Source organism: Eriocheir sinensis, chromosome 43 (genome assembly GCF_024679095.1).
Source record: "Eriocheir sinensis breed Jianghai 21 chromosome 43, ASM2467909v1, whole genome shotgun sequence".
NCBI lineage: Eukaryota > Metazoa > Arthropoda > Malacostraca > Decapoda > Varunidae > Eriocheir > Eriocheir sinensis.
The window spans coordinates 13,693,247-13,765,335 of record NC_066551.1 but is presented as its reverse complement, the minus strand read 5'-3'; positions in this window follow the sequence as shown (position 1 = coordinate 13,765,335).

The window sequence follows — 72,089 nt, the reverse complement described above, 5'->3', positions numbered from 1 at the left end:
GGAGGAAGACAAATGAGAAGTTGGAAGAGGAGGACAAATGGAAAGTAAGGAGGAGGATAAGGAGGAAAAAGGAGGTGAGAAAGGAGTAGGAGAGGATGCACTAATAGAAAAGTTGATAAAGGAAGGAAATAATGACGATGATAAAGAAAAGGAAAGGGAAGAACAAGCATAGCAATGAGAGAAAAGACCACCGACCTGTAGATGAAAAGGAGGAGGAGGAGAAAAAGGAGGTGAAAAGGGATAGTTAGAGAAGGTGCAGCGAAAGGGAAGATGATGAAAAGGGGAATAACGACAAAGAGGAGAAGAAAGAAACAGAGGAAGGAGAACACCCGCACCAATAAAAATAAACTATCGACTTTGAGATGAAACTAAAAGGAGAAGGAAGAAAAAGAAGGAGTAGACGGATTTGCATGGTTAGGGAAGATGCTAAAGAGGAGAATAATGACGGCGATGAAGAGGAGGAGGAAGGAGAACAGGCACAGCGATGAGAGTAAACAATGCCGACTTGGATATGAAGGAGGAGGAAGAGGAGGAGGAGGAGGAGGAGGAGGAGGAGGAAAAAGAGTAGGAGATAGAGGCAAAGATGAATGAGAGGTACAGTAAGAGAGAGAGAGAGAGAGACCGACCGACAGACAGACAGACAGAGCCACGTTGAGGGGGGAAGAAGGGTGGCTGAGGGAGTGCCGGGAGTGCCAGTGTGTCAGTATAAGTGTGCGTGTGTCTGTTGAGTGCAGGCTGTAATTACGGAGAAGGGCCGCGCTATTTCTGTCAGGTGTAGCGAGAGGAGGTGGAGGAGGAGGAAGAGGAGGAGGAGGAGGAGGGGGTGGAGGAGGAGATGAAGGAGAAAGAAGAGGGAAGGGAAGAATGGTAGACGGCGGAGGGAAAAAGAGAAAGGAAGGGTGATAATTTGCAGGAGGAGAAGGGGAAGGAACAAGAGGAGGACGAGATGACAAAGATTAAAATGGGAAATAAAAAAAAAGTTGAGGGAGTGAAAAAAAAAGAGGATAGAAGTGTTAACCGACGTTTTTGTGTAGATTTTCTCTCTCTCTCTCTCTCTCTCTCTCTCTCTCTCTCTCTCTCTCTCTCTCTCTCTCTCTCTCTCTCTCTCTCTCTCTCTCTCTCTCTCTCTCTCTCTCTCTCTCTCTCTCTCTCTCTCTCTCTCTCTCTCTCTCTCTCTCTCTCTCTCTCTCTCTCTCTCTTTTCCACTTCCCATCCTTCCTTTTCTTCCCTGTCTCACATTATTCTTTCCTCCCCTTCCCTCCTCCTCTTCTCCTCCATTCTCTCCTGCCTTCCCTCCCCCTCTCCTAACTCCCCCTCCCCTTTCCCTCTCCTACCTCCCCTTCCCTCTCCTCTTTCCTCCCCTCTCATGACTCTGTTTAATAGGTGCTTATATTTTTCGCGCGTTTGTGAATGATTATGAAAATGGCGGTGAATGTGAGGAAAGGGAAAAGGAGGGGAGAAGGAGGGCCGAAGAGGAGGAGAAGAGAAATATGAGAAAGGAAGGTAAAGTACGCAAGAGGAGTTAAGGAATGGAGGAGCTGGAGGATTAGAAGAGAGGAAGAGGTGAGAGAAATAAAACTAGAGGAGAATGGAGGAAGAAGAAAAGAGACAAAATGGAAAGACGGATGGTAAGGACAGCAAAGGGAAGGAATATGGCGCGAATTAAGAAAAAAGGGGGCAAGTAAGGAAGAAATGAGAGAGAGAGAGAGAGAGAGAGAGAGAGAGAGAGAGAGAGAGAGAGAGAGAGTTTAATAATAGGTGAGCCAAAAAGGTGTCTGTCTGTCTGGAGAAGTCTTGCGTGCGGCATCACCATCACCACCACCACCATATGACCCTCATCACATCATATAGTTAATCATGCCAATTATTAAAGAAGTATTTGTACGATAATTTTTCTTTTAACTTTCAATCTAAAAACGTTTCCTTTGGGTCCTTCCCGTTAGTAGTCACCATTGCGGACCCTTTTCTGTGGGCTAGTTTTACAGTTCAATACAACAAGTTTGTAAGCTCTCTAACCAAACACAAAACACGATGAGGATTCCTTGTAGCTCTAGTGTTTGGCTTTGATATAAATAGAACGAGGGAATATTCGGAAACTTCACACGAAAATAATATCTTTATTGGTATCTGGTATTGAGTAGAAGTAACTGATCTTTATGGTAAATAATGTTTGGTTTGGACGCTCACGATGACTATGTGTTAGACTGTTGAATTGGCCAAATCCAAGAGAAGATGGCGCCACTATAAACACTTGCCTGCGCCATGACGGGCTGGGGTCGAACAGCATCCAAGCCCCTTAAGCAAGCCTACCGGCGCTATAGGCGTAGACGTAAAAAAAAAAAAGAAAAAAGAAGAAAAAAAATCGTCTATTACGCTAACCGCCTGCATTTCCCCCCCCACCCCCTCCCCCCTTCCATAGCACACTTATAAATTTCTCCTTTGTCCGTTCTCTTGCCCCTACCGTTGCCCATCTTCACATCAGCATACAGTGAACCAGTGTTCGCCTATTTCTTTTCTAAACTTGAATTTATCCAATTTACACCCGTTACTGCGTGTTCTCACATCAGTTTTGAATTTAAGCACATCATTTAAATCACCCATGTTAATCCTCGTAATCCATTTAAAGACCTCAGTTCTGACTCGACTCCGCTAATGTCCAAGCATCTTCATTTTGACTTCCTCACTTTGCTTCCGAACCATCTAATCTGGGCTGTCTCTCTAATGTACTTTCATTGTTTCCCTCTAGTGTTCATTCAGCACGTCTTATCTTATGTCAATGAATGTGAGGAAAAGGAAATTAAGGGAGGAAACAAGAAAGTAGGAAGAGCTCAAGAGGAGGAGAGGAGAAAATATTTAATGTGAGAAGTGAGATTAGAGTACTTAAGAGGAGCTAAGGAATGAAGCTGGAGAGTTAGAAGAGAGGAAGAGGTAAGAGAATATACTTTCATCGTTTCCCTCTAGTGTTTTAATACTTCCCATTAGAGAGCAGCATTATTAAAAGGATGTATTTTTAGGTTTAGTATGTCTTAAATATTCGTTTTCTACAAGCTCCGTTGGGTTCATTTTCTTTCTTTATACGTGGCACACTAATTTATTTTAGTCGCGCCTCGTTGACCTGCACACACCTACTAGTAACTGTAACTCAAGCTAATGAAGTTATATTGAGTTTAACCAGAGAGAGAGAGAGAGAGAAAGAGCGTGTTAGCCAGGGCCAGCAGCCACAGATGGGCGCCTCGACACTGGCCTTGGTTGGGGCGGTGCTGGTGGCGCTGCCCTCCACGGTCAACACTTCGAACATGCTGTCTCTGCTTCAGGGCCGGATTCAGAAAGCAGTTAAATGATGTTAAGTCTGAGATACATCCTTTCGCACTTAACATCGTAATTCAGAAAACAGAACAACGATGTAGTCGGTTGCTAGTTACACCAGTCTCGGAGGTGGTGTAGGCTAACACTTGCATCCTTTCTTCAGATTTCAGTGAAATGCTTTATATATAATATTTCCCGATAAAGATATAAAAGTATATATAATTCAATAAAGCAAAATCCTTACATAAGAGCGAGAAGCTACAAATATCTTGTAGAGTTCTTGTAGAGAAGACCGATCGATGCTCTTCTTTTGACGTGTAGCCTATCGCTCTGTATCGCTTCTTAGGTCCTGTTTGGTTCTTCGCACTCATCTGTCTCAAATATTGGATAATATGTAAATGAACTGGATGGATGGCTCCCACACAATTATTAAAAACAGTTCTCGTGTAAGTATGTACTCTATGTAAAGCTGTGACGACTAACATCTGAAATACACCCAAGTCAGTCTGAGGTAGGAGAAGTCTCCCTGGAGGAGTATCCAAGGGTGGCCGAGAATAGGTTAGCTTAGGTTGTATATAGTGTGAGGCTTGAGGGGCTGATTATAGCTGGAAGAACCGCCTCCGTGATCATGGTATCTCCTGTGCCACTACTTATGTTCAGTCTTCTAAATATTTCCAAAAATATTTACAATAATCGATGAGTATGACTGTGAGACATACTGCTAAACAACAACAAGTAACGATATAGTCTCATGATTTGATTGATAGATATATTCAACATCGACAGAGATCCATGTGTACCCTTCCAATAAGTCTCATAAATTAAATAAAAATTAAAATACTGTTCAGGCCACCAAATGCTCATTCAAACCCTATTGGCAGGAAAAAATACTTTTCATCAGGTGACAAAATAAATTGGGGTCAACCCTGGCCAGCTGCCGAGTCGTGGAGGCTGCACTGCATTTCTTTTCATATGCTCGCTATTTAATTTGAGCCTTTAACATTACACATCAAAATCATGGTCATTCTAGTCAAAAGAAACATCACTTTAGACTCGTACCCACAGTTGCCAGCTGACCCACTAATGTGCCGTTCATTTTGATTTACTCGGGTATTTACACAACTGTACTCACTCATGTTTGTCACTTCCATTCACTACTAAGCTTGTCAGTCGGATATTTCTGTATAAAACTATGGAACACTAAAAGGAGTGAAAAATTAGGGTAACTCATCGCCGCTGCGAATACTCATCTGCAATATGACTCTCACATTGTCTTTTTCATGTCTCCACTTATATCTGTCACTACTGTACGTTTTCATACTCTTGCAACTACCGAGACAACCGCAATTGCATTGCTATGTTCAGGAGCCACCAATACAAGCAGTCAGACGGCAAAATAAACATGAGGTGGCAGTAACTTTTGGCCTTACCACAGGTGCGGTAAGTGGTTGTTGAATGTGAATTTACCACAGGTGTGATAAATGGTTTGGTGAATCCGGCCCCAGATGTTTGGGCGCGAGATGCCATATCGCGCCATTCTGACCTACCTTGATGTCGGTACAATTAAAGTTTTCATCAAATTTTACATTTTTGTGTTTGTCTCTTCGATATCTACAACTTTGGTTTTACAAAAAATTTTGTCCGATGAACGTGATTTTTTTTTATTGTAAGTTTATCATAATTTCCAGAGTAATTACAAAAATACAATTTATACAATGTTTATACCATTAGAATCGGCTTGAAATTCTGTAAACCTTTTATTGTTTTACGAGAAATGTACTTGAAAAACGGCTATATTTGTTCTCCGGAGGCACCTTTTACGTTTTTTTGCGTCCCTTAGGGGTTAAGAATATGACCCCAGTTCCTGCTTTAAACAACAGCTTGCTCCTCAGTCTCCTACATGCCGGTCTACTCCCTCTGGCTTCTGCTTCCCACTGTACCATCTTAGCGTCGACTTTCAATAAATTACCTCCTGCCTTTGCCTTAATTGTCCGTTCCTTTCAACTTTCTTCTTTGTATCCCTCATCTCCATCTCATTCCACTCCTCTGTCTGGCTTTCTCTCCTTTTCCACCTTTTGAACTCTTTCCTCTAGATGGACTTCTTTTAATTCATTCTCCTGCACTATTTTCTTTTCCTCGCCGTTCCTTTCAATCTTCTTAAGAAATCCCAACTTTCTCTTTCTAATCCTCTCCTTAAATGTAGAACTGCTCCAGCCCATATCACCCCTTATGGCCCCTACCTTGTTTCTCCTCTTCCTCCTCCTCTATTTCTCCTTTCTCTCCCTCTTCCATTGTTTACTACACCGCCATCATAATTATTGGCTAAAATATAAAGAAATAACAACAATGAAGGAAGGAAAGAAGTTGAAAGAGACTCTACATATATATATATTTTTTTTTGCTTTTCATTTACATCCTTAATTCATCATTATTCTAAACACATAAATAAGTCATTCAAACAGATACATTGTTAGACTGTTCAGATTTCTTCCTTTCCTTCTCTTATTTCATATCGTGCTTATCTTTTCTTTCTTGTTTCTTCTTCTCTTCCTCATTTTTTTCTCCCCACTTTGTTTTTCTTTTCTTTTTGTTCTTCCATGGTTTCTTTTTCTTTTTCTCTTCCTCTACCTCCTCCTGCAGGCACATCGTGGGAGCTGGCCGCATGGTCAGGCATGTCAGCAGAATCAGGGCAGGGCTGCCAAACACTGCCCTCCACCACTACCACTACCACCATATATAGCAGCACAACACAGCACCTCAGGGGAAGTGGATCTTCATGTGTCTGGCAATATCCCCCTTCACCTTGAAATGCTTCCCACAAACATCACACTTGAACTCTCTCAGGCTAGAGTGTCGTAAGATGTGGGTGTTCAAATTAGACTTGCAATTGAATCTTTTGTTACACTCTGGGCACTCATGAGGTCTTTCATCAGTGTGTGTTAGGGTGTGTGCATTGAGATAACTCTTCTTAATGAACCTTTTGCCACACTCTTGGCATTCATGAGGTCTTTCACTCGTGTGGGTAAGGGTGTGTGCATTGAGGACACTCTTATGATTGAACCTTCTGCCACAGTCAAGGCATTCATGAGGTCTTTCACCAGAGTGGGTAAGGGTGTGTGTATTGAGGGCACTCTTCTGGCTGAATTTTCTGCCACAGTAAAGGCATTCATGAGGTCTTACACTAGTGTGCGTAAGGGTGTGTTTGTTGAGGTTACTCTTCTGACTGAACCTTCTGCCACACTCTGGGCATTCATGAGGTCTTTCACCAGTGTGTGTAAGGGTGTGTGCTTTGAGTTCACTACTGAAAGTGAACGTTCTACCACACTCTTGGCATTCATGAGGTCTTTCACCAGTGTGGATAAGAGTGTGTACATTCAAGTAACTCTTGGTACTGAACCTTTTGCCACAGTCACGGCATTCATGAGGTCTTTCACCAGTGTGGGTAAGGGTGTGTGTGTTCAGATGACCCTTGGTACTGAACTTTCTGCCACACTCTTGGCATTCATGAGGTCTTTCACCAGTGTGTGTAAGGGTGTGTGCATTGAGGGTACTCTTCTGGCTGAACTTTCTGCCACAGTCTTGGCATTCATGAGGTCTTTCACCAGTGTGTGTAAGGCTGTGTGTGTTGAGTTGACTCCAGTAATTGAACCTTTTGCCACACTCACGGCATTCATGAGGGCTTCCACCACTGTGTGTGAGGGTGTGTGCTTTGAGGTTCTTCTTCCAACTGAACTTTTTGCCACAGTCAAGGCATTCATGAGGTCCTTCAGCAGAGTGTGTGGGTGTAATTGTAGAGGTATCCCTTCCCAGGGAGTCTTTCCCCATACAATGGCCACTCATGGTTTTCATCACCAGTGATTGCAAGTGTAGTGCGGCGACGGCCTGATGAGCGAGCCTCCCATAACCTATTCAGCGAAAGGGGTACCTCTTTGGCCGACTCGGTAAGGAGTGGCTCTCCCGTCACGCTGGTCGCGGGTTCAATCCCAGGCAGCCGAGGAATACCCTCCCCTTGTTGTGATTAGTTTCTTGTGTGTTTCGATACACACAGAGGACGTGTGGGACCGAGAGAGTAATAGAAAAAGAGGGTAGAAAATCTCGTCATTAAACAAGGTTGTGTCTGCTGAACTTGCTCTCAGTCTCCAGTCTTCTCACACTCAAACGTTCCCTTTCCTGTATGAATGGAGTTGTCAGCGGCAAGGTGGTGGAGGTTGTTTTTCTGACCAACCTTGATCCTCACAGCAGTGGCAGTCTGCTCCTGCTGGTCCTTGCCACTCAGGCTGCTGCCCGGCCCTGCAGCCTCAACCACAACAGAACTCGGTGGCAGTGAGGATGCAGCGAGCGCTGGGCATTGCACCACCTCAGTAGACCCTGACTGCTGCTCCAGCACTGGCCGAGGCTGTTGGAACACAGACCACAGAGCCTCAAATAAACATGCTTCAACACATATACCAAAGGCTGCTGCAAATTCCATAAATGTAACATAAAGTAACAGTTACTGTTTTGACAAGCAATAATGTGAAAACTACACTCAATCACCCCACTTTTGTGTAGCCAAGCCATGCCCAACACCACAAAGCTGCCCGTTTCGATTTTGGTCTCCCCACCATGCAAAGGACATTGATAAACTCAGAGGTGTTCAACGTCAGGCAACGAAGATGTTATCCTTGCGCAACAAACCTTACGACAAAAGCTCTCATCCCTTAACATGTTCCCTCTTGAGAAACGTCACCTCTGAGAAAAATTGACTGTTTTAAAATACTTAATGGCTTTACGAATGTGGGCAAATCAAAATTGTTTACAATGGATGACACTTTGTGAACAAGAAATAATGGCACATAACTTAATTGTAAACAAGTAAATTCAGATTGCACCAAATTTTTCTTCACCAACTTTATAGTGCAAGAATTTAATAAACTCCCGCCCTCACTGGTCCAGTGCAACACGATTGACTCCTTTAAAAACAAGCTAGACCGGCACTTCCTTCAACTTAATATTTACTAAAGAAAAAAATGCAAATTCTGGTGCCATTTGATTAATATAATTTCACTTAAATAGACCACCTAGGCTGGACCATAGGGTCAGTGTGGACTGAATATCTATGTATTTCCAATGGGAGGTGGGTGTGGCCAGTAGCGGATCTAGGATTTTTTTTTTTTTTGGGGGGGGGGGCAATTTTTTTTTTTATAAATATATCAGTGACACCCATAACAAAATTTTCAATGGACCGTATTGGTTATATAGGCAGCACCACGTGTGGCCACTCAACTCCAAGCTGATTTTTCACAGAGTTCAAGTTATAGACTTGAGTGCCTCTGAGGCTGTCTCAGGGATACACGGCCTGATGCCGCCGTCGCCCCATGCCGATGATTGCACACACTTTACTCCTACCCGATTACATTTTTTCTCCATGCCAAACAGCAGTCAAGAAATCGGATAGGAGTAAAGTGTGTGCAACGTTGGCTTGGAGCTGTGGCGGCACCAATGCCTTGTATTCTGGAGGCAGCCTCAGACGCACTCTAGTACATAACTTGAGTTCCATGGAAAGTAATACTTTGACAGTTCACTAAGTGGCCACGTGTGGCGCTGCCTGTATAGCCAATACGGTCCAATCACCGTTGGTCAGTTTACGGTGAATGTATAATTTTGCAAGCCCATTCAATCTCTCCTCGCCCATAGTTGACCGTCTGTATGATTTTATATGTTTAAGTGTAGAAAAACTCTGTTCAGCTGTAGCAGATGGAATGGGCAAAGTGGCATAAATAAGTAATAATTTCTTTGTAACCGGATAATTTTGTGAGCACTGCTCATGTGTATTCGCCAGCACCGAGAATCGAACCCGCGACCAGCGAGACAGGAGAGCCACTCCTTAACCTGTCGGCCAAAGAGGTACCTCCCTCGAAGAGTGAGTTATGGGAGGCTCGCCCATCAGGCAAGTCGCTGCACTATACGCGCGCGCCAAATTTCAAACGTCGCTACTGAATATAACAAGTTTTAAACCATAGACTCAACATAATCATCATGTATTATATATAAAAATATGCAAAAATAAATGGTGCACATAAGGAAACATAAATTATTTGATAATATTGAGATGTGTGCAAAAATATACAGGAAAATTTGCGTTATGCGTATATGACGTTTGTCTGCTGAATTGTATTTCCTTATATTATTAGTTGTGATAAAGAAATAGATTTGTGGAGGAAAGTGGAGGAGAGGGAAGGGAAGGACACAGACATAAGATCATGGAAAATATCCCACTGATTCACCGGCAATACGCACAGATTTCATGGAGTAAAAGGCCCTGGAAGTGGGTCTTGTGTGTGTAATTCATCACAGCCTGATCATGTGTTGGACTCGTAATCGGCAGCAGGTACCCTCCCGACATGAGCAAGTGCTCTTTGTCGTCGATCTCTGGGTGCTGCCAGAACCTCACACACCACACACCCCATCCCCCTTGCTCAAGAGGGGACAATAACCACTCCGGAAAGAATCCAGCCTGAGCGGGCACGAACCGCCGCCCTGTCAGTCCGTGAAGCCTGGCAGCGCAGCGCTCTATCAGTTGCGCCACGGTGTGTGTGTGTGTGTGTGTGTGTGTGTGTGTGTGTGTGTGTGTGTGTGTGTGTGTTTTACAGCTAAGGAGACAGTTTCAGGGCGTAAAGAAAAAAAAAGAAAAAAAAGCCCGCTACTTTCTGCTCCTGAATAGAGGTCAAGGGAGTGGCCAAAAAGAGAGGTCAATTTCGGGAGGAGAGGTCTCCTGATACCCTCCTCTTGAAAGAGTTCAAGTCGTAGGTAGGAGGAAATAATGATGAAGGAAGATTGCTCCAGAGTTTACCAGCGTGAGGGATGAAAGAGTGAAGATGCTGGTTGACTCTTGCATAAGGGGTTTGGACAGTATAGGGATGAGCATGAGTAGAAAGTCGTGTGCAGCGGGGCCGTGGGAGGGGGAGAGGCATGCAGTTAGCAAGCTCAGAAGAGCAGTCAGCATGAAAATATGGATAGAAGATAGAAAGAGAGGCAACATGGGGGCGGAATTTAAGAGGTAGAAGACTATCAGAATGAGAAGGAGAGCTAATGAGACGAAGAGCCTTTGACTCCACTCTGTCAAGGAAAGTTGTGTGTGTGGAGCTCCCCCCACATATGAGATGCATACTCCATACGAGGGCGGACATGGCCCCTGTAAATGGATAGCAACTGTGTGGGGGAGAAGAACTGGCGGAGACGGTACAGAACGCCCAGCCTCGAGGAAGCTGATTTAGTAAGAGATGAGATATGAAGTTTTCTGTTGAGATTTTGAGTTAAGGATAGACCGAGGATGTTTAGTGTTGAGGAAGGTGATAGCTGGGTGTTGTCAAAGAATAGGGGATAGTTGTTTGGAAGATTGTGTCGAGTGGATAGGTGGAGAAACTGTGTTTTTGAGGCGTTGAAGGTCGCCAGGTTCCTATTGCCCCAATCGGAAATAATAGTAAGGTCTGAGGCTAAGCGTTCTGTTGCCTCCAGCCTTGAATCGTTAAGTTCCTGTAGGGGGGGTCTTCTATTAAAAGAAGTTGAGTAATGCAGAGTGGAGTCATCGGCGTAAGAATGGATAGGACAGTTCGTTTTGTAAAGATCATCAATGAGCAACAGAAAGAGAGTGGGAGATAGGACTGAACCCTGTGGGACACCACTGTTAATAGATTTAGGGGAAGAACAGTGACCATCTACCACGGCAGAAATAGAACGGTCAGAAAGGAAACTGGAGATAAAGGTACAGAGAGAAGGATAGAAACCGTAGGAGGGTAGTTTGGAAAGCAAAAATTTGTGCCAGACCCTATCAAAAGCTTTTGATATGTCCAGCGCAATAGCAAAAGTTTCACCGAAACGGCTAAGAGAGGATGACCAAGAGTCAGTTAGGAAGACAAGATCACCTTGCGGAACCCATACTGGTGATCAGATAGAAGGTCAGAAGTGGAAAGGTGCTTTTGAATCTTCCGGTTAAGGATTGATTCAAAAGCTTTAGATAGACAAGAAAGTAAAGCTACTGGACGGTAGTTTGAGGGATTGGAACGGTCACCCTTCTTAGGCAGAGGCTGTATGAAGGCATACTTTCAGCAGGAAGGAAAGGTATATGTTGACAGGCAGAGGCGAAAGAGTTTGACCAGGCAGGGTGACAGCACGGAGGGACAGTTTTTAAGGACAATAGGAGGCACTCCATCAGGTCCATAAGCCATCTGAGGATTGAGGCCAGAGAGGGCATAGAAAACATCATTTTGAAGAATCTTTATAACAGGCATAAAAGAGTCAGAGGGGGGATGAGTAGGAGGAATATGCCCAGAATCGTCCTGAGTTGAGTTTTTAGAAAAAGTTTGAGAGAAGAGTTCAGCCTTAGAGATACATGAGACGGCAGTGTTGCCGTCAGGACTGAGGAGTGGAGGGAAAAATGAAGAAGCGAAGTTGGAGGAGACGTTTTTGGCTAGATGCCAGAAGTCACGGGAAGAGTTAGAGAAAACAAGGTTTTGACATTTTCTATTAATGAAAGATTTTTTGGTTAGTCGGAGAATAGATTTGGCACGATTCCGGGCAGAAATGTAAAGTTCATGGTTAGCATTAGTTCGAAGGCTCTGGTACTTTTTTTGAGCTGCCTCTCTATCTCTGACAGCACGAGAACAAACGTGATTAAACCAAGGCTTCTTAGCGTGAGGAGTAGAGAAAGTACGTGGAATGTATGCCTTCATTCCAGAGACAATCACCTCTGTTGTGCGCTGAGCGCACACAGAGGGGTCTCGCTCCTGGAAGCAATAGTCATTCCACGGGAAATCGGAAAAGTACATCCTCAGTTCGTCCCACCGAGCTGAAGCAAAATGCCAGAAGCATCGCCTCTTCGGTGGGTCCAGAGGGTGTACAGGAGCGATAGGACAGGATACAGAAATAAGGTTGTGATCGGAGGAGCCCAACGGAGAGAATAGTTTGACAGAGTAAGCAGAAGAGTTTGAGGTAAGGAAGAGGTTTAGAATGTTGGCCCTGTCTCCAAGACGGTCGGGAATACGTGTAGGGTGTTGGACCAACTGCTCTAGATCGTTAAGGATAGCAAAGTTGTAGGCTTGTTCACCTGGCTGGTCAGTGAAAGAGGATGAAAGCCAAAGCTGGTGGTGAACATTGAAATCTCCTAGGATAGAGATTTCAGCGAAGGGAGAGTGGGTCAAGATGTGCTCCACTTTAGAGTTCAAGTAGTCAAAGAATTTTACATAGTTAGTAGAGTTAGGTGAGAGATAAACAGCACAGATGTATTTAGTAATAGAATGACAATGAAGTCTTAGCCAGATGGTTGAAAATTCTGAAGAATCAAGGTTGTGGGCACGAGAGCAAGTGATGTCGTTGCAACATCCAGCTTTGGATTGAAATTTAAGATAGAGATAAGGTAATAGGAGGGAACAGAGTAGAGATTGCTGTCAGCAGCCTCAGAAACCTGTGTTTCGGTGAGGAAGAGAAAGTGAGGTTTAGAGGAAGAGAGATGGTGTTCCACAGAATGAAAATTAGAACAAGGACCCCGAATGTTGCAGAAATTGAGAAGAAAGAGGTTCGAGGAGTTATCAAGACACCTCTCGGGTCGGCAGGCAGAAGGGGAGTCCTCCCTGGGGGAGTTTGTGATCCCCATCCCCAGGCGGGGACTCCGAGGCAGGGTGAAGGTGCGCCATTTTGAAATTTGAATTTTGGGAAAAGGTGTGTATGTAGGGTGAATGTAGTGTGGTGTGGTTAGAGAGAGGATCTGTCTTTAGAGAGCATGCTGAACTACTCTTTGGTGTTGATGAGACAATAGGGAAACGGTTAGTGAGGTAATGGGAGGGGTCTTTGGAGGGCTTCAGCTCCCTTCTCACCTCCCATATATACCTCATCGGGAGTGGCTTCCGCCCGTTCGGTTGGTGTCTTTCTACTCTCTCTCTCTCTCTCTCTCTCTCTCTCTCTCTCTCTCTCTCTCTCTCTCTCTCTCTCTCTCTCTCTCTCTCTCTCTCTCTCACACACACACACACACACACACACACACACACACACACACACACACACACATAGATGGGAGGGATTTACCTATTTGTAGTCTACAGGGCCCGAGCTAAGCTCTAATAGTCCCGTCTCCATATCTACATTCATCCAGCCTTTCCTTCCTTTCATTTGTGTGTATGTGTGAGTGTGTGTGTGTGTGTGTGTGTGTGTGTGTGTGTGAGAGAGAGAGAGAGAGAGAGAGAGAAAATAGGCTGCGCTCTCTCTCTCTCTCTCTCTCTCGTCCTTAAGGCTCTCCATTCACTTAAAATAAATAAAAGTCCCGGACCCGACAAAGTATATCCTATACTGCTTAAAGACACAAAGAGCGAAATACTCTCCTCCCTCACTACCGTATTCAATATGTCCTTGCGACAAGGCATCGTCCCTTCGGATTGGAAAAAGGCTAACGTGACACCGACTTTTAAGAAAGGAGACAAAAAAATACCAGGTAACTACCGACACATTAGTCATTAGGGTAGGCGGTGGCCGAAGTGATAGCGTACTGGACCCACATTCGCCGCGTGATGGACGACGCGGGTTCGAATCCTCACGCTACCACTCGGATTTTTCGGTCACCGCCGAGTGGCTTAAAACTACCCACATGCTGTCCTGAAGACCACCCATCAACCCGGACTCTAGAGGAAGCCGTCCAAGCGAATCAAGTACGAGTTCCGGGGGGCAGCATGAGCCAATGCAAGATGGCGCTACTATAAACACTCGCCTACGCCAGAACGGGCTGGGCCGACCATCAGGCCCCACCTGGAAGAAGCCTTGGGCCGACCATCAGGCCCCACCGGGAAGATGCCTACCGGCGCAAGCTACTCGAGAGCATAATTAGAGACAAAATTGTGAGTTACCTCGAAAGCCACTCATTAATTGGGGATTCACAACATGGCTTCCGTAATAAAAGATCCTGCCTGTCAAACCTACTGACCTTTTATAACGATCTCTTCTCAATTTATGACGTAACCAAATCAGTGGACGTAGTCTATCTTGATTTCCAGAAAGCGTTTGATAAAGTCCCACATAATAAATTACTTTATAAATTAAATCAAATAGGCATCGACGGTCAAGTAAACCAATGAATCGCGAATTGGTTGAGCAACAGATAACAAAGAGTTGTGATTGACGGATTTAACTCAGAGTGGGCGCCGGTCACTAGTGGCGTCCCTCAGGACTCGGTTCTTGGCCCAGTGCTCTTCATTATTTACATCAACGACGTGGATGTTGGACTCAATAATCGCATTAGTAAATTTGCAGACGACACAAAGATTGGTAACTCGGTTCTCACTGACGAATACAGGCAAAGCCTCCAAGAGGATTTGCACAAAATTTCAGCTTGGTCTGATAAATGGGAGATGCCCTTTAACGTAGACAAGTGCCAGGTCCTTCAAGTTGGAACACAAAATAAGAAGTTCGATTACGAAATACGCGGCGTTAAACTCACAAGCGTTCAATGCGTTAAGGACCTGGGGATTAAAGTCGCGTCAAACCTCAAATTCTCACATCAATGCATCGATGCAGCAAATAAAGCGAACAGATTGTTGGGCTTCATTAAAAGAAACTTTTTATTCAAGAATAAAGATGTAATACTTACGCTCTACAATATTTTAGTCAGACCCCACTTGGAATATGCGGTACAGTTTTGGTCTCCCCACCATGCAAAGGACATTGCTAAACTAGAAGGTGTTCAGCGTCGAGCAACAAAAATGATCCCTTCCTTGCGCAACAAATTCTACGAAGAAAGACTTTCCACCCTTAACATGTTCTCTCTTGAGAAACGTCGCCTCCGAGGAAAACTGATCGAATGTTTTAAAATACTTAATGGTTTCACGAATGTAGACAGAACAAAATTGTTTATGATCGATGACACTTTGCGAACGAGGAACAATGGCACAAAACTCAAATGTAGACAAGTAAATTCAGACTGCACCAAATTTTTCTTCACCAACGTTGTAGTGCGAGAATGGAATAAGCTCCCACCATCAGTGGTCCAGTGTAACACGATTGACTCCTTTAAAATCAAGCTCGACCGTCACATCCTTGAACTTAATATTAACTAGAGTAGAAAAGCAACGTTTTGGTTCTGATTAATGTAAAATCACTTAGGTTTAAGGACAGACCACCTAGTCTGGACCATGGGGTCTGTGTGGTCTGATTTTCTATGTAAATCTATATAAATCTATGTAATTCTCTCTCTCTGACTCTCCCCACCATGCAAAGGATATTCCTAAATTAGAAGGTGTTCAGCGTCGGGCAACGAAAATGATCCCTTCCTTGCGCAACAAATCCTACGAAGAAAGGCTTTCTACCCTTAACATGTTCTCTCTTGAGAAACGTCGCCTCCGAGGAAAACTGATCGAATGTTTTAAAATACTTAATGGTTTCACCAACGTAGACAGATCAACATTGTTTATGATCGATGCCACTTTGCGCACGAGGAACAATGGCGTAAAACTCAGATGTAGACAAGTAAATTCAGACTGCACCAAATTTTTCTTCACCAACGTTGTAGTGCGAGAATGGAATAAGCTTCCACCATCAGTGGTCCAGTGTAACACGATTGACTCCTTCAAAAATAAGCTCGACCGTCACTTCCTTCAACTTAATATCAACTAGAGTAGAAATGCAACGTTTTGGAGCCTTCTGATTAATGTAAAATCACTTAGGTTTAAGGACAGACCACCAAGTCTGGACCATGGGGTCTGTGTGGTCTGATTTTCTATGTAATTCTCTCTCTCTCTCTCTCTCTCTCTCTCTCTCTCTCTCTCTCTCTCTCTCTCTCTCTCTCTCTCTCTCTCTCTCTCTCTCTCTCTCTCTCTCCGTATCAGTGAGGTGTCAATCTTTTGACCACCTCTCTCTCTCTCTCTCTCTCTCTCTCTCTCTCTCTCTCTCTCTCTCTCTCTCTCTCTCTCTCTCTCTCTCTCTCTCTCTCTCTCTCTCTCTCTCTCTCTCTCTCTCTCACACACACACACACACACACACACACACACAGAGACTCTCTCTCTCTCTCTCTCTCTCTCTCTCTCTCTCTCTCTCTCTCTCTCTCTCTCTCTCTCTCTCTCTCTCTCACACACACACACACACACACACACACACACACACACACACACACATAGATGGGAGGGATCAAGATACAAGGAGAGGGAGATCAGCACTTTGGTGACGGTGTCAGCAGAATCAAGCTGCTCTTGCCTTGCAGGCTGCAACTCATTGCCTTGGTCCCCTTCCTATTTGAAAAGCTGCTTATATCCATAGCCTCAGAATCAGGTCTTACCTTGGCTGGCGCCTGGCACCACTGCCTGACTGATGGCCGACTGGCGAGTGGCCGTGAATACGTGACAGGAACATGAACCGAACGGGAACAAACCGTATGATCTCCGTATGAAATCTATGAAATCTAATTTCTATTACTAACACCTCAACAAGAATTAACATTTTGTATTGGCCTGGTTGGGGCTATTTTTAAAAAATTAAAAAAGATAAATAAAAACTTTGAGATCCGTGGCTATTCATAAAAGATTTGGGTTTGTAGCTCCGAAAGCCCAGGCCTAACTACGCCACTGCTCCCTACTTATGTTAATGTTGGTTAATCCTTCAACCTCTTCTCCCTGAGGTATATCGTCTAACCTTTCTTTATGCTGGGTTCACACATTCACGATTTGTGATCCACGATGGCCTTCCGGAGAGCAAGTGGTTAATCCGTGACCTCTGGCCACGATCTGACCGCCGGATTACCCCTGTGGCGGCTGTACAACGGTGTAGAAAGGTAGTACGCCGAAACGCGAACAACGTTCCCAGACCATTCGCGACCCCACCCCGGAGCCCTCCCGACCCACTTACGGCGGCCACGGAAAATGACAGTGTATCACCACGGTTACAGCCGGTAACCCACGACCCACCCACGACGACCACGATGAAGTTACGGACTTGCCTAGGTGCCCTCCCGGTATTTCACGGACATCGGCGTCTAACCGTTGTAGCATCTTGGTATTTCTGCCGATGTATAAAAAGGGGGCGTTGCTTGGAACTGGCACCAGTCCACAAGTGTCCCTCGTGAACGCAACAACATGGAAGAGAGCGACCTAGCCAAACTGAGGATATTGATGCTGCACAAGCACAACATGGAGTGTCTCGCCATAGAGAAGACTATACTGGATGATACTGCTGACAAAAAAGAAGTCGAAAAAGAAGAGGATTTGGGTGAAGCCCTACCTGACGAGACGGCCTATCTTGGGTCATTATGTCACTCATGAAAGAACTGGCAGAGGAAGATCCAGAGCTGTACAAAAACTTCCTTGGGATTGATGAAGACCTGTTCAATGAGATTGTTGCACGTGTTGGCCCACACATTGAGAAGCAGACAACATTCTGGTGATCGCCCATTGAGCCAGGACTACGTATTGCGATCACACTTCGTTTCTTAGCAACAGGTGATTCCTACAAAAGCCTTTCGTATGCCTTCCGCGTTGCTGTGAACACTATTCACCATATTGTGCCCATGAAGTAATTAACGATCAGAATATAAAGACTATACTTTTCAGTATAAATATATACTGAATATGAATTGAAAAAATGAATGACAGAATGCAGATGAAAATAAAAACCATCAGAAAGTATGACTTACATTTAGATAAATGTATGTACTGTCGAAATAATGTTCTGACTAAGTATGTGAATGCTTTTGTTATGTTTTTAAAGAATCAACATGTGAATGCTCTTTTTAGTGTTTAAAATATCCAAGACTTTACTTTTCATTATAAATATATACTGGATATAAAAAAATAAAAAAAGATGAAAGAAAGAACGCAGACAATGATAAAAAAAAACATTTGAAAATAAGGTCTTAGGCTTAGATTGTACTGTCGAGATAATATTTTAGACCAATATGTAAATGATTTTGTTATTTTTTAATATACTGACATTGTGTGAATGTGAATAAAATAGATTGAGGAACAAATGTTTTTCCTTCCCTCTGCCAAACACAACAGCAGGTTAAGGAAAGGGGATTATATTGATGCTTAGGTGTTAGTTGAGGGGAAAGGCTACTTAGGTCATTAGTGGCAGCAAACTGACCTCGTAAAGCCGGTCCTTGAGGGCTTTGTTTTTATATTCCTTGAGCCCCTTGTTGCAGAGGCAAGGGTGCTCCTGCAGCCACTCCCCCAGGTCCATCTCCATTGCCTCATCGAGGAGAGTGGTGGCGGCCTTCTTCCTTCCATTTTCCTGGGGCTGAGTAGCTACCTCTTGCATCTGGGTAGCGGTACCTTCCTCCTGCAGGGGGGACTGGGGCTGCTCCGTAGCCATCTTGGCTGCTGCAGGGGCTGATAACTCGAACTCGTCGACCCGCAACACGTTTACGGAGGCGTCAGAGCGCTGGGTCATGGTGGTGTGCGCGCGGGGAGGTCACGGGCCCAGCCCGGCAGCGTCCCGACAGCTTTATGGGGTCGGTAGGCGTTCGCAGCACACGTTATCATACCGTGGCTGAGCAGCGGAATATCACGGTTATTTGCGATGGCTTACCGACGTTCCCGACGGACTTCAGGTGCTAGGCCGGACCCTTCCCGATGCCATCCCGGATAGTCACGGCATTTGACAGTTGTCGTGGTGACCCACGATCATTTTGCTTGGACCAAAATGATCGTGAGACACTGCCGACGTCCAAGGTTTTCCACGGCGGGGTTACGATGCCGCGCCGGAAATCCAAGGTATGTCAAGGATAGTCACGGATACACTGCCGATTCACCATTTTTGCGTGTCGGGAGGGCACCGTGACCACAAACCGTGAATGTGTGAACCCAGCATTAGTAAATACAGCTTCTAACTTTTAACACCAGCAAATGCAAGACAATGCACATAGGCCATAATAACCAAAGGAACGACTACCAGACTCTTGAGACGTCAACCGCAGAAAGAGACTTAGGGATCATCATATCGTCTGACCTGAGAGCCTCTACACATGTAACTAAAGTCACTGCAAAGGCTAACAGCCGCCTAGGAATAATCAAGAGAAATTTTACCGTACTTACAAGGATATATTGTTGCCACTGTACTTGTCCTTGGTGAGACCAGTTCTTGATTATGGAGTGCAGTGCTGGTCCCCACACCTACTTAAGGAGATTCAAGCCCTCGAGAGGATCCAACAGAGAGCTACAAAATTAATACCGGAAATGCACAGCCAGCCCTACATCGAGAGGTGTTAATGTCTAGGCCTGCAGACACTCAGCGACCGAAGAAAAAGAGGTGATATGATCAAGACCTATAAACTTATGCATAGTTATGAGGATATCCCGTACACCAGGTCTTTCCACAGAAACACCAACAACTTACGTGGCCACTCGCTGAAGCTCTCGAAACCAATACATAGGAGAACAACACTTAAAGGCAAGTGGTTCCCTAACAGAGTGGTGAACCAATGGAATGCACTCCCTGAGTGTGTAGTGACAGCGCCAACTATAGCCATTTTTAAGCAGGGATACGACAGACATATAGCAACGATGACCTGGGTACAATATGGCTGACAAGTCTTTAGAGGTGGGGTTCACACAAGAAGCCTAGCCTCTTAATTCCCCACTATTTTTCAAATAGGTGAGCTCAAATAGGTGAGTTTAGGTATCTGATTAAAGCCTCATTCATTTCCTCATCTGTATCTATCAGTGATTCTCCTGACTTAAGCAGCCTAACCTAGGTCTTATAAAGCTGAAAGAAACCCTTCATAATTATGTTTTGCTATGCGCGTATTCTTCTTTACTGTTCTAGCTAAATCATTGTATCTGCTCCTTAGGTGCGTTTCCCTCCCTCTTGATTCTAACATATAATTCTCTTTTCCTTCCTATTTCATTTTTCAGCCTGTCTGTCATCCATCATGGGTAATTAATTACCTGTTGACCTGACTACTATCACCATCATATTTTGTCCAGAAATAAGCAGTCAGTATCTCAAAAATAGTAGGCTACCCTTTGATGAATAATCCCCGTCTGAGCAATTAAACTTCAGTCCAGGTGCCTGCTTGGTTTACTTCACAGCGCGACAAGACACGCCAGAAACTATAGTGTTGAGCTCTGGAAGGCAACGGGTGTGATACTAGAGAAACACCTTGAGCCGAGACACGCCAGAAACAATAGTGTTGAGCTCTGGAAGGCAACGGGTGTGATACTAGAGAAACACCCCCAAACCCGACGCACGGTGACCTGTGGCAACACACAACTCAAGTCAATCAAGAACAAGAGAAAACACAGGAAGACACAATACAAATAATACGAGGATGACAGGCCAGGCCAGAGCGAGGGAAAGCCATGACCCTTCACTAAAATAGCCAAGCCTTTCACATCTAGAGTTATGGGAATATTTGCTGCGCTAGGCACTAAAATAAGGGGTACAGGGAACTTTTATGGGTTTGGGGGGGGGGGGGAGTTAATGAGCCTTGGTTTGATTCTTTTTACCTGGATTTCTTACCTGGATGGGGACACGACCCATCCAAAAACTGTGTGATGTCTCCAACCAAAACTGCAGCTGATGAATTTTCATGAAGATGGTCAGATGGTTGGCTAATATGACATCACAAGATGGCACAGACAACTACTAATGGTCAATACCAAGTCAAAACATCAGTCCAAACAAGACACCCAAGAACAACCAAACCACGTGGCAAATTAATCAAACTCGTATAAGCTCTGACCAAGATGCTTGCCCAACTGGTGCTTGAATAAATTCACCGAGATGACAGAAGCAACAGAATCCGGCAAGCTGTTCCAAATGTTAATCACTCTCACTGAGAAGAAGCGGGCTCTCACATCAGTGTTACAACGAGGAACAAAAAGTTTATAGGAGTGACCTCTAGCGTCCCTATTGCGATTTCTCGTCAGCAAATGATCAAGATTCGGACAAAGTCCTTTTACAATTTTAAACACCATAATAAGATCAGCTCTGATCAGTCTGCCTTTGATCGAGTAGAGACTCAGTTGCGCGAGACGATCCCTATAAGGTATGTCACAGAACCCAATGATTTTCTTAGTCCACCTTCTCTGAACAGCTTCTAGTTGTTTTATATCACCCAAATATCCAGTAAACCACACCACAGAAGCATAGTCGAGGATTGGCCTACTATGCGAAATAAAAACCTCTCATAAAATCTGGAGTTCTACAAATAGTTCCCTTAAGAGTACTATAGCTTATGCCACCAGCTTTGCCTGTAATCTCTCTCACATGAAGATGGAACTTGAGAGAAGAATCAATCCTGACCCCAGGATCTTTGTGGTTGTCAACATCTAAAATAGGTTGCTCACCAATGAAGTACTGCAGGAGAACACGTGCATCTTGAACACTCCTACAAAAGTTCATTCTGACACATTTGCCAATTGAAAAAGACAAACCCCAAGATCTACTTGTATTGAGGAGTAGATAAATATCCCTCTACAGATGAAGATGGGAAACTAAATGTTCAGATTTCGATATTACCGAGGCTAGAAACGACTTGAGGTCATCAGCAAAGAGACAAAATTTACAGTTTAAACCAGAGACCACATGCTTGATATAAATAATAAACAGCAATGAACCAATCACTGAACCCTGTGGGACACCGCTACCAACCTCAACTTGATAACTCTCACAGCCATGCACAACCACTTTCATTTCCCTCCCAGTCAAGGAATCACTCAGCCAGCCCAGCAAACAGCCTTCAACTTCAGTGCTAGCTAACATCCAAAGTAACAGTCTATGGTTGACAACATCAAACGCCTTCTTAAAGTCAAAAAACATAACATCCACTGAAAAACCTTGATCGGTAAGGATTCGTTTTAGTACCGTGCCAGTATCTTATTATCTACTTTATGAAACATCATTATCTCTTCATATATCTCTTCTACAAACCTTCAACAGTCATGGAAACGCTTTCAAAATCCAATTCAAGGAATTTTTTTTTACTCTTGAAAATAGGGGATGTTTACGAAAGCGCGCCACCTCCTCTGGTGCTGGCCGCGGCGACGGTGCCGCCGCAGTCGCAAAGTAACTCGCAGAGGGTTTAGAGCAGTGGTATTATATAAATTAATTAATAAAAAAATACATAGAAAAATAATTTAATAATTTATCGATATATATTTTCATGAGGTGAGATGGAAGACAAAGTCACAGTAAGCGATAACATTCTAACATCCCTGCCCCTAGTCACAGAAATCATATCAGCGACACGTCTACGTAGTTATAGGCCGCGCGAAATCACATGTGTCTAATACGGGAAACATCAGCGACATTTGTGTTTGAAATTAGGCAACAGATATTTGAGACTGCGGCAACATATATGAAAGTAAGGGCTTAACTGTTGCTGCTTGTGGAAGGTAGCTGCATTTACTATATTGCACTTGCAGCCCAGTACTACTTAATTTAATTAGTTGAGTTACGCTAACTTGCAGTAGCTGCGGCTCTCTAAATCAATGTGTTTAACCAAAGTGGCTCTCTTGCAAAAATTAGTGAATAACACTGGTTTAGAGTGAGGGAGTATATTTAAACTACTCCAACCGAGCTTTACGACCTGCTAACGGGGGGGCTGCGCCCCCCTCGACCACCCCTTCTAATCAGGGGGGGCTGGACCCCCCCCCTCACATGTATATGCGACTTATTTCTGCGAAAAGTTATTTCTCGCAACACCGGCTGCACAGCCGCTGCGGACGTCGCCAGAGCAAACCTGTTATTTTTAAGTAAATACCGTGAATTTTATCACGGAGCATGAATATAACCTAACCTTAGCTAGCCTTATAACTAACCTAACAAAACCCTCTGCGAGCTATTTTGTGGTTGCGGCGGCGGCCGGCCAGCACCAGAGGAGGCGACGCGCTTTCTTAAACATCAATCAATCAATCATTATCCCCTATTTTCAAGAGTAAAAAAAAGTCCTTGAATTGGATTTTGAAAGCGTTTCCATGACTGTTGAAGATTTGCAGAAAAGATATATGAAGAGATGGTGATGTTTCATAAGGTAGGTAATGAGATACTGGAACGGCACTAAAACAAATCTTAACCCCTTGATCATAGTGATCAGTGACATAGTCATAAGTGTATAATAATTGCTCAGACACTGACCTGCCTGATCTAAAACCATACTGATAAGGTGAAAGTAATTGACTATGTTTCAAATAGGCAGATAATTGGGAGACTATAATTCTCTCAAAAGATTTTGAGCACACCTCGGTCTATCCTTAACTCAAAATCTCAACTGGAAACTTCACATATCCTCTCTCGCTAAATCAGCTTCCTCGAGGTTGGGCGTTCTGTATCGTCTCCGCCAGTTCTTCTCTCCCGCGCAGTTGCTATCCATATACAGGGGCCTTGTCCGCCCTCGTATGGAGTATGCATCTCACGTGTGGAGGGACTCCACTCACACAGCTCTTCTGGACTACTGATAGTCTTCTACCTCTTAAATTCCGTCGCGATGTTGCCGCTCTTTCTATCTTCTATCGATAGTTCCACGCTGACTGCTCTTCTGAACTTGCTAACTGCATGCCTCCACCCCTCCCGCGGCCCCGCTGCACACGACTTTCTACTCATGCTCATCCCTATACTGTCCAAACCCCTTATGCAAGAGTTAACCAGCATCTTCACTCTTTCATCCCTCACGCTGGTAAACTTTGGAACAATCTTCCTTCATCTGTATTTCCTCCTCTCTTTCAAGAGAAGGGTATCAGGACACCTCTCCTCCCGAAATTGACCTCTCTTTCGGCAACCTCTTATGATTCTTTTTTAGGAGCAGCGAGTAGCGGGCTTTTTTTTATATTATTGTTTCCTTTTTTGTGTGCCCTTGAGCTGCCTCCTTTGTTGTAAAAAAAATAAAAAAAAGCACAGATGTCAAGCTTATAGGTCTGTAATTAAGAGGATCAGAATGAACTCCCCCTTTAAATAATAGCATTACATTAGCATCTTTCCAGTCTGAGGGGATACGCATTGATGAAAGATTTTCTGAACAGTAGCAACAGAGGGTAGCTAACAGAAGCCCCCCCCCCCCCCCAACACACACACACTGCCTGGGCCCCTCCCCTGCCCCTGCACACCCCTGCTCCCCCTGACACTCGAGGACTTACTTTTAATGGGTGTGGGGGAACTCCTTGGTCTGCAAACGTCCAGATCTTGATCTTGATATCACAGGTGAATTGAGATTTCTCCCCAGCCAGCCTTTGTAACGGCAGCTCCTGTGAACGAAAACAAAACATACAGAAAGATGGCCATCTTGGGGTGACGGATGGCGAGATAGAGAGAAATTTAACATCACATAGTTATGTCTGCCACTGCTATTATCAAATTAGCAGCGCCTCGGCGATCCTCTGTCAGATAGACTTGTTATTTTCTTCTCCATTTTTTACCCCCTGAGTATTGTTACATTGGTACATGCAGTGACATCTCAAGTAATGGACGGCGGACTCTTTTGATTTTGCGGCGCCCTTGTCATTAAGCCGCGAATTTTGGAAAATCAACCGCTTTGGTGCGAATCGTCATAACTCCCTTATTTCTGGGGCTACAAAAATTGCTTTGGTATCAATCGACGGCAAAATGAATGAGCTATATTTTGTAATAACGACCGGGCTCAAAAACCGACTCGAAAAGGTAAAAATCGAATAAATTCGCAAAAAAACGACTGAAAAAAACACTTAGTGAGTTCCCAACCTTGAAACCCACTCATTTTTTTAGAATTTCAAAAACCTAATTTAACAAATACTTTAGCCCTATCAATGTGGTTTCCAATATGATGCATAACATTTCCTTACTCCCAGTAGTTTCGTCGCTAGAGCTCGAAACATAAACCCTTTTGAGAGCGATTTTGACGAACGCCAAACACTTTACCGTTTTTGTCTAGTGTGGCATTGCTATTGCCTCTCGAAGGCTGTAATTTGGCATGTAACTCCTCCTGGTAATATAGTTTGACCAGCTCGAAGAATGTTTTGATAGATCGATTCCAAGTTTGTCGCCGAGCCGTCACAAAATAGCCTGTTTTTCGGCCCTTTTGCCGCGATTTGGACACGTCCTACTTTTTTGCTTATAACATTTTAATTTATTTTGTGCTTTCCAATTTATTTCCTGATTATTAATCTGTATTAATAGAGCTTTCATTTGCCACCAAGCAAGCCTTCCTAGTTTCAATAGTTTTTGCTCGAGCTTGACCAGAAGTCGCGTCGAAAATTCGCCGAATCTGATTCATTACACGCGCCGCGACGAAAAACCTTCCTGACGCCACAAAAATCAATATATCTGCATAAACACTCATATATGAACACTTCAATATGTTGACTGTCTTGTATTAAAAGCATTTTAAGATATATTTAAAAAGTTACTTTTTTTATATAATCATTTCTATATATAAATCAACCTATAATAAGCGCCTTATTATACATGTTATTTTTTTTTACTTAGTATTCAACCCTATTTCTTCCCATTTATGAATAATACATTTAATTTGCTTTCTTTTGATACAATATATATATATATATATATATATATATATATATATATATATATATATATATATATATATATATATATATATATATATATATATATATATATATATATATATATATATATATATATATATATATGGTGTCCAAAGAAAGCAAATTAAATGTATTATTCATAAATGAGAAGAAATAGGGTTGAATACTAAATAAAATAAAATTAAAATAACATGTATAATAAGGCGCTTAATATAGGTTGATTTATATAGAGAAATGATTATATAAAAATTGTAACTTTTTATATAGATATCTTAAAATGATTTTAATACAAGATAGTCAACATATTGAAGTGTTCATGTATGAGTTTGTACGCAGATATATTATTTTTTTGTGGCGTCATTAAGGTTTTTCGTCGCGGCGCGTGAAATGAGTCAGATTCGGCGAATTTTCGTCGTGACTTCTGGTCAAGCTCGAGCAAAAACTACTGAAGCTAAGAAGGCAATAAATAAATAAAAATGTTACTAGCCAAAAACTTGGACGTGTCCAAATCGCTGCAAAAGGGCCGAAAAACAGGCTATTTTGTGACGGCTCGACGACAAACTTGGAATCAAGCTTCAAAAATTCCTTCGAGCTGGATAAACTACATTGCCAAGAGAGGCTACTTGCCAAATTACAGCCTTCTAGAGGCAATAACAATGCCACACTAGACAAAAACGGCAAAGTGTCTGGAGTTCGTCAAAATCGCTCTCAAAAGGGTTTACATTTCGAGCTCTAGCGATGAAACTACTGATAGTAGGGAAATGTTATGCATCATATTGGAAAGCACATTGGTAGGGCTAAATTATTTGTTAAATAGGTTTTTTGAAATTCTCAAAAAATGAGCGGGTTTCAAGGTTGGGAACTCAAAAATAGTTTTTTTTTTCAGTCGTTTTTTGCGAATTTATTTGTTTTTTTACCCTTTCGAGTCGGTTTTTGCGCCCGGTCGCTTAAAACAAAATATAGACCTTTCATTTTGCCGTCGATTGATACCAAAAACATTTCTGTAGTCCCAGAAATAATGGAGTTATGACGAGTCGCACTAACCGGTTGATTTTCCAAAATTCGCGGCTTAATGACAGGGCTGGGGAAAGTTTCCGGTCCATAGTGTAGGGTTCACTGGTACATGTCATACACCATCTGAATCGGAAAAAAAATGTGCTGAATTTGAAACTGTAAACGAAAATTTAATGCAATAAAAAGTACACGAATGACAAGGTGTTGAAGCAAAAAAGGTGAACAAAAATGTTTATACATTACCATATATTTTTCTCATTATTTTATTGTAGGTATACCTAAGAGCAATAAATTTGTGACCATGATATGCAGCAATGTCTCATCACCACGATGATCGGCTCAGTTTTCCAAAATATCATAATGGTGGCTAGCTAATATGGTTAAGTGTAAACATGTGGAATCATGGAAAGGTCGCCAATCCGCCACCCTATGGCGGCCGACCACAGAGTTACAGGCATGAGCAGCCTGACAGGAGCAGTGGCTTCACCTCTCACCGTAGCGAGAGATTGGAGTTGAACTCTGTGATCGCAACTCATTACTACATTTCATGACATTACGAGGCTACACCGACGTGCCATCAAACAACTTGACACTATTGTGTTATACTTTGCCAAAGTCTTCGACAAAGTTCCGCACAAAAGACTGCATGACATTAAAATTGAAATACTATGGTATTTCAGGGCCTATTCTACACTGGATCACTGCATTTCTTACTAACCGGACTCAGCGTGTTCTTCTTGACTGATCTTCATCTGACACTGTCCCTGTTTCTTCAGGTGTCCCACGGCACCGTTCTAGGCCCCCCTCTTTTCCTCCTGTACATTAACGATCTTCCACTCTCAACGCCTAACTCTTCCACTAGACTATTTGCCGACGATAGTTTACTGTTTAGAGCAGTAAAGACTACTGACGACTGCAGACTGCTACAAAAAGACTTGGACGCCCTCCAGCGGTGGGAGCGCACCTGGCAGATGCATTTCCGACCAGACAAATGTAAACAATTAATTAAGATTCACCAGAGCTCACAACCCCATCCATCACATTTACACACTCCATAATTCAGACCTAGAATCAGTCCACACACACAAGTACCTTGGTGTCCACCTCTCCACTAACCTAAAGTTCAACACTCATATAGACCACGTCAGTGCCACAGCCAACCGAACACTGGGGTTCCTGAGGGGGGAATTTACATAACTGCACACCTGACATTAAACACATAGCTTATGAAACACTTGTGAGACCAACACTTGAATACTGCTCCACGGTGTGGGATCCTCACACACACAGAAACATTGATAGGTTAGAACAAATCAACACCAAGGCGGCTAGGGTTTATTACAGACAACAGATGAACATGAAACCTCTTCACAAGCACACAGACTTACACTTATGTACAAGATCACAAGCACTCACATTGACATTAACCCACATACGTACTTACACAATGCAAACAGTCAACATTCTCGTAACACACACATCCATAAATACCAAACATATCACACTAACACTGACGCATACCAGCACTCATACTTTCCACGCACCATACGTGACTGGAACAGCCTCCCTCAACAGATTTTAGACTGCGATACAATAGAGTTTATTGTACCGCAGTCTAAAATCTGAGTCTATTGAATAGACTCATTCAGAAAACAGTTACACACTCACTTATCACCACAACACACCAACATTAACAATTACACTTGATTCACTTCCCTCCCCTGCACACTCGGCTCCCCCGTCCCCCCAACAGCCAACATAAATATGCGTGTTATTTTTTTTATTTTTTATTTTTTTTACGTCGCGGCCTATAGCGCCGGTAGGCTTCTTCCCGGTGGGGCCTGATGGTCGGCCCAAGGCTTCTTCCCGGTGGGTCCTGATGGTCGGCCCAGCCCGTTCTGGCGCAGGCGAGCGTTTATAGTGGCGCCATCTTGCATTGGCTCATGCTGCCCTCCCGGAGCTCATCTTTAATCCTAGAATCTAGAGTCCGGGTTGATAGGTGGTCTTCTGGACAGCATGTGGGTAGTTTTAAGCCTCTCGGCGGCGGCTGAAAAATCCCAGCTTGGTGGCACCGGGCGGGGATTGAACTCGCGTCCTCCTGAACGCGGTGCTGTTACCCTGTCGATTCAGCCACCGCCTGCGCATTATTGATCCAGATCCAGATCCAGACGGTGTTCTATCCGAGGTAAAATATCATTGCCTACATCTTTCACGCCACATTTCTTCCAAGAACTCTTTCACTGCCTTGATCACTCGTCCATTCATCTCTCCACTCAGCCTAAGCAGCAGCACCATCCACTCCCTTCCAGTCCTCTCATTCCTTTCACGTCCCATCTCTCAGACATACCTGCATCATTGTCATTTTCTGTCATACTTCTTACATTCTACCACCACATGCTGTACATCTTGCATATACTTAATTTGCTGCGGGACTCAGACCATTTAGTTCTTTGCATTCACATCCAAATGCGGTTTCGCACGGAAAAGCAGCTCACCTCCCAGCTGCCCTTATACCACACCTCACACTTTGGGGCCTCGATGAAGCCGGTAATATCGTGACGTCATTTAAGTAAACAAACCCCACATGGTCGGCCATGAGACCTCCCCCTCGGACTTGCCTACGGACTTCCCTAGTTTTCAGCCCCAATGAAATATTCTCGATACCCTTGATCACTCGTCCATTCATCTCTCCACTTAGCCTAAGCAGCAGCACCATCCACTCCCTTCCAGTCCTCTCATTCCTTTCACGTCCCATCTCTCAGACATACCTGCATCATTGTCATTTTCTGTCATACTTCTTACATTCTACCACCACATGCTGTGGTGGAGTTGGTAAACTCTCTCTTGAAGAGAATAGATGAGTAGGAGAAGACTGTGGAGCCCATGAGGGAGGAAAATCGAGTCCTCCGTTCATCAGGTTCTCAGTCAGGCGATGTACATAGTACACCGTCTGCAGATGGGGGCTAGCAGGTGGTTGAGAACCGTGGTAGCCGTTTGGTGGTGGACAGGACGACACATGAACATAAATTAAAACTATACGTGTTAATCAAGATCCATACACCAAATCAGTGTTGCCAGATTGGGCTATACTTATCGCAATTTGGGCTACTTTCTGGGGTGCTGCACTACAAAATTTTGACGTTTGCTACTTTGACTTTTTGGGCTAATTTGGAATGGGGTTGGGTTACACGTGTACCTGGAATAAAATATATAGTTAAGACGGCTCTCCCTAACGACCCCACACGTAGGCTACCTTGGTGGCCTCCCTCTATACTTATCATGATGGTCCTCCCAAACAGCCCCACACTCCCCTCAGGTCTTAAAAGGCCCTCAGGTCTTCAAGGTGGTCGGCCTCAGGTCTTCAAGGTGTTCAGACGTGCTCTGGCTAGCTGCTCTGGGTTGACTATGTCTGGTGGGAGCGAGAGGGTGGTGTGTGACGACGTGGCTGGTGGGAGTGGTGCAGTGGAGGGTGGAGGAGTGGCCAGTGGGGTGGCAGGCAGTAAGTGGAGTTGGTAAACTCTCTCTTGAAGAGAATAGATGAGTAGGAGAAGACTGTGGAGGCCATGAGGGAGGAAAATCGAGTCCTCCGTTCATCAGGTTCTCAGTCAGGCGATGTACATAGTACACCGTCTGCAGATGGGGGCTAGCAGGTGGTTGAGAACCGTGGTAGCCGCCTGAAGCTGAAAAGGTCCCCTCCTGTGGGTGTGGAGTGCCGCAACTCCTTCCAGGCTCTCTCTGAGTCGAGGGAGGAAACATGGAAACATGGACTAGCAGGCAGCAGAAAGCCTTTTGGCTCATTACTAGGCTGCCTGCGTTCAGTGATTTAATCAATCCGTTTGCCACAGGAGTGGCTTGCAGGGAAGGATTAAAGCACTTGTGTACCTACTCTTGGGAACGTTCAGTTCACTCCTGTTGCAGCAAAGTGGCGATCAATGCGTTTCTTGAAGGAGTTGATGGTCTCTGCGCTAACCACTTCTGCAGGAAGGCTGTTCCAGTGGCGAACAACTCTATTCGAGAAATAACTCCTGCCGATGTCGGTATTGCATCGCTTTGCTTGAATTGTTTTTCCGTTGTTTCTTGTTCTCAGGTTAGTTTGTAGCGTGAAGAGTTTGGAGTGATCAACGTTGCTGAGCTTGTTCAGGTACTTAAAGACTTGTATCATGTCTCCCCGCAGTCGTCTCTTTTCCAACGTGAAGAGGTTGAGTCGCTCGAGTCGTTCTTCATAGGGTTTCGTCCTCAGTGATGGTATCATCTTCGTGGCGCGGCGCTGTACTCTCTCAAGTAATGCAATGTCTTTCCTGTAATTAGGAGACCAGAATTGCACGGCGTATTCCAGGTGGGGCCTTACCAGCGAATTATACAAGGATAACATAACTCCCGGCGTCTTGTATTCGAAGTTCCTCGATATGAACCCAAGCATTGTATTGGCTTTCTTACAGGCGGACTTGCAGTGTTTTGTTTGTTTCAAGTCACTGTTGATGGTGACCCCGAGGTCTCTTTCCTCTTGCACAACATGTAGTGGTTCGCCACCCATGTGGTATATGTGGTTGCTGTTTCTGGATCCGATATGCATTACTTTACATTTGGTAGTGTTGAAGGACATCTGCCATTTTTCCGACCACCGAGTGATCTGGTCCAGGTCTCTGGATAATTTCGCAGTCTGCCGTCGTGAGGGCCTTCCCACCCACCTTTGTGTCGTCGGCAAATTTTGAAAGATTGGATTTTAATCCTAGTTCTAGGTCGTTGATATATATGATGAAAAGTATGGGTCCCAGCACTGACCCCTGTGGCACTCCACTTGTGACCGGGAGCCACTCGGAGGCCTGTCCGTTGAGTACAACTCGTTGTTTTCTTTCAGTGAGCCAGTCTTTGATCCACGCTGTCAGATCGTCGCCTAATCCCGCCGACTTAAGTTTCTTGAGGAGTCTTTCATGTGGCACTTTTTCAAAGGCTTTCTGAAAGTCTAGATATATAACATCACTGGGGATATGATTATCCCAGTTTTCATTGATACCTTGGAAGAAGTCCAATAAATTGGTTAAGCATGAGCGCTTGTTCCTGAAACCGTGCTGAGCATCGGAAATGATGTTGTTGTCTTCAAGGAACCTAACGAGTTTGTCTCTGATGATCTTCTCGAGGATTTTTCCCGCCACTGAGGTCAAGCTGATTGGTCTGTAGTTTAGGGCCACACTTTTGTCTCCCTTTTTGTAGATCGGTGTTACGTTCGCTTGTTTCCAGTCTTTCGGGACTTTGTTTTGTTGTAGTGACAGATTGTTGATGGCGGTGAGTGGCTTGAGGATTTGCTGCTTGAGGAAGCAGTGGAGGAGCAGAAGGTGAAGGAGAGGAGGGCAGATGACAAATTCCTGCCCAGAGGTAACATTTTGGTTGTTGGGGATAGCCAGGTCAGGTTTTTAGATAGGGCCTTCTGTGCTAGAGATAGGAAGCGTAGGACCCGGGTGTATTTTCCAGGGGAGGGGATTAGGGATGTCAGCGATAGGGTAGAGACGTGCATTGCAGGCGAGGGAGTCAAACCCATCGTCTGCCTGAGCGTGGGAGGGAACGACATAGGCAGGGTAGGTCGCGAGCAGCTTCTGCGTCGCTATAGAGGGTTACGTGCAAGGGCGGGGTTCCTGTGGTGTGTGAGGTTCTACCAAGGCGGCGGGTTGGTGGCATTTGGCTGTCCAGGGCTACTGCATTAAACTGCAGGTTGGCAGATTATTGCAAAACCAATGGGTCGACACCTGGGACCGATTCTATGGAAAGAACCACCTTTACCAGAGGGACAGAGTTCACCTTTCACGAGAGGGGGTTCAGATCTTGTCCGATTCCCTTAAACGTGGATTGGGGGTTCTGCAGGTTTTTTTAGGGTGGCAATACCTAGTGGGAACATAAAATGTAATAATAATGATAGCAGTTGTAGGGTAAATCAAGGGGTAGGCCTAAATGTGTACTATACAAACAGTAGAAGTATTAGCAATAAGATAGATTTATTGCAGGGGAAGGCGTGCGTAGAGGAATTTGATGTGATAGCAATCACAGAGTCATGGATTAATACTACAGATAGACACTTTCTCCCAGAATTAGAGATTGAAGGGTATAGGTTATTCCACCAAGATCGAATAGGCAGGAAGGGGGGTGGGGTCGCACTCTTCGTCAGGGACAATCTTAAGTGTGTCATTAACAACTCAATCAAGGTAGATAGCAATACAGAATCCCTCTGGGTAGAAACAATAGGTAGGAAGGAGAAGCTTGTCGTAGGAGTACTTTATAGACCGCCCAACCTTAACAGGGATAGTAGCCAACCCCTTTTACAGGAAATTAGTAGGGCGTCAAGATATAGGAATGTGTGTAATTGGGGATTTTAATTATAGGAACATAGAATGGGATACTTTATCAGGAGACCAGGAGGTGCATGATTTTTTTTTAAATGTGATACAGAATAGTTTCCTTAAGCAGTTAATTAGAACACCAACGAGGGAAGAAAATATTTTGGATCTGTTGTTAACTAATAGAGAGGACATAATAAGCAACAGAGAGGTTGGGGATACATTAGGTAACAGTGATCATAAGAAAATTAATTTAATATTAAATGGGAGGACAGAATCAGCAATAACAACACATTAATACGTACCTGATTTCAGAAAGGCGGACTACGAGGATTTAAGTGAGCAGCTGCAAAGGATTAGGGGAGTAGGATCAGAAGTCGGTCAGGACCCAGAGCAGGGAGGGGCGTTAATCTCTGGTGAGGGCACTAGTCAGGTCAGTAGCTTGGAGGGTGAGTACAATAGTCTGGTCAGGGAGATTAAACGCGTACTAGGTCAGCAACAGTTTATACCTCACAGGGAAGTCAGGTCAACAGGAAATTACCCGCGATGGATGACAGACAGGCTAAAAACTGAAATAGGAAGGAACAGAGGATTATATGTTAGAATCAAGAGGGGGGAAACTCACCTAATGGGCAGTTACAACGATTTAGCCAGAGCAGTAAAGAAAGCACCCGTATAGCAAAACGTAATTATGAGATTAGAATTGCCAGGGAAGCAAAGACCAATCCAAAGGGTTTCTTTCACCTTTATAAGACCAAGGATAGGGATGAGATAGGGCCGCTTGAGTCAGGAGAATCACTGATAAATACAGATGAGGAAATGAGTGAGGCGTTAAACAGATATTACTTAACTGTATTTACCAAAGAAAGATTAGACGATATACCTCAGGGAGATCAGATCTACAGGGGAGAAGAGGTAGAAGGATTAACCAATATCAACGTAAGTACGGAGGTCGTGATTAGACAGATAGATAGACTCAAAGTTACTAAGGCACCAAGGCCAGATGAAATTTTACCCAGGGTATTAAACATGCATCACAAGCTGTTCTGGCCGACGAGCTCCTTGCAACAAAGGATGAAGAGGAAGCTGCAATTGTTATGGTGGCACAGAGTGGTGAAATGCAATGGAAGCACTTATATGTGTTTGTTTGGGCCACCGTATTTGCTGATGACGTCATCACAGCACGGAGGTGCTCCACCTCTCCAAACCGGGTGCCCGCGGACGTCCCTAGTTGGCAACCCGTGCTGCGGCGTCACGCGTTAGAGAGCACCCGCCGATAAGTCCCGGGCGCCCCGAGTCGCCCTCTCAAACGCACTCCTCAGGTGGCACTGTGACCTCACCCTACGAGCCGTTACAATACCCACACCGCCTCTAGGCCGGGGAACGGGAAAGCACTGGAAGGGGCTGAGCAAACCCAGGTTCCACGGCGACAAGACGTGTGCTCGTCTCCTAGAGATAAAATGGACAAGGAGACGGGTCATGATAGACAAAGAATCGAACCCTTATGCTACTGCTAGCCAGCGACGAGCCAACTGTGAAAGAAGCATACTGCCGTTGAATTTGGGAGAAGGACACGTTTTGGTATGTTAATAGTTGTATCATACATGTTTTCATGTATGTGATAAGATAATTTATATATCATGTGTGTGTTTTGTAATGAAGAGTGATTACTCAGGAATGCCTTTTTTTTTTTTTTTATTTATTTATTTATTTTTTTTTTTACGTCGTGGCCTATTGCACCGGTAGGCTTCTTCCAGGTGGATCCTGATGGTCGGCCCAGGGCTTCTTCCCGGTGGGGCCTGATGGTCGGCCCAGCCCGTTCTGACGCAGGCGAGTGTTTATAGTGGCGCCATCTTGCATTGGCTCATGCTGCCCCCGGAGCTCATCTTTAATCCTAGAATCTAGAGTCCGGGTTGATTAGGGACCGCTTTCACAGTCGTCTGGTACGCACCCTAACCAAAGGCCCTACCATCTTGGTAGCAGCCGTTACCATCGCCTCGATCCGCTTTCACAGTCGCTGTTTTCGTGGTATCGGCGACTACCAGCGTGGTGACGATCATAACAAGACGAAGGCGCGTGATTCGGCAGTGTTGGTATGCCGGAGCGGCGGGAAATGTCAACATTACATCAGCTGAGCGGAGGATTATGAAGGATAAATGTGAAAAATAAGCGTACTAAAAAGTAAACGTGAAGAATAAAAATTAAATAAAACTGTGAAGAATAAATATGATGATAAAATGTGGAGTGCCTCGTAATACACGCAGCGCTCAAATCTGCTGATAGCCTAATATTTCCTAGGGATAATAGTTGAAAATTTATTTCATAATGGTGACAAGTATTAAAGTTATATTATTTGGCAGATGTCAGCAATACAAACTCTTCATCTCTCTCTCTCTCTCTCTCTCTCTCTCTCTCTCTCTCTCTCTCTCTCTCTCTCTCTCTCTCTCTCTCTCTCTCTCTATATATATATATATATATATATATTACATTTGTTCATCATTCACACTTATTTAGCAGACTTCAGATTTAGTTTTTACATAACAGGGCTGATTTCGTGATAGGTATGCCCCATGCATACATATGAGGCTATCTAGAATAATACGAAAGTTTGACCATAAAGGCATAACAGGTGAATAATGGTGACAAGTAGGCTATTAAAGTCCTCCCTTCTTCTTTATTGTGTATTTTGCAACAATAAACATTCAATCAATCAAATTGAAATTCTCAGCAGGACGTTTACTGGTCAGCAGGTGAAGTGTGTTCATGTCATTCAAAGTCTTCCAATTTTTTTTCTCATATTACCATTGAAGCCCTGCAACGCGTTGCTGTATTGTGTAATATTTTTTAACGTCCATTTAAAGAAATAATATAACCACTTGAGGACAAGAATTTGTATTATTTTCTAATTAATGTAATTGGTAAGCTTCATTGGGGAGCCCCCCCGGCTACCAGAGCTCCGTTACCAGAGGTTCCAATCTCTGGTACTGATGCAAACAAACAGCGCCGCGAAAGGCGACTGTGAAAGCGGATTTCTTGTTGGTAGCGGCGATCGCCGCTCATTGGTAACGATTAACACAAACAAACGTGACTGTGAAAGCGGCCCTAGGTGGTCTTCTGGACAGCCTGTGGGTAGTTAAGCCACTCGACGGCGGCTGAAAAATCCCAGCTTGGTGGCACTGGGCAGGGATTGAACTCACGTCGGTCTGAACGCGAGTTCAATCCCCGCCCGGTGCCACCCTATGTAGCTATATAGTTGTTAAGGCTCACTGATTTAACGGCTATTTGTTATCTTCGTAACACAGACCAAGATATCAAAGAACTGTTTGTCATAAAGGGTAAACACAGACTTACATACACATGCAAGTCTGTGAGGGTGACTATGCAAGAATTCATGGATTAATTTATTTGAAGTTCCGTACGTCTATAAGACTTATTGTGAATTTGCAGAAACGATTACACCAAGACTGATGCGAAGAGATACGTACTTATTAAAGTTGAATTCAGTCACTCTGGGAGTTTCAACTACCTCGATCAGTATCGAGGAAAGCAGTACAGCGCCTACAATCTCCGCCTCCATGCTGTGGATGACAGCTACTTCAACGGCTGTCCCTACCCGAAGGCTAGATTTGGCAGGCCTGTGGCCCAGAGCGGGCCCCACCTGAACTGCCTTCATATATGTTCAGACCATAGTAATGTTTGAAGATGATGATCTACATGATCAGGTGAAGTTTACCTATCAGTGTAGTGAGCGGGATGAAGAGTTCAGATGGATGTTGTTGCATCTACACAGAGTTCTGGTAGGTGGCGGTCCGAGCCACGCTCAAGCCGGGATTTTTCTGCAGACAAGGAGTGGTTACTATCCCTCCTCAAAAATAGCAAAGGGGATATGGGGTGTGTGGCGTCCCAGCAGTAGGCTACCCATAGATCGACTATAATGAGCTTACTCTTGTCGGGAAGGTACTAACTTGCGCTGACGAGTCCAGTTCGTGATAAGGCTGTGGTGAATCATACACACACACACACACACACACACACACACACACACACACACACACACACACACACAGATCAGATCACTCATATTGTTTAGTTACTCCTTGTTTCAGTTTTCTTGAGAATACTATTGTAGAAAACTAGTTTAATGGTTGACTGTTATATTTTTAGTTATTTTTATTATTATTAATCTGATATATTTCTTATCTTCTTTCCTTCACTGATTATAATGTCTTTAAATGGGTACTGCCAACGCCATGGAGAAATAACAGTGTACCCTATTCTGAAACGTTTTGATACTGTCGTTTTATTCTGTGCACTATACTGATATTTCTTTATATATTTATTTAGATTACTTAGTAACGTCTAGAGGCCAACGCCTCACAGTCGTGGTGATCCACGGTTGCATTCAGCTCTGGTGTCCCTATTGGCGATGTCCACTTGGTCTGGTATTCAGTTTGTTGTTGCCCGGCAATTTGCAGTGTAGCCGGGCTCTGGTGCCCTGATCCTGGGGACCGGCTACACCACCTACCAGGAGGTCCTCCCCACCCTGCACCTCACCACCCTCCAGGCCCGCCACCAACACCTCCTCCAGCAGTTCGCCACCAAACTCATCGATCCACCACCCACTACACAGAAACCTGCTCTCCCCCGGTAGCTCGATCCCCCTCACCGCCAAATGTTCACCACAACATAAGCTGCTTCCCATCCGTGCGCGCACAGACAAATATAAGAAAAGTGCAATACCAATAATAGTGAAAATCCTCAACACATAGGGCCGCTTTCACAGTCGTCTGATACGCACCCTAACCAAAGGCCCTACCATCTTGGTAGCAGCTGTTACCATCGCCTCGATCCGCTTTCACAGTCGCTGTTTTCGTGGTATCGGCGACTACCAGCGTGGTGACGATCATGACAAGACGAAGGCGCGTGATTCGGCAGTGTTGGTATGCCGGAGCGGCGGGAAATGTCAACATTACATCTGCTGAGCGGAGGATTAGGAAGGAGTAATATGAAAAATAAACGTACAAAGAGTAAACATGAAGAATAAATAAATAAAAATAACTGAAGAATAAATATGATGAGAAAATGTGGAGTGCAAGTAATACACGTAGCGCTCAAATCTGCTGATAGCCTAATATTTCCTAGGGATAATAGTTGAAAATTTATTTCATAATGGTGACAAGTATTAAAGTTATATTATTTGGCAGATGTCAGCACGACAGACTCTTCACCTGTATATATTCATTACAATTGTTCATTATTCACACTTAGCAGACTTCACATTTATTTTTTTACATAACAGGGCTGATTTCGTTATATGTATGCCGTAGAATAATACGAAAGTTTGACCTTAAAAGCATAACAGGTGAGTAATGGTGACAAGTAGGCTATTAAAGTCCTCCCTTCTCCTTTATTGTGTATTATGCAACAATAAACAATCAATCAATCAAATTGAAATTCCCAGCAGGACGTTTACTGGTCAGCAGGTGAAGTGTGTTCATGTCATTCAAAATCTTCTATTTTTTTTCTCATATTACCATTGAAGCCGTGCAACGTGTTGCTGTATTGTGCAATATTTTTTAACATCCATTTAAAGAAATAATATAACCACTTGAGGGCAAGCTTTTTATATTATTTACTATTTAATGTCATTGGTAAGCTCCATTGGGGAGCCCCCCCGGCCACCAGACCTCCGTTACCAGAGGTTCCAATCTCTGGTACTGATGCAAACAAACAGCGCCGCGAAAGATGACTGTAAAAGCGGATTTCTTGTTGGTAGCGGCGATCGCCGCTCATTGGTAACGATCAAAACAAACAAACGTGACTGTGAAAGCGGCCCTAAGTGAAGCTCCGGAGCTGGGACACAGCGGCGAGCAGGAGCAGGAAGACGTGTAGGCCACCAGTGATCTATTTCGTCTTATTTTGTTAGTGTCGTATGACATACACGATCCTCGTCCTTATCGTCGTGATCAAGACGCTGGCGTGGTGAGGGTGTGACCAGGTGACAGGTAAGCCATGAGATGGTTGAACTACAGGTGGATAAGTTGTGGGTGGTGGTGGGAATGTTACGCGGGCATGCACTGGATGCTGGCACTGGTCGGGGATGGCGGCGCGGTGGGGCACAATAGTATTCACTAATCTATACTTATATATCTTTATTCGCTGTTGGCTTCGTATCCTATGTGAAGATCTAGATGACTTTTGAACTTTCTGTGAGTTTGATTTTTACGACAGACTGGTTTTAACAGTAGTTTATTATGTATATTATTAGCCATTAAGGATTTATTATTAGGTCGTAGCCTAGCATGGCGGCCTCACTCCAGCCACCACTACCTCTCCAGCCTCTGTTTTTCTTAACAGTTTATTTCCTCATGAAATTTGACTTTTATTTTCAGTGGTGTTGACTCAGTATACCTTGCAGTGTTTAGGTGATGTGTGAACATGTGAAGGAGATATGAGGTGATGAGAACGAATGTAGTAATATAACATTAATTAGCTATACTCAGTGCTTCGAAACTGTTCTTAAATTACTAATTATTGGTGAAGTGTTAATATTGACGCCAATCATCTCTGCCAATCTTATAAGGGAAGGAGGCTATTCTTGAGCCCGAGCGAGTTTTAGTGGAAACTCCGAGAAACATGATTCAGCAGATAATATAGTTTTTGAGCGTTACATAGGTGTGTGTGTGTGTGTGTGTGTGTGTGTGAGAGAGAGAGAGAGAGAGAGAGAGAGAGAGAGAGAGAGAGAGAGAGAGAGAGAAAGCCTACTGTCACTTTTTTTTTTTTTTTTTTTTTTTTTTTACAAAACCGCCTACTGCGCCGGTAGGCTTTCTTCAGGGGCCAGATGGTCAGCCCAATCCCGTCATGGCGCAAGCGATTTTTTTTTATAGTGGCGCCAGTTATGCCAGTTATGCCAGTCATGACCAGCAACAGCCTCAACAACCGAAATATTGTCGACCAAGAAAGAATAAATATATACAACAGTAAGAACAACAAAACAATACTAACATCTGATGCTGCAGCTGATGTCATGTATGGCTATATGTATGAGGAGGTTATGCCGAGACTTATTTTTCAAGTAATCTACCTTGATTCCAGAAAAGAGAATAGCCTACGCTGCATATTAAATTACATACAGTAAGTTTTTTTTTTTTTTTTTCATGTGAATGTATCACAATGAGAATGCGGGAGGGGGGGGGGGGCAGTTTCAGTAAGTAAGCCCTTGAGAATGTTTCCCCGCTTTCGTTAGTTCAGCATAGCTACGGAATATCATTGCCATGGAAACCATTGCCCACGTCACTTCCTCTCGGATGTCAGCAGTCTTCTTCGTGTAAGTTACGTGCTTCTATTTCTCTATATATCCAACTCATATGAATTATAATAATGTTATGAAGTACGAAAGTCTGTGATCACGAGGACAAGTTTTGGAAAAAAAGAAGGCGTGTGGTTAGTTAGAATGACGAACCGTGACGTAATCGAGGCAGCTCGCATGAAGCTCCGGAGCTTAGACGGAGCGGCGAACAGGAGCGGGAGGAAGCGTCAGCCGCAAGTGATCTATTACGTCTCACTTTGTTAGTGTCGTTTGACATTCGCGATCCTCGTCCTTACCGTCGTGATTGTCAGGACCTCGGCGTTGCGAGTATGTGACCAGGTGACAGGTAGGCCAAAAGATGGCTGCAATACAAGTGGATAAGCTGTGGGTGGTGATGGGAAGGTTATTCGTGCACTGGCGGGTGGTCGGGGATGGTGGCGCAAAGGGGCTTAGTAGTATTCTCCAATCTATTATTATCTCTTCATCTGTATGTTCCTTTGTGGCTTAATATCTTTTGTGAAGATATATTTGACGTATAATATTTGTGTCATTAATTTTTACGACAGAATTAGCCATGAGAGTAGCATTTTTTTAGTATTATTAACCCTATGCAGATTCATTACTTGGAGGTAGCTCAACATGGCGGCTTCACCTTCAGCCACCATCACTTTCCTAGTCCGTTTTTTTTTTTCTCAGCAGTATATTTCTTAATGAAATTTGGCGTCTTTTTTTTTGCAGTCGCCTCATTACTGTTTAGATGTCGTGTGTGTTTGTTTTGAACAGATGATTATTACTCAGTGCTTTAATTAAAGCGATTCCTTATTTACTTATTGCAGGTGAAATGTTTATACCGACGCCAATCCTCTGTAATATATAGTAATATATAGTGGGAGAGAAGATAATATTCATTAGCCAAAGTTAGCCTATGGGGAAGTGGGAAACATGGTCCAGTGGATACTAGTTCTGCATTAAATGTGTGTGTGTGTGTGTGTGTGTGTGAGAGAGAGAGAGAGAGAGAGAGAGAGAGAGAGAGAGAGAGAGAACTTATGTTGGTCATGACCAGCAACAGCATCAGTAATCGAAATATTGTCGACAAATGGAAATATAAATATAACAACAGAAATAATCATATATATTGTTGCTGGTGGTAATGCCCTTGATGGATGGATACATGTATGAGGAGGCATGGTTGATACTTTTTTTCAAGTACTCTACATCTATTTCAGCAAAGAGACAATACGCTGCATAGTAAATGGCATGAAGTAAGTTGTTTTATTGTTATTCAATATGCATGCAACGTGTCAGTGTGTGGATGTGGGGTGTGCGTGTGGGGCAGTTTCAGTAAGTAATCCTTTGAATTTTTTCCCGTTTTCGTTAGTTCAGATCTACGCAATATTGTTACCATGGAAACCGTTGCCCACGTGCCTTCCTATGCCAGCAGTGTTTTTCGTGTAAAACATTAAGTACTTGTAGATAATAGCTATATATAAGAATACTGTGAATTATGATAATAGTATAAAATACTGTAACCATGAGGGCAGGCCTGAGATGAAAAGGGTTGTGATTAATTTGAGCCACAGAGTTATATATGTATATAACTCTGTGATTTGAGCCTGGTGAAACGTGACGTAATCGTGGCGTCTTAAAAGTGAAGCTCCGGAGCTGGGACACAGCGGCGAGCAGGAGCAGGAAGACGTGTAGGCCACCTGTGATCTATTTCGTCTTATTTTGTTAGTGTCGTATGACATACACGATCCTCGTCCTTATCGTCTTGATCAAGACGCTGGCGTGGTGAGGGTGTGACCAGGTGACAGGTAAGCCATGAGATGGTTGAACTACAGGTGGATAAGTTGTGGGTGGTGGTGGGAATGTTACGCGGGCATGCACTGGTTGGTGGCACTGGTCGGGGATGGCGGCGCGGTGGGGCACAATAGTATTCACTAATCTATACTTATATATCTTTATTCGCTGTTGGCTTCGTATCCTATGTGAAGATCTAGATGACTTTTGAACTTTGTGTGAGTTTGATTTTTACGACAGACTGGTTTTAACAGTAGTTTATTATGTATATTATTAGCCATTAAGGATTTATTACTAGGTCGTAGCCTAGCATGGCGGCCTCACTCTAGCCACCACTACCTCTCCAGCCTCTGTTTTTCTTATATGATTGGCAGAGATGATTGGCGTCAATATTAACACTTCACCAGTAATTAGTAATTTAAGAACAGTTTCGAAGCACCGAGTCTAGATAATTAATGTTATATTACTACATTCGTTCTCATCACCTCGTATCTTTTTCACATGTTCAAGGCAAACACACACGTCACCTAAATGCTGCAAGGTATACTGAGTCAACACCACAAAAAAATAAGTCAAATCTCATCTGGAAATAAACTATTAAGGAAGGGAGGCTATTCTTGAGCCCAAGCGAGCTTTAGTGGAAACTCCGAGAAACATGATCCAGCAGATAATATAGTTTTTGAGCGTTACATAGATGTGTGTGTGTGTGTGTGTGTGTGTGTGTGTGTGTATACAGGTATTTTCAAGGGGGGAGAAAGGTCTGTGTTTGTGTGTGTGTGTGTGTGTGTGTGTGTGTGTGTGTGTGTGTGTGTGTGAAATAATACATCCCCGTATCCTGAGACATCCCATCCTGTACAGCCTACATACATGAATTTCGACACGGTACCGTGTCTTTTGTTGACTGTTTGTCGGGAACTGTCCCACCTAAGTTTACTTATATTATTGTAAAAGTAAATGATGACGTATGTGTGTATATAACTAGGATATCAACAACCACTCTTCTTCTTATGACCTGTTCCGCTTTGCATTGCTTTTTAAGTCCTCCTTGGTACTTTTTTTTACATTTAGATGTTTTGTTTAGTTACTCTGTGATAGGAAAGATTGGGTTCCGCGATGCGCAGATCAGGATGGGATGTCTCGCGATACGGGATGGCAGACGACACCACACTGTGCAGTAAGATGCAGATGCTGCGGAGGATGAAAGTTTCATCTCGGGTCGATTCGCTAACTATCAGCTTTAAGGTGTTTCGTGATGTTTTGTTCATTTTAGGCTCATTTACTTTATATAAATTCAGTCAATCCACGAATATTTTTTTTCTATTACCATATTAACAGTGTAACACGTGGAAATTTAATCCTGTGATTTCTTCTTTCCAGTTGTCTGCTAACCTTTTAAAAACTTTGACTGGCCGCCCACTCCCTTTTTCCTCCTACCGGTCTCTTCCTTGATCCCTTCTCCCTCAATGTCTTGCCACTCTCCTCTTGACACTCCCAAATTCCTTTTATCACATACTTTTTTTCTCCTAATTCTTCTTTCTCCTTTTCCTCCCCCCTTTACATTTCCCCTCCCTGTTTTCAGCTACTTTCCCCCTCTTCCTCCTCTTCCTTTGTTCAGCCTCTTGCATTGTCCTTCACTTTGACATCATCATTGACATCTGTGTACATCAGACAATATGATGGCGAGTAAATGCGTCATTTGTGGGCTATGCAGCGGTCATCTGGGTGGCGCTGTTATAAAGCCCCGTTCACACTGTGCCGACTCTGGGCCACGACAACCCAGTGACTTTTAGGCCTCCTTTGCACTGTTCTGAATCAGCATCCGGCGATCGTTTCTAGACCTCTTTCCGACCATGTGCGACCCTTCACATCGACATTTCACACACAAAACCTCGTATACCCCTAGTCGCTGGGTTGTCGTGGCCCAGAGTCGGCAAAGTGTGAACAGGGCTTAAAAGTTACCTCCACCCTCACCCCCCATCCCTCAGTCCAATCTTTTTTCCCTTTCTTCCCCCTTACATCAATCCCTCTCCCTCTCGGCCGCTGCAGGTCCAGTATCTACCCTTCTTATGTTTTCTCGCAATCTCATTTCCGCTTTATGCCGCTCATTTTGTTATTTTTGCACAAACTCAGTCAACACGATGGTGCAGGAAGAAGAGGGGGAGGAGGAGGCGGAAGAGGAGGAGGAGGCGGAAGAGGAGGAGGAGGAGAAGGAGGAGGAGGGGGAAGAATAGGATAAAATGAAAAGAGAAGAAAAACTCGAATGTTTTGCTTTCTTGTTGGCAATGCTAATGCTTGAAGAAAGATTAGTTGGATGGGAGAGGAGGCCATGGACGGGGAAGATGGGATGAGGAGGGAAAGGGTGATGGAGCGAGGCGTGGAAGTAGCACCTTACTCCTCCTCAGGCGTCACTTCCGACTAGGGCAGGACACGGAGACCCTGGGTAGCCTCACCATTGTGGCAGCGCGCCCACCACCACTAGCACCACCACTAACAACAACAACGAACACAAAGGTGGCGATTTTTTGTGCGTCGCGTAACTACAGGCCGGTGGAAGGCGCGTGTGACAGCCAGATGAAGGGCTACACTAGAAACTCCTCAGGGGAAGGCTGGGGAGGGCGGGCCGGGCGGGTTGGGGCAGGAGGATGGTATCTCCCCACCACCACAAGCGCCATCAAAAGTATAAACTTGTCACTGCCATTGATCTCATTACGGAGGCGAAGATAACCGCTTAGTGCGTCAGGAAGTCCGGGCGCCAGTAACTCAGGTAACCAAGAGATAATTTGAGGTTGAACCTTTTTTTGTGCTATGATTGATATGTTGAACGATACACGAAGCCATACTTCCCCTACAGGCGTATCATAGGAGGGACGACAGTGGTAAGGACAGGTGTCGGGGGAGATTTCGTTACGGGTGAATGCAAGGTAGGAACAGGGGTATGGAAAGGTTGTGGGGGCATCCTGACGGAGTGCCTCCTGGGTCAATGTCGTCACCCATGCCGCAACCCTTATTAGAACCCAGCTTTTGCCCCTGTTCCAACCCAGTTTCGACCCCTGTTCCACCTCTGCTTTTACCCGTCTCAACTCAGTCCACATCCCTGTTCCTACCTTGATTTCACTCGTGTCTCTACCCAGTCTTCATCCATGTCCCTACTCAGTCTTCACCCTTGTCCCAACTTTGCTTTGACCCCTTTCCCAATCCTGTTTTCTTCCCTGACCCAATCCAGTCTTCACTCCCGTCCCAACCCTGTTTTCACAATTGTCCCTATCCTGCTTCCACTCCAATTCCAACACTTTGATCTCACACTCACTACCCTGTTTTTTTTCTTCCTATACCTACCTTTTTTACCGTCCCTTTTCTTTTCCTCTTTCCCCTCCTCTGTCATCATCCCTGCTTGTACCATCCTCCTCCTCAATGTGCTTCTCCTCTCTCTTCACTATCGAAATCATTTGCCCTACTCGGTTCCTGTTGTCTATCACCTACGTCCCCTCCGTGTTCTCAGGACTGACCTTTCTCTGCTCTCCCCTGTCCTCATCACTGTCATCCACCCTGTCTCTACCTTGTCTACATTCTTGTCCTCACCTTTATTTTGTTTCAATAATATGTAAAGAATAATCCGACACTTTTGTTAACACTTACCACCTAATCAGTACATACCTCTTGGTCCTAAATCACCTGAATGCTGTCCCTCAGGTGAAATTCCGTGTGGTTGGGAGGGAGGGTATATTAGAGGAAAGTGGGAGGGAAGAGAAAGGAGAGTAAAGAGGGAAGGAAAGAATGGAACGTTTCTAAATAGTCAGGTTAAAAAGAAGTCACACATTCCCTTCTCCCTATCATCCTACCTAGCAATCTTTATTAGCGTCCCGGAGCCCTAAGGAGAGGTTATCACGTCTTCCTGGAGTGTTGGGACGCTAAATAAAACCATGAGCAAGGTGGTGACGGAATGACGAGCTGATGGAGAGAGATGTGGGATGGCAAGGTAACGAAGGGGTGAGGGCGTGCAGGGGGTGACTTCGACGCAGTGATGATCTGACAGAGACGGGGAAGTAAGGGCGGTAACGAGGTGATGGGATGACGAAGGGATGAGGAAGTGGGGAGGGAGGAAGGTGGTGTAACACAGAGAGTCGCCACACAGCTGTCGGTCCCGAGCATTGTAAACCTGCTGCCAAGTCATCTGCATCCCCCCCCCCCTTACTCCCCCCTCCTCCACACCTGGCCCACTCCACCTGTCCCATCCCCCCCTCAGCTTACCCCTCTACCGTCAGACACTATTAAGCACCACACTTAACCTGTTTCCCCCTCCATCATTCTCTCCACCATTTCCACCTCCTCTTCTATCACCGCATTACCACTTCTGCCCCCCCCTCCACACAACCTCTTCTTTCTCCTCTTCTTTTTCGTTTTCTTTCTTTCTTTTTCTTTTCTTCTTCTCCTTTTTCTTCTTCTTCTTTTTTTCTTCTTCCATTTCCTCTTCTTGTTTCTTCTTCTTCTTCTTCTTCTTCTTCTTCTTCTTCTTCTTCCTCATTATCTCCTCTTCTTCCTTTTCCTCTTCGTCCTCTTTCTCCTCTTCCTCCTTCTCTTCCTCCGCCTCCTCCTCCTCCTCCTCCTCCGCCTCCTCCTCCTACAACAATATTTGCTTTAAAACCTCATCGTCTCGCGAGATGGAAGAAGCGAAAGATGTAGCAAATGTCTGGAATGTGGAGAAGGAAGAAAGAAAAATGCACTCTCACTCCCACCTTCCAGCGGCAGTAACGCTAGACTGATGGTGTATATTACCCGCTTATAAGACAGTCTTGGCCTTAAATAAGTGACTTTGGGCGGAGGAGGTCAAGGTTTACATAGCCAGTCATGCAATTTCCCCGCCCTTGCTCGTCCCTTCCCCCATCCCTTCCATTTCCTCTCCCTCCCTCCTTACCCCTTCCTCCCTCCTTCCTCTCTTGCTTTACACCGCTAATCATACAAGTTCCCCTCCCTCATCCTCCCTCCGTCTTTCCTTCCCCCTGGCCCAAATCACACCCAGTCTCACTTGAGGAACATGCGCCCAGGTGACTAGGGGCCAAGACGTTGGTGGTAATTAGCAGGTGATTCTTGTCAATATTATACCGCCTGCTTCTCTTTGTCGTGCTGGAAAAGACAGTAGTGGGAACAGGAGTGAAGACGCAGATAGAGACAGGGTTAAGATCAGGGGTAGTGACGAGAATGGGGGCATGGAAAAGAATGAAAATGAATACAGGGATAGAAATAGTGGTTGAGACAGAGGTGGAAGCAGGAGTAGCGATGCTGAGTATGAGAAAGATGAGAAAACTGAGAAAGGGTTAAGGGGAAGGGGTGAGGGTAGGTGCAATAAGGTAAGGGGTTGGAGGCTAAAAGAAAAGGGAAATGAGAGTTGTAGTGCAGGTGGAGTAAAGTGACACAACGGTGGGCCAAAGGAAACGGAGGGAGGAGTTTTTGCAGAGCGAGGGTTGGATGCTGAGGGGAAGGAGAAGAAACTGGAATATGCAGGAGAGGGGTGGACTGCTCTCTGTTGAATAGATTTTTACTTTAATTTTCCACCTGCTGCAAAAACATAGTCATAGGTAGTAACACACACACACACACACACACACACACACACACACACACACACACACACACATAGGTAGGAGGACAACCCACGTGGAGCAACGAGAGATGGAGTGTAAAGAGTAGAGAATTTATAACAAAAAGAGGAAGTGGGGAAGAGGCGAGACCTCTGCTCAGCCACCGTAAGGAAGAGGAAATACTCGAGTTCCTCCTGCCACCTCGGGTTCCATGGAGGTGGAGGAGGAGGAAGAGGATGGAGAATGATGGGAAATAATTCTGGTATTAGCATTTAGATCCTTTTTCTCACCGTTGTCTGTTCCGTTCAACCTTGATGTGTGTGTGTGTGTGTGTGTGTGTGTGTGTGTGTGCAGGCTAACGTAAGCGTGTGGGCGTGTGTTCATTACTTGCTCCACCTTCTCCTTGGGTCCTCTATATGCATATCATTTTGTTGTTTCTTATGTTCCATTTCCCCATATTGCCCTTACCATTTTTAATCTCAATTATTTTTCTATAGCACATCTTCCTCCTCACATATTGCATGTCTTCTTTTTTCCCCAATAGTCTAAACCCTTTCTCCCTCTCTCTTTATTGCTCATTAGTCATCTTCCTTAAGCAGTTCTGTCCACTCTTACACCGATGATTTCACTCTGCATCACTCATCATCCTTTAACAGATTATCCTTTTTCAATGTTGCTTCTCTTTCTATATATCCACCGATATTTCCATTACTGCTCTTCTGAACTTTCTAGATGCATGCCTCCACCCCTCTCACGGCCCCGCAGCACACAACTTTCTACTCTAGCTCATCCCAGTGTTATCCAAATCCCTTATGCAAGAGTAAACCTGCACCTCCATTCGTTCATCCCTTTCGCTGGTAAACTGTGGTGTGGACCAACCTTCCTTTGTCTGTATGTCATCCTGCCTATACGACTTGAACTCTTTAAAGAGGGGAGTATTAATACAATTCTCCATCCGAAATTGACCCCCTCTTCTGGCCGCTCACTTCCATTTACTTTTACAGGAGCAGCGCTTAGTTGTCTTTTTGTTTTTGTTTTTGCCCGTGAGCTCCTCATTTGGTCTGTATTTTGCTCATTTGTCGCAGCAAGTCTCCCTTGCTAAATATTTTGGCAAGTTCATGGTAATTCTTATCTGAAATTGCGAGCTGCATGCCTTCACGAATTTCCGGATGCAAGAGTTAATCAAAACCTTAATTCTTTCACCACTATCATTGGTAAATTCTGGAACAGCCTTTCTTCGTCTGTATTTCCTCCTTATGATTTAAATGATTTTAAGAGCAGTGCGTCTGGACACCTTTCCAACCTAATTTGACTCGGTATGCATTTTTTTTTACATTTCTGCTTGTTGGCTCAGCGTTCGGCATAATTTTCCTGTTTTGTGATTTCCTTGACTTCCCCTCAAGCAGTTAAAAGGTAACTAAAAAAAATAAAAATTCCAGTCTTCCCCAATAACCTTGCTCTTTGTCAATCGTCATTTCATTCCTGCCATACATTTCTTTTTTTGCTTGATTATCCATTTTCATATACTTTTCCTTCCTCTTACACCTCGTATAGCTTTTGATTCCACACACACATTTGTCCCCGTTTTGTTTCCTTAATGCCTTATGTCATCCTTCTTCCTTTCCCTCATCCCTCATTTCTTTTTCCATTTCTTCCTCCTTCCTCTCCTGCCCTCCATCACTCCTTCAGTCCACCAGCCTCGTTCTGAACCACTAACTCATAAGCACAGTCCTGTTATTAGGTTACCGTTCTCCACCACCAACACCACCTCCTCCACCATCGCCTCCACCACCACCGCCTCCACCACCACCACCACCACCACCATCCCCACATCTACTACCACCATTACCATTGCCATCATCTTCACCACCACCGCCTCCACCACTACCACCATCTCCACATCTACTACCACCATCACCATTGCCATCATCTCCACCACCACCACCGCCGCCGCCGCCGCCGCCACTACTACAACTTACATCACCATTACCCATCACCACAAGTACAAATTAGATGATTCAGGTGCTTATAAAATACGTACACACACTTGCACACACAGACGCGCACATAGAGATTGATAGAGAGATTATGGTCCCTCTTTGCTACTCACACACACACACACACACACACACACACACACACACACACACACACGCACGCACACACACACACACACACACACACACACACACACACACACACACACACACACACACACACACACACACAATGAACATAAAACAAGGATGAAAATGTATGTTGTAAAAAAAGAAAACGATAATCGCTCTCCATAAGAGGAAGAGAGACAAGGAGGAGGAGGAGGAGGAAACATGGAAACAGAGAAACAGAAGAGCAGGCAACAGAAAGCCCCTTGGCTCCATACGAAGTTACCTGCTTTAGTGATTTAATTAATTCGCCAGCCAATTCATTGAACTGCAGAACAGATTAAAACACTTTTTTACATACGTCCGGGGGTGTTTAGCTCATTCATGACGCAACAAAGTAATGATCAATGGAATTTTTGAAGAAATTGATCGTTTTCGCATTCACCACTTCTTCAGGAAGGTTGTTCCTCTGGCTGATAACTCTGCTCGAGAAGTAACTTCAGCCAGTGTATGTAGTTCATCGCCTTACCTAACTGTCTGACCATTGTTCCTGGTTCTTCGGTTAGTCCTGAACGAAAAAAGTTTGGGATTGTCGACATTACTGAACTTGCTGAGGTATTTGAAGATCTGTATCAGGCCCCTTCTCCCAAAGTCGTCTTTTTTCCACCGTAAAATTGTTTAGTCGCTTGAATCGTTCTTCGTAATCGTCCTCAACGATGGTATAATTTTGGTAGTGCATCGCTGTACTCTTGAGTAATTAGGTATCCATACAATTAAGGGACCAGAACTGCATTGCGTCTTCCAGATGAGGTCTCACCAGTGATTTAAACAAAGACAAAATTACTCACGACATCTTACACTCGAAATTCCTCGCAATGAACCCGGACATGGAATTGGCTGTTATATAGGCAGATTTACAGTTCATTGTGTGTTCCCAGTAACTGCTGATAGTAATCCCGAGATCCCTTTCTTTCTGTACGACCTGTAGTGACTTCAACGCTTGTTTGTGTGGGTACTATTTTGGGGCACAAAGCAGGAGCCACAGGAGAAGGATGAAGAGAAGAAGAAGAAGAAGGAGGAGAAGGAGAAGGAGAAAGAGAAGGAGAAGGAAAAGGAAAAGGAGAAGGAAGAAGAGGGGACGGAGCACGGAAGGGAAGGAGGAAGAGAGAGAGGTAGATATGAGGGATGGAGTAGAGATTGCGAAAAATGAAAACAAGTGAGGGAGAGGAAAGAAAAGAGAGATAAATAAAGTTTAAGGATACACAACAATATCATTTTGAACTCGGTGTGTGTGTGTGTGTGTGTGTGTGTGTGTTTGTGTGTGTAAGTGTGTCTGGCAAATAGGAAGCGCACGTGTTTTTTTCTTTGTCTCTTACATGTCGTTTAGATTCTCACTCTTGTTCTCTTGAAATTGACGTGTTTTTACTCTTTGTGTAGCCTTGCTTTCTTGTTGTGTAATAAAAGGAGTAGGAGGAGTAGGAGGAGGAGTAGGAGGAGGAGAAGGAGGAGGAGGAGGAGGAAATGGAGGAGGAGGAGGAGGAGGAGGAGGAGCAGGAGGAGGAGTTATAAGACAATGAGTGGAGTTTGTGGTCACTGTGGTAAGGAAAAGAAGAAGAGGAAGAGGAGGAGGAAGTGGAGGTGGTGGTGGTGATGGTGGTGGTGGTGGTGTGGTGCTGGTGGATGCGGCGTGAAGGTTATGTAGGTAATGAGTTAATGCTTGGTCTACCCACGTTATCCTTATTTCGTACAACGGAAAAATAATTGTAATTTTCCTTTTCGAATTTTTTTTTCAATTTTTGGTCATCTTTTATCTGTTTTCATTTTTTTAGTATGACTACTACGGCTGTACCTACTACTACTACTACTACAACAACATAAATGATACTCCACCCATGTTTATTTTCCCGACACATAATCATGGAGGGCTCCATAGCTTGGACTACTACTACTACTACTACTACTACTACTACTACTACTACTTCTACTACCACAACACACACACACACACACACACACACACACACACACACACACACATCACACACACCACACACATACATCACACGCGCGCACACACACACACACACACACACACACACACACACACACACACACACACACACATTGTCACCACTTCAGTTAACGTTCTAGTCACCTTTTTGTCATCTTCTCCTCCTCTTCCTCATCCTCCTCCTCCTTCTCCTTGATGACTTCTCGTTTCCTTCCATCGTCCTGCCCTCGCCGGCGGCCTCCATTTCGCCCTCCCGCTGGAATAAGTCATGCAAGGTCTCTCTCGCATTAGTGGCCCCGCCTGTCCTCCACAAACAACGCCACCGGGCCATGGACCACCCCAGGGACGTGTGTGTGTGTGTGTGTGTGTGTGTGTGTGTGTGTGTGTGTGTGTGTGTGACGTACAGACCACCCACGGTACTCAAGAGAAGCGTAATGTGAGTCAATGTAGACATCAAATTGGACCACAGGGAACCGTCTTGCCTTCCTGCATCCTCAGCTCCCCCCCGCCTCCTCCTCCTCCTCCTCCTCCTTCTCCTACTCCTGTTCCTTCTCCTCCTCCTACAGTTCCCCATCATCCCCCAGCCCCTTACACCTTCATTTCTCTCTCTTCATCCCCTTTTCTTACCCTTCCCCATTTCTCTGCCACCATCCCTCTCCAGCCCTTCCCTCTTCCTCTGCCACCATCCCTCCCCAGCCTTTACCCCGCCTTCTTCTCCCTTCGTCTAGTCTCTTCTCCTACCCCTCCCGATGCGTCCCTCTGTCATGCCCGCGACCTCCCAGCTCCCCCAGGTCCTCCCAGGGGCATCAGCTCGGCCAGGGTGGCGAGGCAGCACCCGAGACGCCCCCTGCGGGTGTCTCGGGTAGTGAATTTTGCTGCCTCGTCACCGCCATTTCGCGGAGGCTAAAGAACAAGGGAAGGTAACAGACAAGCATGCAAATGACTCTCTCTCTCTCTCTCTCTCTCTCTCTCTCTCTCTCTCTCTCTCTCTCTCTCTCTCTGTCCCCATCAGGGCAGCCAGATTTGGAAGGCTCCTCAACAACGCCGTACGTAACGCCCGAACAACAAAAAACGACTCTCAGCCACGTCCTTCCATCCCGCCCGTGTAAATAGACACCTCACACCGCAACAGACTCGTAACATTGAACCCTCCAGTAACTCTATTACCAAGCTTCAAGATAACCTAAGAGTCCTTAGTTTCAATGCGCGTAGCCTAAGAAACAAATTTGATGAACTGCGATGTCTTGCTCTGACAGAAAACTTTGACGTAATTGCTATAACCGAAACATTTATCGACACCACTAATATTGATTTAAGTTCCGAATACAACATAGATGGCTACAGATTCTTCAACAATGATCGTGTAAACCGTAGAGGGTGGTGTCGCCCTTTTGTCAAAAAGCTACTTGCAACCTACTGACAAAACACCAAGAAACAGTAACGTTGAACATTTGTGCGTGCGAGTAAACATTGCAAAAGTCAATTTAAATATATCTGTCACTTACAGGCCTCCGGGGCAATCACTTGATGGCGATCTTGAAATGTACAGCGTCTTAAGGCAGTCACTTAATAACAGCGACTCACTGATACTAGGAGACTTTAACCTCCCCCATATCGACTGGGCGACACTGTCGGGTACAGAAGGTGAGTCCCATAGAATGATCGAATTTCTAGAGGAAAATTATCTAAGCCAAATGGTTTCTGAACCAACTCGACAAAATAACATACTTGACCTTGTTATAGCGACCCAAGATAACCTAGTCAGTAATGTCACGGTAGGAGAACACCTCGGTTCCTGCGATCATAAACTAGTGCGCGTTGACATTAGAGCTCAAACATCGGTGACTGAAAATAAAGTTAAGGTGCCCAATTTCAAAAGAGCCAACTTCGTAGAAATCCGACGAAAACTAATAGATATGCAACTATCAGATGACGGCAATGCAGAGGACGCCTGGCTAAACTTTAAAAATCACTTACTCACTCAGCAGGACACATTTGTCCCCTTGTGCGAGAAGCGAATTAACACTAATAAAGTCCACCTTGGTTTAATAGCGAAATTAAACACTCAGTCAAGGAGAGAAAATTGTCTTACAGGTTAAAGAAAGACCAAAGCACGCCCGAAAACATTAGACTTTACAATGATGCAAGGCGACGAGTAAAAAGATTAGTGCATCAGGCAAAGCGTAGATATGAAGAAAATATTGCAGCCAACTGTAAAAATAATCCGAAATCCTTCTTCAGTTACATAAACAACAGAAAGGCGATCAGAAGTGGAATTGGACCTTTAATAAACAGCGACGGTGCACTAGTGACTGACAGCCAACACGTTGCAAACCTATTAAATAATTACTTTTCCTCGGTGTTTAATAATAACAGTCCTCCCACCACCACCACCAACACCAGTACTAATGTAAATCCCGAGCATGCATTGTCTAACTTTGAAATAAAACCCGATGAAGTCCTTAAAGCCCTCAAATCACTTAAAACAAATAAAAGTCCTGGACCTGATAAAGTATATCCAACTCTGCTGAAAGAAACAAAGAGCGAAATACTCTCCTCCCTCACAACCGTATTCAATATGTCCTTGCGACAAGGCATTGTCCCTTCAGATTGGAAAAAGGCTAACGTGACACCGATTTTTAAGAAAGGAGACAAAAAGTACCAGGTAATTACAGGCCCATTAGTCTAACTTCGGTTGTAGGTAAGCTACTTGAGGGCATAATTAGAGACAAAATTGTGAGTTACCTTGAAAGCCACTCATTAATTGGGGACTCACAACATGGCTTCCGAAACAAAAGATCCTGCCTATCAAATCTATTAACCTTTATAACGACCTCTTCACTGTTTATGACGTAACCAAATCACTGGACGTAGTCTATCTTGATTTCAGACAGCGTTTGATAAAGTCCCGCATCATAAATTACTTTACAAATTAAAACAAATAGGTATTGACGGTCAGGTAAACCAATGGATCGCGAATTGGTTGAGCAACAGACAACAAAGAGTAGTGATTGACGGATTTAACTCAGAGTGGGCGCCTGTCACTAGTGGCGTCCCTCAGGGCTCGGTTCTTGGCCCAGTGCTCTTCATTATTTACATCAACGACGTGGATGTTGGACTCAATAACCGCATTAGTAAATTTGCAGACGACACAAAGATTGGTAACTCGGTTCTCACTGACGAAGACAGGCAAAGCCTCCAAGAGGATTTGCACAAAATTTCAGCTTGGTCGGATAGATGGGAGATGCCCTTAACTTAGACAAGTGCCAGGTCCTTCAAGTTGGAACGAGGAATAAAAGTTTGATTACGAAATGCGCGGCGTTAAACTCAAAAGCGTTCAATGCGTCAAGGACTTGGGGTCAAAATCGCGTCAAACCTCAAATTCTCACAGCAATGCATCGATGCAGCAAATAAAGCGAACAGAATGTTGGGCTTCATTAAAAGAAACTTTTATTTAAGAATAAAGATGTAATACTCCCGCTCTACAACAGTTTAGTCAGACCCCACTTGGAATATGCGGTGCAGTTTTGGTCTCCCCACCATGCAAAGGATATTGCTAAATTAGAAGGTGTTCAGCGTCGGGCAACGAAAATTATCCCTTCCTTGCGCAACAAATCCTACGAAGAAAGGCTTTCTACCCTTAACATGTTCTCTCTTGAGAAACGTCGCCTCCGAGGAAAACTGATCGAATGTTTTAAAATACTTAATGGTTTCACGAATGTAGACAGATCAACATTGTTTATGATCGATGACACTTTGCGCACGAGGAACAATGGCGTAAAACTCAGATGTAGACAAGTAAATTCAGACTGCACCAAATTTTTCTTCACCAACGTTGTAGTGAGAATGGAATAAGCTTCCACCGTCAGTGGTCCAGTGTAACACGATTGACTCCTTCAAAACTAAGCTCGACCGTCACTTCCTTCAACTTAATATCAACTAGAGTAGAAATGCAACGTTTTGGAGTCTTCTGATTAATGTAAAATCACTTAGGTTTAAGGACAGACCACCAAGTCTGGACCATGGGGTCTGTGTGGTCTGATTTTCTATGTAAATAAATCTCTCTCTCTCTCTCTCTCTCTCTCTCTCTCTCTCTCTCTCTCTCTCTCTCTCTCTCTCTCTCTCTCTCTCTCTCTCTCTCTCTCTCTCTCTCTCTCTCTCTCCCCTCTCTCTCTCTCTCTCTCTCTCTCTCTCTCTCTCTCTCTCTCTCTCTCTCTCTCTCTCTCTCTCTCTCTCTCTCTCTCTCTCTCTCTCTCTCTCTCTCTCTCTCTCTCTCTCTCTCTCTCTCTCTCTCTCTCTCTCTCTCTCTCTATCTCTCTCTCTCTCTCTCTCTCTCTCTCTCTCTCTCTCTCTCTCTCTCCACACACACACACACGCCTTTGAGCTATGCATCATCATCAGTAGAACTAAAAATTGCACAGACGTTATTTAAGCACGTCACCTTGCACCCCCAATCACGCCGGCCCTCCCCTTCATTTTCCCATCCCTTGAATTTTCCCTCCCCTACTTAGCTCCCATCATCCTTTCCTCTACTACTCATCTACCCCTTTCTACTCCTTTTAATAGCGAGAAGAGGAGAAGGAAGCAGACTCAGTGAGTTCGTCTTGCCCGGTCCATCTGAACCTATCTTAAAAGCTGAATGACCGGCTTTTGAAAGCTTGCTCAAATCTGATGGCCAAAAAACTGGGAAGGGGGGAGAGGAGGAGAGAGGAGAGAAGAGGAGTGGAAATGAGAGAGGGAGGAGGAGGAGGAACAAAGAAACACAAAGGAAGAACAAACAACAGCAGACCTGATGGTCCTTACGAGGCTGTTTGTGACAAGTTACACTAACTATCTAATCAAAGGTGGAAGATGAAGGACAGCAAAAGTGAAGGCTCCTCCCCACCCCCCCATCCCTCCAGCTAAAGCTGAGAGGAAATTAAAAAGAACCATGCAGCATGGAAAAACTGCATGGATATTATGTTGGAAAGAGGAAAGAACTACCATTACTGCTTCCACTAGGAGGCGGAGGAGGAGGAAGAGGAGGAGGAGGAGGAGGAGGAGAGAAGACTATACTTGTTCAGGTGCTTAGTAATAATGGCACAGTACTAAAGATCAACCCTGGAGGGACAGATGTCTTAGGCTATATTCATGAATCCTCTCTCGCCCTCCCTCCCTCCCTCACTCCTCTTGCTCTGATCTGTTCTTTCCTTCTTCTTCCTTGCTCTTCTTTCATTGCATCTTCTAGTTTCTTTCCTTTCCTCATCTTTCTTCTCCTTTCCATCTTTCAAGGTCTTAAGACGCATGTCTTTCGCCTTCCTTCCTTCCCGAGCCTCGCGTCAGACAAATACACTGCTGGTCGGCTCTTTCATACAGTCCGCGTGCGAATTACCTGACTAAGGAGGCGTCATTTTTCATCTCTATCAACGACGCTGTGCTGCCTGCGTATCTTGGCCACTCCTTGATTAGCGTCGAGATAGAGAGAGAGAGAGAGAGAGAGAGAGAGAGAGAGAGAGAGAGAGAGAGATTGAAGGGGGGTTGGAGGAATGGATTGTGTTTGTCTTCCTCTGACAAAGAGTTGAACAGCTTCTGTTTATACTACTCTCCCCGCTCCGCAACGCTGCTCAGCCTAATACTTTGGAACACTTGCACTGTTGTGCCGATTGTAAAACGTTTTAATAGGTACAAAAACGTTGCCATGCCATCCAGCAGCTCTTCGGCATAAGCTGGCGAGGTGTTATCAATGAGTTGTGAGTGCATGCGTCTTCCCCAGCCATGCAGGCTTGTCATCTCCCCTTCCTCTCACTCCTGTGTTTTTTGTCCTTGTCTCTCTCCGACTTCCAATTGGAGTACATCTTTTTAACGAGGAACAACAGGTACAACAATTGGCCGGACAGAACAAGTAAACCTCAAATAAATTGTACTCAGGCCAGACTTAAGAAGCCTGGGGCAGCACCGTCTGCTGCTGTGGACTCGTATGAAAATCTCAGACACAAAAACATGAGGTGTGGGTGGACAGGTTCCCCCGCCCGGCCTGGCCTGCCCCTGTCCTCCCGCCCTCGCCAGGTGGTCACCGGGGACAGTGTGGAGTGACTCAGCCGCTTGCTCTCCCTCCACCCTGGCCCCGCTGACCCACTGGACTCTTGCGCCGCCCCTGACCCAGTCCTGGAGTGAGGGTCAGCAAGAAGCACACCACAGAGTTTAGAAACCAGCTCTGGCGTTCACGCGTACGGGTTCAACAGCCATTACTTCAAAGGGCTGAGGCCAGAAACTTGGCTCTGAGTTCAGCGCGGTGGGCGCGGCATCAGTGCAGCGGGACGCGGCACGCGGGCACAGGCTGAGGCTGACCCTAGATAGCATCACCCCCGCGGCGTTGGCAGGAACTGCAGCGGGTAATGAAGGTGTGAGGGCGGCTCGTGGGGATGTGCTTGGGGCGGAGCGGGGCAGGGCAGAGCAGGGCAGTGGCACGCCGGTGGTCCCGCGGGAGTAAGGGAGCTGATGGGCGGCCACCGCTGTGTAATGGGCTCCCCCGGCGGTTTATGTCTCACGATCTCCCAGAACAGCAGGGCAAGGGCTTCCCACCGGTGTAATTAGTGTTTCAATGTTATAATATCACTGGAGGCATGTGGTGGTGGCGGTGTCACCTGCGCACTCCCCTGAGTTACTGCCGCCACGCTTGTTCTCTTAACGACCCATTTTTCTTTGTACGCCGTGAGACCCTGGAACGTTGGCGTCACTCCCTCATCCCGCAGATAAGAGATTTTGGAGATAATGAAATGATGCTTGACATGATAAGAAGAAAGTATTCAATTATCATGTGATCTTATGATCCCAGTTTCATGGAGTTTATTAGTCGCCTCGATTCGCCTTGCTGGGCGTTCAGTGTCCCTCCTTCGTGCCACCCATCACGCCGGCGCCTAACGGGATGGGAGCCTTAGCATGGCCGTGTCTGTCTATGTGTCCCTCACGCTGTTGTGTTTTGCAGCAAGAGCTACTGGACAACACAGACAAACCCTCACTGTCAGGGCGTTACCACTGGCTACCCCTGGGGGCGAGGCGGACGGACGTCTCTTGCCTGCGTCGCGTTGTGTGGCGGCTCAGCGCGTGCCGCCGACACACGCCCCCAAGCCCTGCGCACGCCTGCCCGGGGCTCTGCGTAGCGTTGCTTCTGCTTTATTACTGCTCGTTAGTGGACGACTAGGCAGCACGGCGCTCACTGTCACCTGCGCCGGAAAGGAGAGTGATGTAAACGAGTTAAAGAGGGAACAGGACGGCTGGCCACCATCCCTCCCCACCTAGCCCCACCCTGCCCATGGGTCTCCTCTCCAATCTCCACCCGTCACGTCCCGCCGCCGGCACACCCCTGGCCCCTCCCTGGCTCTTCCTCGCCGGAGACTCCAGTTTTTCCTCGGCTGCTTGTCGGTATTCGATTATTGCCAGATGTATTTTGGCAGAGAACAAGATGAACATTTTATCGTTATACATGTTGCTCGCTGTGTGTGCGGCTAACGAGGATAGCGACGGCGGTGGCGTCGATGGGTGGGTGGCGACTTTGGCAGGGACGGCACGAGGATGACTGAGGGGTGACTGACGGGCACTAGGGACGGCCAGGCCTCGGCCCCCCAGCCCCGCGGTGCCCGTCCACACCAGCCAGCGTGGGAAATGGAAAAGATTGATGGGTTGGGCGATAGGAGTCGGGGGTCAGACGAAGAAATTTTACGGTTGATTTACGAAACCCGAAAACAAAAACGAGCGACTCAACAGGAACTTGCCACCGCCGCCTCCTCCTCCAGCCCTCGCCGTCGCCGCTGCCCTGTAGAATTTCGGAAGCGTGAAATGATAGGAAGGTGAAGGAGCAAGAATGTGAAGAAACGAGTAATTCCAGCGGTGTGCGTGTATCTCTCCTTCCTCCTTCTCCTCCTCCTCCTCCTCGTCTTCCTTTTCGTCCTCCTCCTCCTCCTCCTCCTCCTCCTCCTCCTGCTCTTCTTCCTCCTCCTCCCCCCTTCCTCCTCCCCCCTCCTCTATATCTATTCTCCTCATTTGCTTTTCATGATGCATTAGATAATGTGTGTGTGTGTGTGTGTGTGTGTGTGTGTGTGTGTGCGTGTGCCCGTGTGTGTGTGTGTGTGTGTGTGTGTGTGTGTGTGTGTGTGCAGGAGTCCCTCCGACCACTGATGCACTAGTGACCAAAATCTGGTCCACAGGTGTAACGTATACTTAAGTAAATTGGGAGTTAGAAAAGATCCGAAAATTGCCCTAAAATTGATATCGGTGTCTCGTATAAGAAAAGAAGCAAAAAAGTTATTAAGCACTAATCTCACTAAATCTTCTCCAAGTACAGAAATTTTCTTGTATTCATTTCTCTTAGGTTCAAAAAGTTCTAGAAACGAAAAAATAATAGAAGACGTAACCACCCTATGTCACACCCTCGCTTCAGTGTGGCGTTGATGAGGTAGAAAATTCCCCAGTTATCACAAAAAAAGGTAAATGGTAAAAGGTGAGAATTCGGACAGGAGAGAAATGCTCCGAGAATCTGAGGAGAGACAAAGCATGCGGACGGTAGCAAGGTTGGTCTTTAACAGCTTTGCGTCTGTGATAAGCACGATAAAAGGAACATTAGACTTATGCAAGAGTTAAGTGATGTGAGACCATGGAAAGGAGAGAGAGAGAGAGAGAGAGAGAGAGAGAGAGAGAGAGAGAGAGAGAGAGATTCGTTTGACCTTTTTGCCCTTTTAGTTCCGTCTCTCACCGAACCATTTTCTGTCCAACGAGAAATCGAAGAAACGGTCAACAGGAAGACGAAGGCATACGACCAGCTTAAAGGTTCCTTAGTTGTTGTAATGTCAAAACAACAGATAAAAATTGATGCAAGATACAAAGATATAATGTGGAATACCTGAATGTTATTACGGCGAGAGAGCGAAAAAAGTGGAGATGCATTTCTTGCTTTGGTTGCTGCGAAGAACAAGTCTAAAATATAAAGCCTGAAGTCTGCTTGTGCTGTTGAAATATTGCTTTACGGCTATCAAGAGAAAATTATTGGACTCTGCTCCCAGACCTTCATAAATCTGAACGATCTTAAACAAAAGAAATATTCCTTGTTAATCTGAGGAGGTTGCCCGTATCGATGAACAAAGAGACAGACTCGTGAAAACCTTCGCCGCGTCTTTGAAGTAAAACCTTGGCCTTATGTACCCAAACCCTTACACTTTTGAGTCTCTAAACTTTAAACAAAAGAAACAGGAAGGTCAAAAGTTTAGTGTTGTGTTGCCACTGTGTACGCGAGAATGAAATTTATGTTTTTACTAATGTCTGGTATGACTAGAAGAAGCACGAACAAGTGTCTTTGAGATGGAAACGCGATCAGGTATATATAATCGATGTACTGCAGAGGCGGCAGAGGCCGGTGAGAATTTAGCTGCATGACAGAGCCGATCCCTGCAAGACCCAGATATGAATATTATATATTTGTGAAGATTAATTGCCGGGGGACGAGGAGCGGCGCCAGGAGGCCAGGAGTAAAAACAATAATGTGTGTTAATGCGAATACTGGAATTCAGATCGTCGATTGAAAAGTGTTGTATATATTGAATCGTTAAGCAGGCAATCATAAACGATTATACTATTTTGCAACTCAATTTTACTCTCTCTGGTATAGTGGTTACCTCACCTAACCACGAATCCGCGGAACTGGATTCGAATCCCGGCCCGGGCAGTCGACGCACAGGCCACCCAGCTGTTCATCCTCCCTTTCGGGCAGGTCGATAAATGGGTACCTGGGTAAACCTGGGGAAGGTAAACCGTAGTAGCCCGGATGTTGCACTTGCCCTGTGTGGTCTCACCCTACACAAACTCGAGTCAATGGGACGAAATGAACACACAGACCACGCCGAGCTATAGAGTATGCCCCCAACTCTACCTTTTCCTTTTATCCTTTTTTTTTTTTTTGCTACATTCTTTACTCCCGTTGCCATACATTTTTAGCATCCATTAAGTCTTATCTTTCTCTTCAACGTCCAACAGAGAATTTGTTAACGTTTTTATCACCCACTACCTCGTTCACCTTCTCTAGCAGATCCATTTACACGTGTCCTTTATTTTATCAACCTCCATTACTTCTATCTTTTTCTTCAGCATCCATTACCCCGATCCCATTTATTTCAGCAGCATCAGTTACCTCCTTTACCTTTTTCTTCAACATTCACTATCCATTTTCTTACGTAATTTTTTTTTAACATTCATTACTTTTGCCTTCTAGCTACACCCCTTATCCCTTTTATACAGCATTAATACTTTTTTTTTTCGCTTTCTCAACATCAATTACCTCTTACCTCCTCCTCTTCAACGTTCATTGCTCATTTTTACTTTTTTTAACACCCCTCACCTATTTCCTTTCTTTTTGATCATTCATTGCTCCTTTTCCTTTCCTTTCCTTTCATCATTTATCACTTGGTGGTGTAAGGGTTTTCATGCCTATCGACGAATCCACCGTCCAGGGTTGAATCCCATCCAGCTCACCCAGCTCTTCATCTTCCCCTTTGGGCTGGTCGGTAAATGGGTAATTGTGGAAACTTGGGGGAGGTAAACTGGGGTAACCCGGATGGCACACTTGCCCTGCATCTCGGAAAGGGGCTATGGGTCGTATTTTAAAAGATTTCGTCGCCCAAGTTCACAAATTTGACAAGGCTTTCGTATGAGTTTAGGGCATTTCCAGTAGTAGTTTTATGACCCTGGTGGTAATTTGATCCTTCTTCAGTAGCATGAGCCTAAAAAAACACTCATTAGAACCCGATTGATCCCTTCTCTGACCTTTAGAAATGGTTGATGTGAGAAGCGAAAGTGTCTTAAAACGCCGGCCTATCACCCACCGTCGGATCAAGAGGCAATGAGACGGAGATGAGCACTGAGGCCATTCGCAGCTAAGCGTATGGCTCCAACTATATCTTTCTCACTTTTCCCTCCATTTCTCCACATTCATTTCTCCTTTTTTTCCTTTTTTGTGCATCATTATTTTATCTTTTATTATCACCCATTACCAACTCCAATTTTTAACACTCACTATGTTAAAACGGACTAAATTAAGAGATCGTTGTAAAGTCAGCCCTCATATTTTCTTAAGCACCATAAAGTCATAAACAACCTCCTATGTTAGTCTTAATGTGCTATTACGTGCGACCTCAACATCAGTCAAGTGTAATCTCTTAGCCGCATCATCGTAAACTAAGTCTTGTATCCACGTTGATTTTATTGGCTCTAGCGTTGCCCAAGGCGGGGATGTATGGGGCGGGGAAGGGAAGGGGGAGAGAAGGGAACGAAGAGAAAAGGGAAAAGGAAGAACACGTTGAGGAGAGTCTGAATCAACCAACTTCCCTATTGTTATTTAGTTATCTTTTTTTTTTCTTTTTTTTTTTTTGTGAGTGTGTGTGCTGCCTGTAGTGCCGGTAGGCTTTCTTGAGGGGCCTTATGGACGGCCCCAACCCGTTATTGGCGCAGGCTAATTTTCTTTATAGTTGTCTATATTTGCTAACATATGTCTCAGTCCATCTATGTATCTACTTGTCTGTATCTATATATGTACCTTTCTTTTCATCTATCTCAGTCTATTAATTTCTCCTGATCAATCTGTCTGATGATCTATATATCTACCTTTCCATTCATCTATCTCAATTTATCTATCTATTTCTTCGTATTCATTTGCCTAAAGATTTACATATCTGCCTTTTCATTCATCTATCTCAGTCAGTGTATATCTGTTTTTATCTATCTGTCTAGTGCTCTATATATCTACCTATCCATTCATCTATCTCAATCAGTATATATCTCTTTTTATCTATCTGTCTAACGATCTATATATCTATCTTTCTATTTATCTTTCTCCATTGCCATGACCGAAAAAACTGCGGGAGGGAACAATGGTCATGGCCTGAGGAGAGATCGGGGTAGGGAGGGAAAGGAAGGGAGGGTAATAAGGAAAGATTTTGAGGGGAAGGAGGGAGGGAAGGTAGGGAATTAAGGGGAAGGAGGAAGAACAAGAACATTGAGAGAGAGAGAGAGAGAGAGAGAGAGAGAGAGAGAGAGAGAGAGAGATGTAGGGGAGCTAGGGAAGGAATCGAGGGTGTATGTTGTGAGATAAAAGAAGAGAGGAAGGCAAAAGAGATAAAACAGGAAATAGAAAGTGAATGAGGAAAAGAAAGATAAGCAAAGGAAAGGGAAATCGAAAGAATATTATATATGGGATATAAGAAGAGATAGGAAGGTAGGTGAGTGGGTAGAAGAGGTAAGGGGTCAGGTGTAAGGGCGACAGGTAAGGGAGGCAGGTAAGGACAGGCTGACAGTTAGGTAGTGACGCGCTGCCCTCTTGATGGCCTAATTTTTGGCGTGTGCTGACGGCAGGAGCGTGAGAAGGGTGCTGGTGGTGATGCTGCTGATGATGATGATAGTTTATTTTCCATATAGTGCATCCCATCTCCCCTCCCCTCCCCTCCCTTCTCTTTCTGGTGGCATCTCCTCTCACACCCTTCATCTTCCCCTTCCCTACTTAGATTCTTTTTTCTCCCTTTCCTCTCCCTTGTTCCTCTCCTTTTTCTCCTTCCGTATCTCTTATTTTCGTTTCTCTTCTCTGTTTTCCTCAAGTTCCTTCACCTGCTTCATTCCTCTCCTACCTGTATGCTGCTATGACATTACCTCTCCGTCCCGTCCCCGCACTCCCGTTGTCTTTTAAAATTCTCTCTCCACTTCCCACTTTCCTCCGTTTATATAATCGTATTATTTTCTCAGATTCACTACCTCCCTCTGTTTGTAAGTTCTTTTTTGTTGTTTGTTTCTCGTCTTCTTGCATGCCAATCATTGTTTTTTTTTTCTCTTACCCAAATCTTTTCCTTCTTCGTTTCCTCCCTTTTTCTTCCTTCAATCTTTCTGTTTCTTTCTTTCCTCCTTGTCTTTCACATATACATTTCCTTGTTGTTTCTCTCATATTGTTTTTGTTTGTTTTTTGCTTCCATTTTTTTTCGATGTCAATCTTTCTTCCCTTCCTCCTTGCATTCCTTCTCTTCCATTTTTTCACCTTTTTTTTCTCCCCCTTCCTCTCCTCATCTCTCCCTCCTTCCCTCCTTCCCTCCCTTCCCTCCCTCCGTGCTCGTGATTTGTGAGGTGCTGAGACCGTGCTAAGCGCTGCCGTGTGCGTGGCGAGGCTGTGAAATCACCGATGTAATTATCTTTTATCTCTCACGCTATCTCTCGCACCCACTCTATCTCTCGTCCTTGCCCTTTACTTGCTTATCTCCCCACTTTATCTCTCTCTCTCTCTCTCTCTCTCTCTCTCTCTCTCTCTCTCTCTCTCTCTCTCTCTCTCTCTCTCTCTCTCTCTCTCTCTCTCTCTCTCTCTCTCTCTCTCTCTCTCTCTCTCTCTCTCTCTCTCTCTCTCTCTCTCTCCCCCGTCCCCTGTGTAACTGTTGCCCAAAGCAGCCTCGTTAAGTGGTGTTGAAGGTACAGGTTATTTTTTTTTCTAGACTAATTACAGGCGAGGGAAGCGGTTATTACTCAGTTATTTAGACTATGTTATGTTTACACCTGCGAAGAGAAGAACTAACCTTTACTTCGGTGTCTGTCTCGTTGAGTTCGCCTTGTCGTGCCTGGTGGTAGTGGTGGTGGTGGTGGTGTTGCTTGGTAATGATATGCTTGCGTGTTGCATCTTTATTAGAACCTTTGCTACTCACTCAGTCATCATTAAGGTGTTCAAGAGGTAATGTTTTGTTTGTCTTACGCTGCCTCTGCTGTAGCGCATGATGACGCTGTTGACTTAAATATTAGGTTTCGTGCCATGCCTTTATTAAAACCTTTGTTAGTCCGTCAGTCGTCATATACATGTTTAAAGTATAATGTTTTATTTGTTTTACTCTGTTTTAGCTGATAGTATTGTTATCATCTGATGATAATAGTCTTTCGTTTAGTGTTTTATCAATGCGTCTGTTCTTATTCTGTTAGTTTCTATTCAGGTGTTTTAGGGTATTATGTTGTTTGTGCCGGGGAGGAAGAAGAAACAAAACTAAATAGTGTTGCTAGGAGGACACAACGATACAAAGAATCGAACAGGAATTTCTGAATTAATCTACTTTTTTTATATTTTTTACCTTTCAATGTATGTCCAGATCCTATTGTGATTGGTTTTCTTGTTTTGTTAGCACACGTCATTATTTGTTATTACCTCTAAAGAGTCTGTACACGTACAGTGGACAGGCAGGGAAATAATAATTGACAGTCTGTTTAACCAAAAAATTATAAAGTTCATGAAAAAAATAGGACTTACGGTAGCTAGCAGGATGGCTGGGCATGGCTGGTCTTGTTAGGTATGGGTGACAGGTATAGAGGGTGGCGCCTGGGGGCAGGGTAGTTGGATGGGTAGCAGGCCACAGCTGGCCTGCGCTATGTCTTCATTATATCCTGAGGTGTGCACAGGTTCGACACCCGACAAAGGGGCGAGGGGAGTAATGAGGTGAGATGCGCGGCGATAAGGCGACCCTGTGGTGCGCTAATCGCTTGTCCAAACACCTTCCATACGCCTTTCTTCTCCTTCTCCTCCCTCCTGTCCTCTCTTCGCTCTGCAAAGAGGAAAGGGGAAAAATGCTAATAAAAATAAAAAATGTGGAAGGGAAGGAGAAAATAAGCGGCTGATCTCGCTGACAGCCGCCGCCACGCTAACAGGTAAGCGAGGCCAATTAAGGTGCCAGGTAGGAAGAGGGTTACGGGAGAAGTCACCACCCTGTTCTGTTTGCCCTTTTCTGTCTACTCCTCTTCATCTTCTCTCCTTCCCCTCCTCCCCTTTCCCCCTTCCTATCGCTCTCTCACCACTATTTTTTGTTCCCTTCCCACCACCCGCCCACCCATTCGTTGTTGCGAGCCCTTCGTGAAGTATATCTTTTTTTTTATTTCGATTTTTTTTTGTTTCATGTAAATCCTTCTCTGTGTTTTGTTTTACGGAGACTATTTTCGTTGGGTTTCTTCATTGCTTTTTCGTTCCCTTTTGCCCAGCGAGTATTGTCATTAAAATATTTTATTAATTTATTTCCTCTTCATTAAACGTTTTCTTCTGATTTCCGTTTTCTCTTCTACTTTTCCTCCGTTTTTTTTTATGCCTTTTCATGTTTGTGTCTGTCTGTGACTGGGTCAGTTCCAGCACAGAAAGTGTGTAAGCTAGCAAACGACCCAAATTCCAAAGAAAATTCGTTGTGAAATTTTGTGATATAGAAAGTAGAACGCTGGACAAAACCGTACACAAAATCTATGAAGTAATTAGTTAAAAAAAATGGAACATTGATGGAGAATAAAGTTTGGTTTTGAGGCTTCCAAAGACATTGTTTGACTCTGGAACTGCACCTCTATACGTCTGTGTCTATTTATGCGTATCTTTGTGTGCATGTGTCTGCCTGCCTGTCTTTGTGGCTGGTTCTTAGAGTCTGTCTTTATATGTAACTTTCCATATCTCTCTCTCTCTCTCTCTCTCTCTCTCTCTCTCTCTCTCTCTCTCTCTCTCTCTCTCTCTCTCTCTCTCTCTCTCTCTCTCTCTCTCTCTCTCTCTCTCTCTCTCTCTCTCTCTCTCTCTCTCTCTCTCTCTCTCTCTCTCTCTCTCTCTCTCTCTCTCTCTCTCTCTCTCTCTCTCTCTCTCTCTCTCTCTCTCTCTCTCTCTCTCTCTCTCTCTCTCTCTCTCTCTCTCTCTCTCTCTCTCTCTCTCTCTCTCTCTCTCTCTCTCTCTCTCTCTCTCTCTCTCTCTCTCTCTCTCTCTCTCTCTCTCTCTCTCTCTCTCTCTCTCTCTCTCTCTCTCTCTCTCTCTCTCTCTCTCTCTCTCTCTCTCTCTCTCTCTCTCTCTCTCTCTCTCTCTCTCTCTCTCTCTCTCTCTCTCTCTCTCTCTCTCTCTCTCTCTCTCTCTCTCTCATCACAACAAACTTGTAACCTTGAACCGGCCAGTACCTCCATCTCTATTACCAAGCCTCAAGATAACCTAAGAATCCTTAGTGTCAATGCGCGTAGCCTAAGAAACAAGTTTGATGAGCTGAGATGTCTTGCTCTGACAGAAAATGTTGACGTAATTGCTATAACCGAAACATTTATCGACACCACTAATATTGATTTAAGTACAGAATACAACATAGATGGCTACAGACTCTTCAACAAAGATCGTGTAAGCCGTAGAGGTGGAGGTGTCGCCCTTTTTGTTAAAAGCTATTTGCATCCCACTGACAGAACACCAGGAGACAGTAACGTTGAACGTTTGTGCGTGCGAGTAAACATTGCAAAGGTCTGTTTAAATATATCTGTCACCTACAGGACTCCGGGGCAATCACTCGATGCCGATCTTGAAATGTACAGCGTTTTAAGGCAGTCACTTAATAACAGCGACTCACTGATATTAAGAGACTTTAACCTCCCCCATATCGACTGGGCGACACTGTCAGGTACAGAAGGCGAGTCACATAGCATGATCGAGTTTTTAGAAGAAAATTATCTAAGCCAAATGGTCTCTGAACCAACTCGACAAAATAACATACTAGACCTTGTTATAACGACCCAAGATAACCTAGTCAGTAATGTCACGGTAGGAGAACACCTCGGTTCTTGCGATCATAAATTAGTCTGCGTCGACATTAGAGCTCAAACATCAGTGACTGAAAATAAAGTAAAGGTGCCCAATTTCCAAAGAGCTAACTTCGTAGAAATCCAACGAAAACTAATAGAAATGCAACTATCAGATGACGGTAATGTAGAGGACGCCTGGCTAAGCTTTAAAAATCATTTACTCACTCAGCAGAACACATTCGTCCCTTTGTGTGTGAAGCAAAGTAACACTAATAAAAGCCCACCTTGGTTTAAAAGCGAAATTAAACACTCAGTCAAGGAGAGAAAAATTTTTACAGGCTAAAGAAAGAGCAAACCACTCCCGAAAACATTAGACTTTAACATGATGCCAGGCGACGAGTAAAAAGATTAGTATGTCAGCCAAAGCGTAGATATGAAGAAACTGTTGCGGCCAACTGTGAAAATAATCCGAAATCCTTCTTCAGTTACATAAACAACAGAATGGCGATCAGAAGTGGAATTGGACCCTTAACAAACAGCGACGGTGCACTAGTGACTGACAGCCAACACGTTACAAACCTGTTAAACAATTACTTTTCCTCGGTGTTTAATGCTAACAGTCCTCCCACCACTACTACCAACACCAGTACTAATGTAAATCCTGAGCATGCATTGCCTAACTTTGAAATAACAACCGATGAAGTCCTTAAAGCCCTCCAATCACTTAAAACAAATAAAAGTCCTGGACCTGACAAAGTATATCCTACTCTGCTCAAAGAAACAAAGAGCGAAATAGTCTCCTCCCTCACATCCGAATTCAATATGTCCTTGCGACAAGGCATCGGCCCTTCGAATTGGAAAAAGGCTAACCTGACACCGATTTTTAAGAAAGGAGACAAAAAAGTACCAGGTAACTACAGGCCCATTACTGTAACTTCGGTTGTAGGTAAGCTACTTGAGAGCATAATTAGAGACAAAATTGTGAGTTACCTTGAAAGCCACTCATTAATTGGGGACTCACAACATGGCTTCCGGAACAAAAGATCCTGCCTATCAAACCTATTGACCTTTTATAACGACCTCTTCACGGTTTATGACGTAACCAAATCACTGGACGTAGTCTATCTTGATTTCCAGAAACCGTTTGATAAAGTCCCACATCATAAATTACTTTACAAATTAAAGCAAATAGGCATTGACGGTCAAGTAAACCAACTGGATCGCGAATTGGTTGAGCAACAGACAACAAAGAGTGGTGATTGATGGATTTAACTCAGAATGGGCGCCGGTCACTAGTGGCGTCCCTCAGGGCTCGGTTCTTGGCCCAGTGCTCTTCATTATATACATCAACGATGTGGATGTCGGACTCAATAATCGCATTAGTAAATTTGCAGACGACACAAAGATTGGTAGCTCGGTTCACACTTATGAAGACAGGTAAAGCCTCCAAGAGGATTTGCACAAAATTTCAGCTTGGTCTGATGGATGGGAGATGCCCTTTAACGTAGACAAGTGCTAGGTCCTTCAAGTTGGAACAAGGAATAAGAAGTTCGATTACGAAATGCGCGGCGTTAAACTCAAAAGCGTTCAATGCGTTAAAGACTTGGGGGTCAAAATCGCTTCAAACCTCAAATTCTCACAGCAATGCATCGATGCAGCAAATAAAGCGAACAGAATGTTGGGCTTCATTAAAAGAAACTTTTTATTCAAGAATAAAGATGTAATACTTCCACTTTACAATAGTTTAGTCAGACCCCACTTGGAATATGCGGTACAGTTGTGGTCTCCCCACCATGCAAAGGACGTTGCTAAATTATAAGGTGTTCAGTGTCGGGCAACAAAAATTATCCCTTCCTTGCACAACAAATCTTGCGAAGAAAGGCTTTCCACCCTTAACATGTTCTCTCTTGAGAAACGTCGCCTCCGAGAAAAACTGATCGAATGTTTTAAAATACTTAATGGTTTCACGAATGTTGACAGATCAACATTGTTTATGATCGATGACACTTTGCCTACGAGGAACAATGGCGTAAAACTCAAATGTAGACAAGTAAATTCAGACTGCACCAAATTTTTCTTCACCAACGTTGTAGTGCGAGAATGGAATAAGCTCCCACCATCAGTGGTCCAATGTAACACGATTGACTCCTTCAAAAACACTTCCTTCAACTAATATCAACTAGAGTTGAAATGCAACGTTTTGGAGCCTTCTAATTAATGTAGAATCACTCAGGTTGAAGGACAGACCACCTAGTCTGGACCATGGGGTCTGTGTGGTCTGATTTTCTTTGTAAATCTATGTAAATTCTCTCTCTCTCTCTCTCTCTCTCTCTCTCTCTCTCTCTCTCTCTCTCTCTCTCTCTCTCTCTCTCTCTCTCTCTCTCTCTCTCTCTCTCTCTCTCTCTCTCTCTCTCTCTCTCTCTCTCTCTCTCTCTCTCTCTCTCTCTCTCTCTCTCTCTCTCTCTCTCTCTCTCTCTCTCTCTCTCTCTCTCTCTCTCTCTCTCTCTCATTCACCCCCCACCGCCCCCTTTCTCTCGTGCCGTAAGAGGTAAAAATTGACCAAATTACCAATGCCGGTTGATCATATTTCCCATTTGCATAAAGAAGATGCATAGTGCCTTACCTTTTGCTACCTATCACCCTTTTTATGCATCCTTCCCTCCTCCCCATTCTCCCCCGTTTCCTTCCTCCCTCTCTCCCTTCCCAGCCTTACCGCCTTCTCTTCCTCCCATCAGTTTTGAAGATTTGCATAATGTCTGTCTGTGATCGCGTTTGGTTAGATCGATGCTTCCTCCTCCTCCGCCTCCTCCTCCATCATGTGTCTCCTTATAAGGGAAGGTTATAGGTTTTGGATTTTTGTGTGTGAGGGGTGAAAGGGGCTCGTGTAAAGGTTGTTGATAGCGTGTGTGTGTGTGTGTGTGTGTGTGTGTGTGTGTGTGTGTGTGTGTGTGTGTGTGTGTATGTACGTGTGTGTGTGTGTGTGTGTGTGTGTGTGTGTGTGTGTGTGTGTGTGTGTGTGTGTGTGTGTGTGTGTGTGTGTGTGTGTGTGTGTGTGTGTGTGTGTGTGTGTGTGTAGTCGTGTGCAACGGTACCGCGAAAAGGAGGGAGGTATGCAGTTTGCAAGTTCAAATGATCAGTCACCATGAAAATATCGATAGAAGATAGAGAGATAACTTTGCGATGGAGTTTGTGAGGTATAAGTCTGTCAATAATAGGTGAGGTGTTGAGAGAAAAATCTTTGGCCTCTTCTCTCAATAAGGGCTGTGCGTAAGGAATCCCCCTTCACATGATGATTTAGCAAGAGAAGATATGACATTTCTGGTTGAGATTTTTATTTAAGCAAAATAAGTTTTTTTCGCAGGTTTATCGTAGCAAGCTCGGGAGGCATGGCACGGGAGGAGGTATTTAAAGCGGCATTTAAAGATGGCGGAACGTCCTACTTCGTCTTTTGGCAGCGGGTATCGCTTCCCCCAGACTTGTCAGATATATAGGCAAAGCTTAATCTTCTTGTATTTAAAATGTGTAAGATTTTCAAAATTTTAGAGATGTCTGAGGCAGCAGCAAAAGTTTCACCGAAACGGCTCAGAAAATCAGTTAGGAAAGCAAGATC